A 59,020-nucleotide genomic window follows, 5' to 3' on the forward strand; every position below is an offset into this window, starting at 1 on the left:
GAGCCGAATCACAAAGGTCTGCTTTCAATCGATTGGGACATGGAGAAGAGGTAGCAGATAGCGGGGACGTCAGAAAGTTTTCTCTATCATGGCGTACAAGGTCGCCAGGACGTCTAGAGCCTAACGTGGATTTACGACGCCACCTCAACGCTCGGTGGGAGATCCCGAGGCGCCAGGCTGCCCCCGAAACACGCGGAGCACAAGAGGTCACCCCACCAATTAGGGCGACGCCACCTGCAGCACATATCACTCTAATCGATCAAGCATCGAACGAGAGAGAACGTACTACCAGATTTGCGTCTGCCACTACATATGCTGGAAGTGATGAAGTAACTAACATGTTCAACATGTTGAGAGAGGAAATCTGGGAGTTGTAGGCAGCACAGACCAGGACCCCGATCGTGAGAAACATGATTGGAGGCGTAGCCTCGCCATTTGCTGCTAATGTACTTGCCGAAGACATCATAGGAAATTTTCACCCACCTAACATGGCACTTTACAATGGAAGCACCGATCCGCTCTATCATATCCACCAATATCAAATAAACATGAAGATGACAGGACATACACCCTCAACAATGTGTCAAGCATCCTGTCTCACGCTTACTGGAACCGCATTCGAGTGGTTTCAAAGGCTTAAATGGGGATCGATCCAATCCTTCGAAGACCTCCAAGAAAAATTTCTCACACGTTTCGCCGCATCACGTATTCGAAGGAAAGAAAAGTCGTATCTCTTAACCATCAAGCAAGGAAACCGCGAAACCCTTCAACACTACTTGAATAGGTTTATCGAAGAATCGAACAAGGTAGACGATTACGATGACAACAATTCTATTTTCGCATTCATCGACGGGCTAAGGACTGGAAACTTCCTTATATCGCTAGTAAATGTAAAGCAATGACCGGCGACCATGTCGGAACTTATCACTCGTGCCACTCAACACATCTCTGTTGACGAATATCTCGACAGTCGAAAGGTTGGTGAGAGGGGGAGCCACCGGAGAGAAGACGACGAATTCGACGGCGACTCGCGTAGGAAAAAGAACCGCCCTACAACAGTCACAGTCTCAAACGCTCGCCCTACGTCAAACACACGACCACTGCTTGTTGGAAAATTCCAAAGAAACGCAGACTTTACTCCACTAAACACCATACCAGACAGGATCTTTTTGTTACACAAGAACATGTTCACAAACTCGCAGCCCATGTACAAGGACCCATCCATGCGAGACAAAAGGAAGTATTGCGAATTCCACAGAGATCACGGTCATCTCACCGCCGACTGCATACAACTCAAGAGGCAAATTGAAGACCTCATCCAAGACAGAAAATTAAAAGACTTCGTCCTAATGATGATCGCTAATCCAGGCGCCACTGAAAGAAGACATGCCGCTTAAACAAAACAACATGATCGCGGTGCCCAAAAGAGCACGGAAAACGCCCCGCTTAACATTGTGACGACCATATTTGGGGGACCCGAAACAGGGGACACCGCAAATGAAAGGAAGAGTTATGCACGAGCAGCAATCGGAGAAGCCAATGCCGATCACATCAACCTTACCGAAAGCAAATGGCCGACCACTCCGTACGAGACAATCCACTTCATTGAAGAAGAAGCTCTGAGAGTAATGCACCCACACAATGATGCGATTGTCAAGCGCAAGTGGCTAACAACATGGTAAAGAGGATCCTCATTGACAATGGAAGCTGTTGGAATCGATCTAGGGTTTGAGAAAATAATTAACGCTTCGGTAAGCGGCGGAATTTAAAAATTTTCTTTTACAAGTAAAACAGTTTTTACTAACCTAGACAAGTGCAAGTACATGTAATTAAAAACCAATATGAGCTAGAAGTTTACTAACCTTTCTTGAAGCTTGAACTTTGAAGAAGCTTGTGGAAAGTTTGCAACGCTCGTCTCCCCTCGCAGCACGTCTCTCTTTCTTTCCTCGGCACCTCGAGCAACCACGAAAGTTTCTATCACTAAATCACTCGAAAAGAAGGAATCAGTGAGTGGGCACTTTTAAACACTACGACTTAAGAACGAGTCTCGAAGTCGCAGAGCTAAACACTAGGTCGAGTGATGACCTAGGTGCCAAGACAAGAAAAATCGAAAATAAACTAGAGAGAGAGAGAAGAGGGGCGGCAACCACAAGTTCTAGAGAGAGAAGCTCTCAATCTCTAACTTATGTGGAATGAGAAAAATGAGAAGAATGAGGCTCCTATTTATAGGAGAGGTCTCACCTTCAATAAAGTAGTTTCCTCTTCTATAGAATATCACATATTCATGAGCCAATTTCCTCTTTTCCTCTATGATGCACTCGGCCAAGGTAGGCTTCATTAAGCCTTGGATTTGTTTCCTTTTTTGTTCCTTGCCTTGCTTCTTTCTCAACTTGGGCGCCTACCTCTTGTTTCCCTTAGAGGAAATTTGTTTCCTCTTTTTCTTTTGGCAAGTATCTTCATACATTTATGCACAAAATATTCTCTCTATCTCTTGGGTATGTTGGGCGCCTATAGCCTTCTAGAAAAGGCTTCTAGAAGCTTTTCCATTTGTTCATGACAACATGAAAAAGGCCCAATAAGAATTTTCAATAAAATTCTTATGAAATGAAATTAATTCACAAGGCCCAATGATCAAGTCATGGCCGAGTGAAACATGTCATAAAATGACCTTGTCAAAAATTTATTGACATTCATTTCATCCTTTGTCTCAAAAGACAAAAATACCCTTTCGACAATTTTCGTTCTTGTTTTTACTTAGCTTCCAGTTTAACTATTCCTATCGATGTGATTCGTGACAGTGACCTCATGGACCCAAATGAACAAAGCTTTAGCTAAACACTTGGACTCAAAAGTTCACAAACCTTTTCCAAGTTTAGCTTAATGCCAACTGACTCCACTAAAGAGCTGACACTGAAAATCTCTCGGTTCAAATGAATTTATTTTCTACTCAAGAATTCACCTAATTGTAATGAGCGGATCCACTGAATATTATCTATGTTTACCCTTCATGAATGTCATCAGCTAGTCGGGATTTACTAAATTTCCATTTTACCCTTCTGGCTGTTATTTCCTCAACTCCTTTATCGCTTGTGAATAAGTTAGAAACAATGTATTGACGAGGAGCTAACAAGTCACATTGTTTCATCCAAAAAGAGTCAGGACTCAATTTGGACACTGGCCAGTTCATTTATTCACACTCCAAGGAACAAAGCATGAGGTGACATACATTGCATTTCAGCAATCTTGTACATGAATTCCATATCTATGAGAACTTCACAAAGTTACTCATGACAGACTCACAACTTAGTACTTCACCAATAGGCCTTGTTCGGAATCACATAGTGAGTCCGAACTTTGACTTTCTCAAATGAGAATACTAAGGTGTGAAATGACATGTCTCATTTCAGGATTAAGGTAAGCATGATGCAATTCATACATAGTGACTTCGAGACATAAGAGGTTAAATGGTTTTTTCTTATATTGTCTCTAGAAGTGCACTGGTCAATTCAGTACCTTCGGAAGATACCTAGAAGAACTATAGAGTCCCCAACTCTCAATGCCTCATAACCAGACATCATAGATTCTTCTAACAATCATACTGAGGTCAATAGTCCTTTGACCCTAAGATTGCGAATATATCGTTTTAAGCAAACTACGAAGAGTTTGTTCATGCAAATCTACATTTGTCTCTTCGTAAGTTGTTAAGTTTGTTTATGGACTAAAAGACTAAGGTTTTATCATAAAGCTTCAAACAAAGAAAGAATGAATGAACGTTTCAACTTTATATTAATGAATAAGCAATTACAAGCAAGAGTCTTCGTAAGACTATATGACATCAAATGTACATAAATAGACACTACTACTCTTCTTGTGGGCACCATTGACAATAAACTCCCACTTGACTCAAAGAAGATGTGAGTAGTCCTACATGCCTAATCCCTCTCGAAGTTGGTCGAAGACCATGTTCGCTAGGGCCTTGGTGAATAGATCTGCCAGAGATCTACTTCACCTCCACGTCTCCGCGTTGCGCGATCTCTCGAATCAAATGGTATTTCCTCTCAATATGTGTAGAGCGCTTATGGCTTCGAGGTTCCTTTGAGTCAGCGACAACCCCACTATTATTACAATAAAGGGTCATGGGCTCGTCGACTTTTGGAACAATTTCCAAATACTTGAGGAATTTTCTAAGCCATACAGCCTCTTTGGATGCTTCACAAGCAGCCACATATTCTGCTTCCATTGTGGAGTCAGCAATGCAAGATTGCTTAATACTTCTCCACACAACAGCTCCACCATTAAGGATGAACACAGATCCCGAAGTGGATGTCCTGGAATCCTTATCCGCTTGAAAATCGGAGTCGGTAAATCCCATCATAGTCAGGTCAGTACCTGAGTATGTAAGCATCAAATTCCTAGTTCTTCAAAGATACTTAAGAACATGCTTAACAACAATCCAGTGCTCGGATCCAGGGTTGGATTGGAAACGGCTAACTACGCCAACGGCGAAACAGATGTCAGGTCTTGTGCAAAGCATAGCATACATGAGGCTTCCTACGGCAGAGGCGTAAGGAATTTTCCTCATGTCTTCAATCTCGTGCAGTCTTGGGAGACTGGTCCTTAGAGAGTGAAACTCCATGCCTAAAGGGTGTTTGGCCCTTCTTGGAGTCTTGCATCGAGAAGCGATCCATCACCTTATCAATATAAGATGCTTGAGAGAGCGACAGGGTCCGGTTTTTCCTATCTCGAAAGATTTGGATTCCCAGAATGTACGCGGCTTCTCCTAGATCCTTCATATCGAATTGCTTTGCTAGCCAGACCTTAACCTCAGATAACTTACCCACGTCATTACCAATGAGTAGTATATCATCGACATATAGTACCAGAAACACAACTTTGCCTTCGTGTATTAACTTGTAAACACAAGGCTCATCTATTGACTGTTCAAAGCCGAAGCTCTTTACAGTTTCATCGAATCTAATATTCCATGACCTAGATGATTGCTTTAGTCCATAAATGGATTTAAGCAACTCACAAACCTTGGTCTCTTGACCTTTATCCACGAAACCGTCTGGTTGAGCCATGTAAATGCGCTCGTCAAGATTGCCATTCAGAAAGGCTGTCTTGACATCCATTTGCCAGATCTCATAGTCGAGAGCTGCAGCTATGGATAGGAGTATGCGGATGGATTTAAGCATCGCGACTGGCGAGAAGGTTTCTTCATAGTCAATCCCTTCTTGTTGGGTATAACCCTTTGCCACAAGTCGTGCTTTGAACGTCTCGACGTTCCCATCAGGACCCTTTTTCTTCTTGTATATCCACTTACACCCTACGGGTTTAATCCCTTCAGGAAGGTCTACAAGTTTCCAGACTTTGTTGACATACATCGAGTGCATTTCAACTTTCATGGCGTCAAGCCAAAGGTTTGATTCAGAACAAGTCATCGCTTGGCTATAGGAAACAGGGTCATCCATGTCGGAGACGGCTACAAGAGAGTCTCCATAAGACATGTACCTGTCAGGCTTTTGAGTAGCCCTCCCACTACGTCTAAGTACTACTTGACGAGATTCTGATGAGTTAGGTTGTGTTTCAGTTGGGGTAAGAACAGTTCTTACAGATGAGGTAGAAGCTTCCTCACCCAACTTTTCTTCAAGCACAATTTTGCTTCTAGGTTTCGCATCCTTCATAAAGTCCTCCTCAAGGAAACGAGCTTTCGTGCTAACGAAAGTCTTATCGTCCTCGGGACTATAGAAAGTAAAACCTTTGGTTTCCTTCGGATATCCTACAAACAGGCACAATTCTGACCTACTAGCCAACTTGCTAGTCTTTTGCCTCAGCACGTGTGCAGGGCAACCCCAAATTCGGATGCGGCCAAGATTCACTTTACGGCCAGTCCATCGTTCATAAGGAGTACCAGGAACCGTTTTGGACGGAACTTGGTTCAGAATGTAGGCGGCTGTTTCGAGGGCATATCCCCAAAAGGAAAGCGGGAGTGATGAGTAACTCATCATCGATCTAACCATCTCCATAAGAGTTCGGTTTCTTCTCTCTGACACTCCGTTTTGTTGAGGTGTGCCAGGTGCGGTAAGCTGAGAAGCGATACCTTCTTCTTTAAGAAAGTCATCGAACTCTCCAGACATATACTCACCACCTCGATCAGATCGAAGGGTTTTGATCACTTTGCCAGTTTGCTTTTCCACTAAAGCCCTAAAGACCTTAAATACGTTAAAGGTCTCGGATTTGTGTTTAAGCAAATAGACAAACCCATATCTTGAGTAATCATCAGTGAAGGTAACGAAGTATTCGTATCCTCCACGTGCCTGTTGGTTGAGCGGACCACATACATCAGAATGTATTAGTTCCAGCAACTCAGTGGCTCTTCGACCCTTATCGGAGAAAGGTCGCTTAGTCATTTTTCCTTCTATGCAGGATTCACAAGTAGGTAGTGAACCTATTGCAGAGGCTTGGAGTGGATCATCCCTCACAAGTCTCTTAATCCTATCTAGACTGATATGACCAAGTCTTAAGTGCCAGAGGTATGTTGATTTTGTTAGATCGGAGGATTCAGAAAGTTTGATCCTCTTTGGCTCCCTAATTAGATCGTTATCTATTTCGGTGTCTAAAAGAGAAGGTTGAGTGTGATAGATGTAAAAAAGACCATTCTTCATACATGCATCAGTGACGAAAGAATTAGAAAAAGAAATACGAATCCCATTCTTTATAAACTTTAAATAATAATCTTGCTCGAAAAGTTGAGCAACAGATACTAGGTTTTTCCCAAAGGAAGGAACATAATAAACATTATTCAAATTTAAAGTTCGATCTTCAAAAGATAGCGTCACGGATCCCACAGCCTTCGCAGACACCACGCTCTCATCACCCCACTTGAAGCAGAAGTCGCCATCCTCTAAGCTTTTGCTTTTCCTAAAACCAGTCAAAGAGCAGCAAATATGGTTAGTAGCAGCGGAGTCAACAATCCACGATGATACATTATCAGCTACTAAACAGGCTTCAGTAACAAGTACAATACCTTTTGCTTTGGTTTTGAGGTAGGCAGGACAGTTCCTACGCCAGTGACCAGGCTCGTTGCAGTGGTGGCACTTGTCGTTAGACTTGTCCACCTTTGGAGCCTTTGGCGCCTTCTTCTTCGTGTGAACCTTAGGTTGGTTCTTCTTCTCGGCGTTGCGAGGTCTCTTCTTAGATCCAGAGGTGGAGGCAGTAGCATGTACTTCTCCTTGAGCCCTTTTTTTCTTAGTGAGTGCCTCAGCGGTTTGAAGTTCCTTCATGAGCTCGGTAACAGTGTACTCTAGCTTGTTCATGGAATAATTCAACTTGAAGGTATCAAAGGTTTCGGGGAGAGTTTCCAAGATCATATCTATTTTAGTCTCCCCATCAATCTCAGATCCAAGAATCTCCATCTCGTTGAGATAGCTAATGATCAGCATCATATGATCTCTAACGGGAGTTCCAGCCTTCATACGACAGTTCATGAATTGTCGGACCGCTTGTTGCCTAGCTTGACGTCCTTGCCCTCCAAACATCTCATGGAGATTGTAGAGCATATCGGTGGCAGTTTCATAATCACGATGTTGTTGTTGCAACACATTGTTCATCGATGCCAAAATATAGCATCTCGCAATCTCATCGGATCGAAGCCAGGCCGCCAAGACGTCTTTCTCCTCTTGCGTCGAATCATCATTCGTTTGAGGACAGGGGGTGGTGAGAACCCATTTGTGCTTGTCGACAGTAAGGACTATGTCGAGGTTACGTTTCCAGTCGACGTAATTGTCGCCTTCGAGTTTATTCGAGGAAAGAATTGTAGAGAGAGGGTTGAGAGACATATTGCCTATAAAAGTTGAAACAAGTTTATGATTAGTCTTTGGTTTAGGATTTAAGTTTTATTAAGACTTTTGTAAAATCCAAAGGTGTTATAAACCAAACGATAATTTACTCCCTCAAGAGAAGGCCGCAAAAAATCTCCATTTATAAGTAAATGACACATCATTAATGCTAAGCCAAGATGTCAATACATCTATTTTGACTAGACACCTTTTAAATTGGTTTGATCACTCACATCCTTTCGCAGAGCCTCAAGGGAGGATACTAGGGATTGAGCCTAAGTGTGCAACTAACCACTTAGTCCAAAAGATCAGCTTTGAAAAACAATCCCCCAAGGGGAGGCCTTGCCATCATTGCATCACTCTCGGACGTAGCTCATTGAGCAATGATCGAAGCAATAACGCCTTGGAGTACTCACATTTAAGTGAGGGTCGCAAGAGCGGCTCTTAGTCCCACGTTATTGCATCTTTCATTAGTGTTGGGGATCGTGGGTTACAAACAACGAATATAACCCTCCCACTTAGTTTTTGGAGTTGGTTCATCGACTCTTATAAGTTCGGAAACAAATTTCCTAGTTAGAGAGCGACAGAGCGGACAACTAGAAGAGAATCCTAGATCGACATGTTCAGAGCAGTATTAGTGCATAAAGGCACAAGGTACATACTCGATCTTTTCCTATTTTCTATTTCGGGAAAGTGCGTGAGGGAAGTGTGAACTTCAACTCACTCGAACACTTGAAAGTTTGAGATTACACATCTTTTTATTTTTCGGCTTGTCTACAAGGAGACCTCTCACTCAAATTTTCAAGAGCATATAGATTTTGAATATATGTGATATAGATATAGTTTTGAAAACATTTTGAAAATTTATTTGATTTGGATGACAAAATATTTTTCAAGTTTGAAAGTGAAAACGGTTTTTCAAAATTCAAACTAGTTTTGTAAAAACTCAATTTCAATTAAACTTTCAAAAATCAAAACATTTTAATCTTACACATCATGTTTATAATCATATGAAAAACATTTTTGCTCAAGAAAATTTTCTCATTGGAGTTCTATAACTCATGGTAGTGGGGTTTGAAAATCCGGATTTCTAAAAAACTGGAGTTTCAGACAGCCGCGCACCTCGGAGTAAAATCGCCATATCTGGCGGCTCCGATGTCCTTTTGAGCCGAAACCGGTGGCATTGGACAGAGGACAGACAGAGCTTTAATTTGATTTAAGAATCATTATATTTCGATTTCTGAGCAGAGAGTTATGCCACTTTTAATGCGGGTTTACTCCAGCTCGAAGAAAAAGAAATAAATTAAAGCTTGGTCCTATTTAGGTGCGAAAAAGAATCAAGTGTAACGGAACGTTTTAAGATGTTGTTTAAAGCTTTTATTTGTGTTTTATTAGCAGGGTAATAACATTGAATAAAAGAAATAACAACATGCATAAAACGATTCAAGTAAAAATAAGAAACTAGCAAGATATCAAAACTAGTCACAAAATTTTACTCGAAATTTGTCAAACCTTTAAAACACGTTTTTCAATATAAAAAATTAAAAACTTTTAGAACTGATTCTAATGTGTTTTAAAAACATCGCAAACTCATAGAAAATCAACATGCTTTTTAATTTAAAGACAAGAGCATTAAATTAAAAAAAAAATCTAAGATTACAATTCTAACTTGTCACAAAATTAGTAAACTTTCGAAAACGATTTTCAAGCTCATAATTTTAAAAACATGTACATGCTAATCTTTGACCATAGCTCTGATACCATTTGTTGGAATCGATCTAGGGTTTGAGAAAATAATTAACGCTTCGGTAAGCGGCGGAATTTAAAAATTTTCTTTTACAAGTAAAACAGTTTTTACTAACCTAGACAAGTGCAAGTACATGTAATTAAAAACCAATATGAGCTAGAAGTTTACTAACCTTTCTTGAAGCTTGAACTTTGAAGAAGCTTGTGGAAAGTTTGCAACGCTCGTCTCCCCTCGCAGCACGTCTCTCTTTCTTTCCTCGGCACCTCGAGCAACCACGAAAATTTCTATCACTAAATCACTCGAAAAGAAGGAATCAGTGAGTGGGCACTTTTAAACACTACGACTTAAGAATGAGTCTCGAAGTCGCAGAGCTAAACACTAGGTCGAGTGAGGACCTAGGTGCCAAGACAAGAAAAATCGAAAATAAACTAGAGATAGAGAGAAGAGGGGCGGCAACCACAAGTTCTAGAGAGAGAAGCTCTCAATCTCTAACTTATGTGGAATGAGAAAAATGAGAAGAATGAGGCTCCTATTTATAGGAGAGGTCTCACCTTCAATAAAGTAGTTTCCTCTTCTATAGAATATCACATATTCATGAGCCAATTTCCTCTTTTCCTCTATGATGCACTCGGCCAAGGTAGGCTTCATTAAGCCTTGGATTTGTTTCCTTTTTTGTTCCTTGCCTTGCTTCTTTCTCAACTTGGGCGCCTACCTCTTGTTTCCCTTAGAGGAAATTTGTTTCCTCTTTTTCTTTTGGCAAGTATCTTCATACATTTATGCACAAAATATTCTCTCTATCTCTTGGGTATGTTGGGCGCCTATAGCCTTCTAGAAAATGCTTCTAGAAGCTTTTCCATTTGTTCATGACAACATGAAAAAGGCCCAATAAGAATTTTCAATAAAATTCTTATGAAATGAAATTAATTCACAAGGCCCAATGATCAAGTCATGGCCGAGTGAAACATGTCATAAAATGACCTTGTCAAAAATTTATTGACATTCATTTCATCCTTTGTCTCAAAAGACAAAAATACCCTTTCGACAATTTTCGTTCTTGTTTTTACTTAGCTTCCAGTTTAACTATTCCTATCGATGTGATTCGTGACAGTGACCTCATGGACCCAAATGAACAAAGCTTTAGCTAAACACTTGGACTCAAAAGTTCACAAACCTTTTCCAAGTTTAGCTTAATGCCAACTGACTCCACTAAAGAGCTGACACTGAAAATCTCTCGGTTCAAATGAATTTATTTTCTACTCAAGAATTCACCTAATTGTAATGAGCGGATCCACTGAATATTATCTATGTTTACCCTTCATGAATGTCATCAGCTAGTCGGGATTTACTAAATTTCCATTTTACCCTTCTGGCTGTTATTTCCTCAACTCCTTTATCGCTTGTGAATAAGTTAGAAACAATGTATTGACGAGGAGCTAACAAGTCACATTGTTTCATCCAAAAAGAGTCAGGACTCAATTTGGACACTGGCCAGTTCATTTATTCACACTCCAAGGAACAAAGCATGAGGTGACATACATTGCATTTCAGCAATCTTGTACATGAATTCCATATCTATGAGAACTTCACAAAGTTACTCATGACAGACTCACAACTTAGTACTTCACCAATAGGCCTTGTTCGGAATCACATAGTGAGTCCGAACTTTGACTTTCTCAAATGAGAATACTAAGGTGTGAAATGGCATGTCTCATTTCAGGATTAAGGTAAGCATGATGCAATTCATACATAGTGACTTCGAGACATAAGAGGTTAAATGGTTTTTTCTTATATTGTCTCTAGAAGTGCACTGGTCAATTCAGTACCTTCGGAAGATACCTAGAAGAACTATAGAGTCCCCAACTCTCAATGCCTCATAACCAGACATCATAGATTCTTCTAACAATCATACTGAGGTCAATAGTCCTTTGACCCTAAGATTGCGAATATATCGTTTTAAGCAAACTACGAAGAGTTTGTTCATGCAAATCTACATTTGTCTCTTCGTAAGTTGTTAAGTTTGTTTATGGACTAAAAGACTAAGGTTTTATCATAAAGCTTCAAACAAAGAAAGAATGAATGAACGTTTCAACTTTATATTAATGAATAAGCAATTACAAGCAAGAGTCTTCGTAAGACTATATGACATCAAATGTACATAAATAGACACTACTACTCTTCTTGTGGGCACCATTGACAACAGAAGCTCGGCCGACATCCTATTCAAAACAGCTCTCGAACAGATGAAACTCAGTGAGATCCACTCGACCCCAGTGAAAACTCCATTCTTCGGGTTCATCGGAGAGCGAATCTATACGGAGGGATCCATCACTCTCCCAGTTACTTTTGGAACGGATGGGGAAGCTCAAACCACGCGACTGGTTGACTTCCTGATTGTGGATCGTCCTTCTGCCCACAACATCATCATCGGTCGACCAACACTCAACAAACCAAAACGCAAAAATTCCATTTTTTCTTTTCCTCTCAAAATCACAAAAAGTTCAAAACCTATGTTTATTATCTCTTCCCTTGAACATGTCTAATATCCCAAGGTTCATCTCCAAAGGCCGTTTAACTCTCTCTCGTCTTACCACGTTCGAAGCTGACACTTGGTCATTTTCTTGAACAAAAAAAAAAACCTCATTCCTATTGTCCAAATAACACACACGCACACAAAAAAATTTGGGTCATCCAAAACTTATAAGGTTATATAAAAAAAAAAAAGACACTGGTAATACCATCTTGTTTCACCACAGGGTACGTAGGAAGAAGCGGAGCCAACACCGTGTCAGAGAACTCAACGGGAGGGTCCGGAGGCACCACCGAAAACTTCGACCCTTCGTAGAAGAAGACTCGAAGATATCACTACGACGCCCTTTGAAGCTCCGAAGGTGAGAGAGGTGTCGGCAGATACCGTGGGAGCTATCCGACCCCTTGCCCCAGTGAACGCCACATTCGACCCGCTCCACGATCCCGACCATTCGGTCGCCCCACCAACGGACGTCGTAACCACCGCATTCCGAGGACCCATCGATCCAGTATCATTGTGAACGAAGGACGGCATATCTTTGGACGCCGTTAAACCTCCTACGCCTCCAAGCGGCTCGCGTCCGAGCCCGAAACGTACGGGAACATCGACCGCCAAAGCCGTCATCCAGCTCAACGACATACCATCCGACGAGTTTTTAACAGCCAGAAGGTCGCAAGAAGCAGAAGAACAACCCATCCCGCCTGGAAATTTTCCAATGCCTCCACCTTGCAAATCGCCGGAGAACCATTCTCTACCGATTTCGGCCACTCAGTAACTCCCTTCGCTCAGACTAGGAATGCTCGGATCAACAAATTCTGACCCGCGTATCATCCGGCGACGACGACCTCGTCTCGAGCCCGCGAGTCACGACCAGGAACGGCACCGAAGGTTGAGTCCCCGATCAAAGGAGAGACCGTCAACTCTTCCCTGCTCATTTCGAAGCTTTCCAACAGGAACTCGCGAATGTCGATGTCTCCACTCAGAGAGAGGGCGAAATTGTCATTGTTCTCTTCAAGCGAAGTAAAGATTTCAGGGGTGAAGAATTTTTGAGGTGACGATGGTAAAACTTCAAGAGAATTATGTGGACCAACGTCATCAGGAGGAACAGAACTACTGGCCTTTGGATGGTTGGAAGCAATTGATGGAGATGGGAATTTTTATTCTCTTACTTTTTCTCTGGTTTTTGCTTCCACAAAACCAAGCAGAGAAGAAAGTGATATAAAAAGCAAACTAAAAAGAAGAGAGAAGAAGTGATGTGACGATGGATAAAAATAGATAAAACAAAAAAAAGTCTCACTCAACAAAGACAATATTGCATTGTGGAAAGTCTCACGAACAGTTAATATCCGTACCTAAGACTTGGGGGTGTTGTTATATGGTCCAAGTTGATAAAAAAAATGTTTCAAATAAGATACGTAAGCCCCACCAAATTCCTTACATCTCATGTGCTTAACTGGCTTGGGCCCCATAAAATCAATTCATTTCTGCACAAAATTCTTATATACTCATACCTCACATATCACACCAAACCCGCCCTACAGAACTTTGAACGACGTTACACCAAAGTAAACCCAATATCACAAGCTTCTTCATGATGATTGTTTAGAAAAAATATAAAAAAAAAATAATAAAGATGTCTCAAAGCAAATGGGAATGAAATCTTGTACCCTATAAATACTACACCATCAGAACAAAGGAAAGAGGGCATGATGGAAGAGAAAAGAAAAAAGGAAGAGAAAATAAGAAAAAAAAAGGTACAAATTTGAAAGGAAAAAAAAGAAGAGAGAATTATAAGCTTAATGCAAATTCAAGATTCATCTCTATAAGAAATTAGAGGTAAAAGTGAGGCCGGAGCGACGGATATAAATTTTCCGCGCCCCCTCTAGCTCGATTAATAGAGGTGAAAATGAGGTTGGAGCGACGGACATAAATTCTCTGTGCCCCCTCTAGCTCGTTTCCTCTATTTTTTACAGGCAAAACAAAAATAATCGAATTGTGATAACACTAAGAAAGGAGACGAAGAGATGAATTCCAAGGAAAACCACACCGCCCTCCACGAATTCCTAAAGGCATCTTCGCTGTCGTGACGCTCAAGATATTCTAACTCGTTACGATGCTCCCGGAGCCGTGGCGGAGTCGACGCTCGTAACCTAAAAACGAGACACGTCACAAGGTTGACACCTGGACGCGTGTACCGTGAATGTTATCCGAGAAATCGCATTAACAATCATTATATTTATAACAATTTTTTTTTTAGAAAAACTTTTTTTTTTTAAAGAAAAAATAAGAAATTGGACTCTAGACATTGATTTTTTTATCAGAAAGATAAAAATGTCTCCAAAAAATTTTAAATTCATTTTTTTAACCTAAATATTTATGGACATTTCTCTATATATTTGTTCCTCCGTATTAAAATTTATTAATTATTTCGCATCAACGCGCGGGAATTATTGCTAAAAAAGTGTTTTTTTAAAATAACGGACTAGCCAAAATCAAACGTTGAGATTGCATATTAGCCAACCTTTAGATTTTTTTTTTTAATAGCCAAAATTGATGATATGGCGTTTCAGCCCATTCTTTTATTACAATTTGAAATCTAGAATTGATCTTTTGTCTCGTGTTGTTTTTATCCGAGCGTGACTCTGAATTTGAAATTAGATCTGAATTGAAGCTGTTTTGTTTAGTCTGATGGTAGTTCATTAATGATTTCCGTGATGGTTAGTTTGAGGTTGTTTCAATTCGATGATGAGTCTGTTAAACGATGACTTTCATTTCTCTCGTCCTTCTTGGTTCAATAATAAAATTGATAAGTTCGAAGGTATTGACTGATAGATTTCTATGCTTAATTATGAGAGATTGTGCTTGAATTAAGCATCTCAATTGATTGAGTCTGAGAATTATGGATGGGTGATATTTATTGGTTGGTTGGATTTTGTGATGTTGAAATTTGGGGATTTTTGCCGTGTTCAAGGTCTTGGAATTGAAATTTGAGTTCTGATGAAATTATGCTCTCGTATTCTCTCTATTGTGTTTGAATTGATGTTGAAGATTGATTGATGTGGATTTGTTCTGATGATAGTGAAGGCTGATTGCTGGTTGACCTTGTTGATTGAACATATTGATTATAATTGTCCTCTCGGGTTCACTTTTTGGACTGAGCATGTGGTTTCGAATTGATGCTTGTGTGGAATTTGTTTCACTCGAATGTGTGGTTTCAAAAAAATTGATTGATTACTTGGATTGGGATTTCCTTTTAGGGTTCAAAATCTGACTCGCGGGATTCGGCCCGTCGTGATTCAGCAGCAGAGATAAAGAAGGGCTGGCCAAATGTAAAGAGAAGCTCGCCGGATTTAACATCAAGGCAAGGAATACTTGATTCTATTTTTAATTTGCTCGAATTTCAAAATCAAATCTCAAGGGTTTTGAATTGAATTTCTTGGATTAGGTTTCAGAAACCTGAATTGTTTATGGTTTTGGACTAAGATTTCTATCCACGATTTTATGATTATAAGGTTTTGTGGCTTTCTCAGTGATAACCTAATGCTAATATTTACTCCTTGTTTCATGTGCTTCTCTACCTGGAACGATTACTAACTTGCTGCCTGTTGCATATGAACTTCTAATTTTTTTACTTTAGACTTGATATGTTGAGTTGACATTGCCATTTGTGCTGTGAATATCTTGCAGTCTCGTAGAGTCTTCCGTAAATGAAACTAAACACCGTTTAAATTTAAGGGATTATTCTGTTTTAATGATCAATCTTGTAGACATTATTGTGAAATAGAGCTGGAAATATACACATAACATATGTAAATTTGATTCTTAGATAACGTTCTATATTTTTTTACAATGCTTGTTCATAAAGCTGTCCGCTGTCCGTTGCCGAGCTCGTCGTCCGTTACAGAGCCCGTTGCCGCCTCTGTTCTACTCTTCCTAAAGCTACTCGTTGCCGGTAAGGGTTTTTTTTTTTTTTTTTTTTTTTTATAAAAAATTATCTGTTTAAATATTTGTTTTAGTGTAGGATTGAAAATCTTATTGTGAAATATAACTGGAAATATACACATCTATGTATGTAATTTATAAGTTTGATGATTTTAACTACAAGAAATATCTAGGTACTAAGGTTGATGATTTTGACTCGACCATGGTTTCATCTACGAGCAATGAAGGAAGTGGTGATCAAAGAAATGAGAACTCCAACGGCATACCAGGTCAAGAGCGTTAGTAAATCGCGGATGTCGGATTCAACTTTAATATTTTATTTATCTTATATATTTTTTGCAGTAGAGATTTGGATATATTTGGATTGTTTTTTATTCCTAGTTTTTCATGAATATTGTTTTGACGATTGTGCATGATTTTATAATAAAGTAATTTACGAATTTGTAGGTACGAAAGCTAAACGAAGCTTATTTTAGATTCTTATGTACTCTCTGATTATTTAGAAACTGGAAAATTAGTCTTGTATACATAAATGCTTGTCTTAGAAGCATTATATTTAGAGCTAAAAATTAGTCTCCAAAGACAAAACAAGAAATGGAACAGCGACTAAACATCTGTCCCTAAATTATCTGAGACTAAAATTCAGTCCGAAAATCAGTTTATCCGAGACTAAAAATCTTTTTTAAAAGGCTAACAATCAGTCACGTTATCCGAGATTAACAATCAATAACGTTATTCGAGACTAACAATCACGTTATCCGGGACTAACAGTCAGTCTTAAAAAGGCTTATTAGTGACTAAATACGAGTTCTCGGCCGACCTTATTAAGGACTGAAAAATGTGGTATCTGAGACTAGTTTTTTGTCATGAATATTGCGACGTATCCGAGACTGACTTTTAGTCCTTGATAGTAGCATCCGCCACTAGGTATCCGAGACTAGCCTAGGAGACTGAAAATCAGTCTCGGATACACATCCGAGACTGTTTGTTAGGTATCGGAGACTAAATAATTAGTCTCTGATACCTTGTTTTCTTGTAGTGTGAGAATATAACGTGTAATTTTTATAATTATACAAAAATAGAAAGTCAAATGTGTCTGATTTCATGATTAATAGCAATAAATTTCTTCTCAATTACAATTTGAATTTGATTACGTGATCTATCTCTTTCTCAACCTTACCAATGATCTTCTTCTTCGCGTTGGAGATCCAAGCTCGGCGGTCATCTCTCCCGACGACCCCCAACAGCCCAACCCAACTCTCAGCTCTCTTCCAAGAGCTAGTCTCGCGATCATCCGGTTCAAAATTCTTCAAAACCAGCGAAGGCGACGAAGAATAAAAACACACCGCCATCTCTGACGCATTCCAGTGCGGAGAATACATCTCCGCCGAGCATTGTCGGAGCTGTGTGACTAAGCTCGCAGAGATCTCCCGCTCCGTCTGCGACGGAGCGGAGTCTGCTCGGATCCAAATCCGGCGATGCTACCTCCAGTACGAGCCCAACGACAGAGGGATCTTCTCCTGCGAGAAGTTCTCCTCCTCCTCTACTTCGGGCGAGATTCTCCACACGACTTGCGGAGAGAGCGCCGCGGCGGTCGGATTAGGGATAGGGTTCGGATTGGAGGCAATGAGAAAAGCGGCATTGGCGGCGTTGGAGGAGGAGATCTCCGGCGGCGAAGGGTCAAGGAGGATGGTGTATGAGTCGGTGGCGGCGGCGACGCAGTGCGAGGGAGGAATGGAGCGGAGCGAGTGCGGGGAGTGCGTGAGTGAGGCGATGTGGATCGCGGAGGAACACTGTCCTCTTGATACGTGTAAGTATCCTCGAGGCGTTCCCACCAACTTGTATCCAGGTAAGTATTTCTCTTGTTGGTTTGTGTTAATTTGTCTTGATTTCTGTTAATTTGTGTTGATACGTGTTGATTTGTATTGATTTGTTGTTAATCTGTTGATTTAAAAACTAGTGTTGATTTCTGTTTAATTTGTGTTGATACGTGTTGATTTGTATTGATTTGTTGTTAATTTGTTGACTTGTGTTGATTTCTATTTATTTGAAAACTAGTGTTAATTTGTGTTTGATTTGTGAGTTAGTGTTGAAATGTCGTTTGGAATCTGTTAATTTGTTTGAATATGTGTTTATTCGTATTAATTTCGATTTTTATTTGTAGGAGAATCGGTGACTCTATGTCTCCGGTCGGAGAATTGGCGGTTCGAGACGGATCAACGGTGAAGATCGGCGGAAATTAAGTGAGTTGACTTGGCATTGAAGACTGACGGTGAAGATCTCGTAATATCTTTCGAGATTTTTTTTAATCTATAAATGAAACAGTTATTTATTGTATTATTTTTCATTAATTTATTTATTTCTGTTAACTAATTTATTTTTGGTAACCTTTCATTTAATGAAGGATATTATTGTCTATTTATGTCGGTTAATATGATTAATTGACTAGTCTATAAAATAAATCAAACATTGACTATTCTGTCAATTTCATGTTTCAAATTGACTAGTATACTTTGGCTCATTTTTTTTAATCTGGTGGTTATGAAACAGGACTTGGTGAAATAAAGAATCAAACACACGTGAGTTTCATGTGATGTATTTCTATTTAATAACTAACGGTGTTAAAGATCAGACATGACTTGCAAATAAATAAAGAGTTCAAGGATGTATTTGTTGATAAGTAAAAGTGAGGGACATAATTCAGTTACGAGCAAAAGGTCAGAGATCATTTGAACTAATTGCTCTTAATTATATTCATAGTTTTTTTATCGGAATTATATTCAAGGTTTGAATGGTCGTTTTCATTGTCGTTTTGAGTCTTCTGATTTACGGAAAATCGACAAGACGGTGAAAAACGAAACAAAAAATGGAAAACGGCAATCGATTTACTGTTTTCCAAAATAAAACCGACAAATCGATAAAAAATCGAATGGAAAAAATGTGACAAAATATATTTAACATATATATGCATTGTATATAATTAATACATATATTTTTAAACATATATAAAAAATATATATTGTGTATGTATCATTTTTTAAAGAAAATTGTATATATAATAAATGTGCTACGAATGTAATAATATATATATATATATACGTAAATATTGTATCATTTTTGTTTTTATACATTTTTATAATCAATTTTTATTTTTTTCTTAAATAAAATAGCATACATATGATAAAAAAAAAAAACCTAAACTAACACAAGCACAATGTGGGTCAAGTCGATAACACACTGTTAGCAATATTAATAATAATATTGATAGGAAAATTACAAGACACATGCAAGGAAATTAAAAAGAAATTAAACCGGAACAGAAACAGAAAACAAGGAAAGGTCGAGGCCCGTTTGACGGTTTCCTTGAAGCTTTTATCGCCCTCCCACGGGTGCTGGATTTCGTGAGCGAAAGTCTCCCAGGATACAACAACTTCAAGACGAGCAATGCACCACAAAACTCGGCTTCGGCGAACTAGAACCAGAGCGTCAGAACCTATCACCAGACTACAAAACAAAACAATTTCAAAGAGAGGGAGAGAGGAGTGTTTTTCGATCTGTCCAGAATGAGAGACTCGAAGGCCTTTTATAGCCGAGCAAGCAGAGGAGGTTCCGAATTTGAACCATCTAAAACGTTCAGCCATAACCTCCAATTAATACATTAATGCTCATTACTGCTCACTAACTCTGCAGGTTTTGAACGTGAGCAGCCTTGGAAGCTCGCTAAAAAACGTCTCCATTAAGTCTCCTTTATTCTCCAGAATAAAGCCACGTAATGCATTTATCCCATGCAGAATAAATTAATTCCCAACATAACACAAAAGTTATGTTATGGAATTAAAAGAAATCGTAAGTGAACTTTGCAATAAAAAGTTAAGGGTAAGCCCAAAGCCCGAGACCCGGGCCCGGGTCCGGGCCGGGCCCGGCTCGGCGGCGGCGTGTGTGTGTGCGCGCGTGAGGGGTTAAGAGATAACCCACACACACTCTCCTCTCTTGCACTTGCTTGACCACTAAAGAGAGAGGATGGTATATAAACACTACCACAACACACTTACCCAACCCATGTGGGACTTTTGCAATTCACTTTATTTCCACATGACTAATGTGTTCTTTAAGCATACTTTGAGCATCAATTTCTCATTCATTATAGTAATGATTTTGGCAAATAAATAATCAATCTTATACCCAACGCAACGAGGAATAAGAATACGCAAGAATTAACAAATTCCGAAGAGTGGACCCCACTCAAATATTAGCCACAAATCATCCATTTACTTGTAAATAAAGCTTATTATTTACAATTCTTCCAACACACACCAAACTTAGAACAACATGTCTCGTGTTTCAACCTGGAGATCGGATATAATTTTTTTTAAAAAAAATTATTTGTAGATTTGTTTAAATTAAATTTTGATGAAAAATAAAAAATGAGTTATCAAACGTATTCAAGCAATGTGCTCAGATCAGTCAGTCAGTAACTCCCACTTGGGTTAATGTAATCAGTAAAATAGAAAGTAAATTTTAAATATTTTGAAATTTGTAGTGAATTATTGACGGTAAGAATCTTATGTCTTGTTGTCATTGTACATGTAAAAAAAAAAAAAAAATTGAAGGATGCCAAATCAGAGTGGGCTAGGCCTAGGCCCATAGATCACAGCCCATTTAAGGCGCTATATAAAGCCATTTTTCCCATTTTGCTGTAGTCTCAACAATTCCTTCAGAAAACAAATTGCGTGGATTCTCTCTCTCTCTCTCTCACTTTCTCACTCCACGGCTTTCTTTGTAGTCGACTTGCGTGCAACTAACGGGACGATTAATCATGTAATCGTCGACTTGCTCGCAAGTCCTCTATAAAGATGGCCATGGACTGTGAGTCAATATCTTCAGAGAATAGATGAGTTTCGGAAGTAGACCTTTTTTCTCTTCTTCATTTTTTTTTGGTCTTAAACTGAATCTCTGCCGTTACGTACAGAACAAGTCAAAGGTTGGAGAACTTTACTCGTAGTTTTTTCTGATTAGGTCTGGTGAAAATTTTGATCGGGATAATAGAGAAATCTCGGTAACAAGAAAACATAGTAATATATATATATATATATATATATATATATATATATGTATATATATTCTTGCTCTGAATGAATTTCCGAAGTACAGCAGTATCTCATAAAAAAAAAACCTGAAATCGATTAAAAAAACAACTTTGAATGTGTCAATGTGGACAAAATGTAGAAGAAAAAAAAAAAAAAAGCCTTATTTTAATGAATTTCACAAGGAAGCCGAAGAATCAGTAAAATTCAACTCCCATAAATTAACTTCCTCTCTCTTACTTTTTTTTTAATATAAATAAATTATTTTGAAAATGCTACACATCCCTATTTTTTTTCAAGCAATATGCTCAAGTATACGCCCCCACAAATAAATTAATCAAATACATACATACTCTTCCCTAAATACACAATTTTTTTTTTTCCTTCTTCCCTTGTTTATGGGACTGGCACAAAACAAGGGTTGAATTAATTCATCCAAACCCTTGTTTCTCTCTGAGCATTTTTTTTTTGTTAAGTTGAGTTATGTCCATCTTCTAGTTGGAGTCACAGTATGGCTTCTTGTATTCCAATATTGCCGCTGAGATACAACTGCGTCGGTATTTCGCATTTGTGGGGACCTGAAACGGAAACCGAAACACTTTCCGTTTGACTCAAAGTCAACGCCAGCAACGGCTCTAGCATGAACGCTTGCTTGTCGTTTTCTCTCTCCTTGTCGTTTTCCATCTCTCGCAGCAAAGCTTTGCTAGTCTCAATGCCTGTGGAGGGAAACAGACCACTATAGCTTTTCTTTCTTTTTTCTCTTTTAATTAATTAAAATAAATAATAAACCGTGTTTAGAAACATAAAAGTTCTCACCGGCGAGATAAGCGCCGTGGACATAGCCGCTAAATCTCTCGCTCGTGTGTTCACCGGTGAACGATATCCGTCCCACCGGAGCCTGATTATTCACCACACACACAAACACAAATTACTCAAACTATAGACTGAGAAAGCAGTAACTACACAGTTAAAATGAAAATTTTGACCACCTAAACCTGTCGTATTATAATTTTCATTTTAAATTTAAACCCAAAAGGGACGGGAACAGTAATGTCAAATGCGAGCCCCTTTCAAAAAATTAAATTTAGTCATCAAACTAATATCTTGAGCAGCAAAAATTATGACAAATTGAAATTTTGTTTAAACCGGTCAAAAAAAAAAAAAAAAATATAGCATACTACTATATTATTATGTGCATGGACAGAGTTATTTTTCAAAAGAGTGTAAAAAAAGATGAGTATTATTATTATTATTATTTTCAAATTTATAAAAAAAAAAAAAAGGATCATTAATGAAGTTTAATATTAGAGTGATTACCTTGATGTCACGAAAATCTTGGTCATTGGTGATTAAAGGGTAATTACTATAGCTTCCACGTTGGAATCTATTGATCCACCAACGAGGCACGAGTATGTCCGTGGCATCAGGAATATTGGGCCCAAACATATCTCGAAGGACTTCCATGGCCTCTTTCAATGTCTCACTGTCCAGCTGGGCTTCAACTCGCTTTGACTCTCCATTAGTCAACGTCACCACAAGCATGTTTGACCCTGGATAAGCGTTCTCCATGTGCTGTGTGTGTACATATATATATGTATATATCAAGTTATCAACAAACAAAGGGACACCAAATCTCTTGTGTTTTTTTTATTTTAAATATATAACAAAATGAAATCACACAGAGAATCCACATCGATCCCACCATGTCCCCGCAACAGGCCACGTGTGGGCATTAAAATAATCATGGATGGATTTTCTATACTGTGTTTGTTAATAGAATTTGATATTATTACCTTCATTATTGTATTTAGCATGTAATCAGGTGAAGAAAAAAAAAAGAGAGAGAGCACAGCTGAGACAGAGATGGGTTTGAGAAAACGACACAAACATCAAACAAATCATCAAAATCTAATCATGGACAAGTGTTTTAACTTTTCACACTACTTTTAAAAAAACAAACAATTTTATTTGTTTCTTTTTATAGTTTAATAAGCTGCAAACCAACTCTGAAAAATACACAAGCATAGACAATGTCTTAATCATTATGCAACGGAAAATGATCTCTAAAAGCATAGAAAAAAAAAACATGTATTTTTGCCAGTTTTTTCTGGTGGGGCCACTCTACAGTTTCGCCGCAATTAGTGACAATAATACATATTTATTATACATTAATGCTACATGCAAAAAAACTGATTTGCAACTAGATATAAAATATAGGAAAAAAAAAAAAACTTATTATATTCGTAAAACTTTATCCACTGTAGAATTCAGATGAGTGCATGGACGAGACATATTAAATGGTAAATATTTGAGATGCAAATCGAAAAAGTTTTTATATTTTCTGTTTAGCATTTTGACACCACGAAAGGTTACTCTATAGTGGCGCCTAATTAATAATGAGTGGAAAGGGTCAACGAAAGCACAACGCATATCAAGAAGACTAGCTACCAAATAAAGTTCCACGTTTAGCAATTTACACAAAAAAAAAAACATGATATGTTTGTTTGAAGTAAACTCAATAAGAAAAATATATACCAACCTGCCAAAATGTGTAGTAACCTCTGCGCTCATGGGCATAGATGAAGAACTCTTGCCCGGGCCCACATGGCCAAAACCTAGAAGGGAATTTGAGAAATATCTTTGTGTACACTATCACATCACATTGCTGTATAGCCTCTGTTTTCCATCTCTGTTCCATAATTCAAAATTATCACTCACAACCAGCTCACAACGCAAATCTCTTTTTTTTTTTATCATATGAAAACTAAGTTTTGCAATATAGCTAATTTTTTTTTTTTGTAACTTTTAAGTAAATAACCAAGAAATTTTATTAACAAATCTTAAAAAACATTAGTAATCATAAATAATTGTAAATAACCATCAGACTTCAAGCGCGTAAATGAAATACTAAAAACGTTCAAATAATGTCACATCACCATAATAATTATTTATTTAAAATATCAAATTTTTGACTATTTAACAAATCTCTGAATTTCGATGGTTTAGTTAATCAATTAAATGTTTCTTTTTTCATAAAAGTCCAACATAATTATGCAACTTCTTACTGGTTAAAATGTTTTCTTAACCGATTTCAAACAACGGATTAACCGATTCAAGTAGGGGAAAATACTAAGTTTTAGGCTACTTTAAGAAATTAAAAAATGGCTAACCGAGGTTTTAAGACGAGAATAACCATTGTGTTTTCGAACCTAAATAGAAAACTAACCTAGGTTAGAACTTTGTCCAATATATAGTCGCACGTGTGTGATCTTTACATGTATCATATAATATGATATCACATGTAAGGCAAAAATGGTGCCAGGTTAGTCAACTAGCAGCAAATTACTGTGGGTCTAAGAGTTGTTATAGAAGAAAACAGAATATGAAATCCACAGAATTCGTATATTATTTAACCCGACCAACAAACAAACACCTCGGAAATCATTCACTCGGTATATAGGTATATAGCTAGCTAGCTGTGCATGAATCTGGAGCAGGTAAAACTAAATAAATAAATAAAAAATTGCATTTAATTTTTGTGGGTCACTCACTCACTCACTCTTCTTGACTTCTTCTACACACAAGTTGTTGACCAAGAAAATATTTCAAGTATCAAGTCTGTGACACAGCAGTACTTACTGACTGACTTAACTGCTTATTACGACACGTCATTTATATATATGTATATATATATTGATCCTTTGGATCTGAGAAAGAGAAACCATGTTGGGAATGTTGTAATATATTAAGAGAGTGACTTACGGGAAAAGGTGGGTTGAAGGAAATGAGGTCGCTCTGAAGGACGCCAATGCTAACGGACAAAATAAGATAGTTGGCACTGTACACACGCCCATCTTCCGTCATCACTCTAACGCCGTTTCTTGACTGCTCTACTTCCCTCACAACCTGCCACAATATCATCATCTTTCTTTATATTATAAATTATTTATTTATTAATTTCAGAGATCACAGCATTCTCTAGCACAAATGTCTAATGAAGAAGTTGGGTTTTTCACTTGGTCATATAATCCCAATTTTTAACTTTTTTTTTTTTTACACGAGTCAGTCATACATTTTCATAAATAAAAACTGGTTAATGTTGAAGCTCTGAAGGTGGGATTTAGGAGAACAGAAATGACCACTAGAAAGAACTTCTTCTAGACTGCTGCTCTACAATCACAGACCATCCATTGGAAGATCCGGAGAGTGACAGTGCTGATTTTTTTTTTTTTTTTTTCTGAGGGATTCAGAAAGTAAATGTGGTGAAGTGACTAGAGACTCTACTTTGGTGTTCTTATTAGAGATGACATGACATCTCACCTCAACGGTTATTGTTCTCTCATAATGGACGCATCTGCAGAATTGGGAAAAATTGGGATCTTGGGACCTACTCTTATTTATGAATATGGTAAATTAAAAGCCCATTCTCTTCTCTATGAAGGTCTCCTTTCCATTAGAAATGGGAAGAATTTTTTTTTTTTTTTTAAATAAAGGTATTGTTGGTCGGTCAAGTTTGTGGCTCTTTGTGGGGTCTTTTGGCTCTACTTTTTTTTTCCCATCAATTTGGCTTGACTTATTTCTAAGCTTTACTGTTTGCAGCAACAGAATGTGTGGGACAAAATGTCAAATTCCAATTCCAATTCCAATTGGAATTGTTCTCTGTCTCATTTATAGTTCCAAACTAATATTACTAACATTTGAGCTTGTTCACAGGACCAAAAAGGCTTAACATGTGATATGACTGTAATCTATTAACCCTTCTGTGTTTAACAGTACTTGCCTCTTTGATCTAATAGTAGTAATCCCTTAAAAAAATATAAAGTTACTGACAATCATATAAGATAAGAAGAGCTATTTAACAACTCTTTTGTATGAATCATGAAAGAACCTAGAACAAGAGAATCTAGCTATTCCACTCACTGTTTAACTAAAAAAAAGTTGAGTTGACTCCAATAAAGGCTTTATGATTTCCCAATATCATTATTATAATCCATCACTATTAAGGAAGCAACGAAACGTAAAAGAAAAACTACTCTCATAATATGTCATTATCTATAACTCCAAAAAGTGGGTCATAATCAAATCAAATAATCTCTCAACTCAACTAAAAATAAGATAAAAAACAGTACATATGCAAACAACTAAAAAAGATCATATGGGACTTGATTTTTACCTGGTTAAGTTTGAGACGACTGTCCAAGATTTTACCTCCAGAGGTAAAAAGAAATTCCTCAGCCATTTTGTAGAGCAAATGGTCATAACCCCTCTCATCTGCAACTAGAAACTCTCTCTCCCCAAAATCCACATAAGTAGAAATAGGTTCAACCTCTGCAAAAATCAATCAGGAACGATTTTTTTATATCATTTTTCAATGAATTTCTCATAACAAAAATATGAATTAGTTGAATAGTTGATTTGATTCACTGTTCTGGGAAACTAACCTGCCATCTCGAAATCATGTAGAAGAAAGTCAATGGCAAGCTCTATTGGCGTTTTAGGAACACTTGAAAAAAGAACAAAAAAATATCAATATATATATATATATATATATAATTGATTAGAAAATTTTGGATATAGTTAGTTATTGCGATTCAGGTAAAAAAAAAAAAAAAAAAAAAAAAAAAAAAAAAAAATTGGAGACTCACGAAGGTGGTTCAATAATTTTGGAAATATTGAGACCGCAAATATTAGCTTCTTGAATTCTTAGCTGTTCGATCGCCGATTCAACAGCTTTCTTGTACGACTCGGCGGCGAGTCCACTCGGGAAAATCTTCCCGCTGAATCAATTACAGCACCGAAACCGAACCGACATTATCAACAATCAAGGAATGAAATCTTTCCGTAGAAAACCGATAGATATGAAATTCGAGATCGTTCGAATCGTCACGCACCTCCGATCGTAGATATTATATCTGGCATTACTGTAATCGGAGAAGCAGGTTCTTAGGGCAGAGTCTTTGGCGAGCTCCCAAACAGGATTCGGCTCTCTGCCTCCGACGCCGGCGATCCATCCGGCGCCGAGCTCCACCGCGACGTCGCCAAAACTCTCCTTCCTTATTCTTCCTCCGATTCTGTCGGAAGCTTCGAGAATCACAAAGTCTTCGACTCCGTTCTGAGCCAGAACCTTCGCCGCCGAGATTCCTGAAAAAAATTAAAAAGAAGTAATAAGAGGCAGAGATGGACTTGAGTGAGAAGTTTTTTAGATTTTGGGGCCAGGACGAGAATAAGAGGGAGCTGAGGGGTTAGAATTGGAAGGAGTTCTGGCTCACCGGAGACGCCGGCGCCGATTATGATGACGGAGGAGTGAGAAGGGGAGTCCATGATTTCTAGAGAGAGAAAGAGAGGTTTTGCGTTTGGTTTGGCAATAGAAGCGCGGAAGTTAGTTTATATAGTTTTCTTTTTTCATTTTTATTTATTTATTTATTTAGTTTTGCTTTCTTTTGTGTTTGGGATATCAACTTTTCCATTATATATTTTTATTTTGCGATAAAGTGAATGTAGAGCTTGTTAATTTTGACGGGTCTGGCTATTGCTAAAAATTATGGGCAAATAACGATATTTTGGTATTTTGAACAGGGGTATATTCGGGAATCAAAGTTTAGGGCAAGTGGAGATTCTTATTTTTTTATTTTTTATTTTTCCTTATTTGCTTGACGTGTTTTTTTTATTTGGTGTGAGCGCGGTGTGACCGCGTGAGAGGATCGATTAATTTGAGATGCATTTTACGTCTAGATATTTGTTATAGAAATAAACATTTATACTATCCACATTATGCAATATTGTGTCCCATTTGTGCAAATTGAAAGCTCTATTTTCCAAGTCTTTTTAAATTATTTTGGAACTTAAAAGTGGTGGTGATGTGTTCAAGTAAGTTTCTCATTAGCAAAGAAAAGTAAGGTTTTCAAGAAGCAATCCAAAGTCCAAACTAAAATAAAGTAGTATTATTGTAATTATAAGGGTAAATATGTCATTTTGACATTAGAAAAATAAACTCTAGAATGGCGAGGAGAGGGACAAGTTAGATGAGAGGAGTAGGACGACTGATCAAGCCGTGTGGTCCATATCATAACATATGAAACTATTAAAAAGATACAAAAAAAAAAAAAAAGAATAAATTTGTCAACCCATCAACTTGTACAATAAAAAACTTACTTTAATATATATATATATATATATACACATACATGATAGTGTATATATATATGTATGTATATGTATACGTATGTGCGTGCTCCAAGTTTAAAGGTTTCATTTGGTGACGCTAAGTGTTGATGACAAAAATTTATTACAATTATGGTCTAAGCATATCAAAACGAATTATATCGAGCAGAATAACCCGAACATAAGTAAAAATCTAACTCTAAAGAGAAAAAAAAATAAGCATAATGTGATAGGAGATGTTGATGATGGGATGCTCGAAGAGATATTATGTTATTATATAAAATATAAAAAGAGGGACATTCACAAAACACTATTCAATGAGTAGTGATTTGTGATTTTTTATTTAAGAAAAACTTTTTTTTTGTTTGAGAAAAAATAAGAGATTGAACCCTAAATACAAATAGTGTTCATTCGTACCGATTTTTTTTTTTAATCAGAAAGATAAAAATGTCTACAAAAACTTTAAATACATTTTTTTCAACCATAAATATTTCTAAACATGTCTCTATATATTTTTTTTCCTCCAGACTAAAATATATTAATTATTTTTACCTCTAAACTATGCCTTGGGACATATTGCTTGTGTATATATATACACACACACGCACACGTATGAGTGTGAATGAGAGCATCCCGTTTTTTGTCTTTCGTTCTACCCATTAAACTATCAAAATTTATTTATTTTAAATAAATTATATTGATAACAATTGCACACATGCTCGTGTATGGTATTTGGTTTGATGACTGCTCGCCTTGCTTTTGAGACTTTTATCTTTGTAAATACGTTGTCACATTTTATCACTTGTTTGACTAGTCTTTATGTCACCACCATAGTTTCTCTAATCTTCTCGGTTTTGCTCGATTATTTTCGAATCTTACCTCACAACCTAATGTTTTCCTCCTATTATTTGGACATCGAGCTCTACGCTTTGACTCTCTTCGACATAGTACACCGTGGTGGAACTATTATGTCAGCTCAAATTGTTTACCATTGTATTAACACCGAGTAAATCAATTAACCTTAAAACCGTGAACATAAATGTATGTTATATTTGATCAAAATACTTAAAAATACATATGTAAACATCTATATTATCAAACAGTCATAATCAAGTGTCAAATTTGAGTAGTTTATGCTTTAATTCTCATTTGATCATGGGAGGTAGCCCTGATGTTCGTGTGAGCATTTGAAACAGATTTGTCGTTGTGTTGTGCGATCTTTTAGGTGGCTCGTCTCTTTCTGGAATACTCGTGCTAGTTGGTAGGGTCTTTTCAATATATGTTTTATTCAATTCTAGCTTCGCTATGGCTGATTTTCGACATTTATTTTTCTTCTATAGCTATTTTGTTAGATTTTTCATTTGTGTTTGGTTGTTGTATTAAAAAAAAAAACAGACTAATATTCTGTATGTGTCGCAATTGAGGTTGTTTGTTCAATTATTTTTGGCTGAATTACATTTTTTGTTCGATTGATTTCGGTTATTTGGTTTCATCCCCAAATTAGAGGAATAATTTTTTTTCTACAAACAAGTTAATATTGAGCTATTTTATTTTAGCATGTTATGTAGTATTCTCTCTATAAATTTGACAATCATAAACACTTTCATTTGTTCCCATGGATGAGTCTCATTCTACGTGAGGATTTTTAATCGCGTTTTTGGATTAGCACTAAGAACCGTCCGTGGTTCGATCTAGGGCCGGACCCTATGACCGCACGTAGGTTGGGTTTGGTGAAGTTCTTCTCTTCTCGCCGTGTTTGTGTTATTTGGATCTTCGGGTTTTCCGAGTCCTTGAGTTTCCGGATCTTGGGATCTTTCGTGTTCTTCGTTGAGTTCTTCAGTCTTTGCTTCTTTGAGTCTTCAACCCTTTGAATCTTTCATGTTCTTCGTGTTTCTCACGTGTTCGTGTTCTTCGGATCTTCCAGTGACCGGGTCTTCGGATCTTCGAGTCTCCGGGTCTTCGGATCTTCCACGTTCTTCGCGTTCTTCGTCGGGTCTTCGAATCCTCGCACTTTCACCTAACCACAAGAAAACGTGAATCTAGAGGGACGCGGGAGGTTTTCCCTCGGCGCGTTCTCCGACGCTCAACATTAGTCGTGTTGTGTTGTGTTTTTGGTAAACGATTTGTACTTGTCTCTATGTTTTCTAGAGAGAGAAAGGGGTGGTGTGATTTTTGTAGAGTTTTGACAAGTTGAGAGAAACTTACTTTGTGTTGTGAATGGATGGGGTATTTATAGGAGCCAAGAGGTTTGGTGAAAAATACTTGATTTGGTGGTGGAGATGACCGGGTGGTCTTGGCCGAGTGAAGACGGCCGGGTGGTCTTGGCCGAGTGAAGATGGCCGGGTGATCTTAGCCGAGTGAAGACAACCGGGTGATCTTGACTGAGTGAAGACGACCGGGTGAAGATGGCCGGGTAGTCTTGGCCGAGTGAAGACGACCGGGTGATCTTGGCCGGGTGAAGATGACGGGGGTGATCTTGACCGAGTGAAGACAACCAGGTGAAGATGGTCGGGTGGTCTTGGCCGAGTGAAGACGACCGGGTGGTCTTGGCCGGGTGAAGATGACTGGGTGATATTGGCCGAGTGAAGATGACCGGGTGATCTTGGCCGAGTGAAGATGGCCGGATGGTCTTCTTTTTTGGCCGGCCGGATGGTCATTTTCTTTGACCATCCGGGTGGTCATTTTCTTTGGCCGACCGGGTGGTCATGTTATGGTTTTGTCTTGAAGATTTTTCATGAATTCTAGCTCGAAAACATTCTTTGAGAGTCTTTTGAAAGACATTTCATGAGTGTTGACTCGGCGCTTGGTGCGTGAATTTGCTTGTGGACTTGTGCCTTGTGTGTGGACTTGACGTGTTATCTTTTGCTCTTGGGGTGTTATTTATACCATGTGAAAATAACGGCATAACATTAACCCCCCAGTTTCTTGAGCGACTTGTCGAGCGAGAAATTTAGTTTGAATTCCCCGAGAGCTTCGTCGTTGATATCTTTGGACTGTTCGGTTTCCCATTTGTTATTTAGATACGTATCTTGTAGCGGTACGCCTCGTGGGATGCGACTTTCCAAAATTTAGGTCCCGTGAGACATGGCCTCGTAAGGCTAACCCCGTGGGGTGGATCCTGTAGGATTGCGTCCCGTGGGACGTGGCCTCGTAAGGCTAACCCCGTGGGGTGGATCCCGTAGGACTGCGCCTCGTGGGACGTGGCCTCGTAAGGCTAACCCCGTGTGGTTGATCCCGTAGGATTGAGTCCCGTGGGACGTGGCCTCGTAAGGCTAAATCCCGTAGGATTGGGTCCCATGGGACATGGCCTCGTAAGGCTTGATCCCGTAGGATTGAGTCCCGTGGGACGTGGCCTCATAAGGCTAGATCCCGAAGGATTGTGTCCCGTGGGACGTGGCCTCGTAAGGCTAGATCCCGTAGGATTGGGTCCTGTGTGACATGGCCTCGTAAGGCTTGATCCCGTAGGATTGAGTTCCGTGAGACTTGACCTCGTAAGGCTAGCCCCGTAGAGTTGCGTCTCGTAAAACATGACCTCGTAAGGCTGAGAGACCCAAGAAAAACCTATGTTGAGTGGTGCAACGACCCAAACTTCTTATGGCTGAGTAAGTCTTTTTCGTGGCTGTGCTCGATCTCGGAAGATCATGGTCTCGGGAGACCATGCCTCGTAAGGTGGGCTTTTCTCGAGACCGACTCAACCCACTAGTGGTATGGGGCATTGCACTCCTCAATGTAGATTTTGTGATGGTCTCTCTCTTAGGATCGAATCTTTTTCGAACCGCATGGAGTTTAAGTGAACCGAAATCCGAGTAGCATGATGACTTAACCACTTACGGCCAGGGTGGGTGCCTTTTTGGGCTAGGCTCGCTCGTACCCCTTGAGGTCGGGGCTTCGCCCTTCTTAGGACTAGTCCAAGCCATAATGGGTCGGAGTCATTATGCCACTCAGGGCCGATCCGACCTTAACTATCCGGGGTCGTATGTTCGAATTTCCAGGGAGGCGTTGAGCGATTAGGGTCGCGAGCCAGAGAGACATTCGAGCGACAAGGGTCGGAGCCAAGGTGGTGTTTGAGCGACAAGAGTTACGAGCCAAGGTGGCGTTGAGCGATAATGATCGCGAAGCCATTAAGGCGTTGAGCTACAATGGTCGTTGTCGTGGGCCTTGTTTTTAGGGTTTGATTAAGTATTCTAGCCAAGGACTTTGTCAAGGGTTTCTTTGATTGTGCCCGGTCGGATCGTATCCGTCGTATCCATTCTGGTGTCTTGATTTCATATCTCACCGGGACGTCTCGGTCGTCTCCCAATTAGAGTCATTTTTTCTTTGTACTCGATCGGATCTTCTCGGTTGTATCTGTTCCGGGGTCTTGTTTTGTCGAGGCGTCTCGGTCGCCGTCGACATGGGGTCATTTTCTTTGTGCCCGCTCGGATCGTCTCAGTCGTATCCGTTTTCGGGTCTTGTTTTGTATCTCGTCGGGGCGTCTCGGTCGCCTCCGATATGGAGTATTTTATCTTTGTGCCCGACCGGATCGTCTTGGTCGTATCCATTCCAGGGCCATAAAGTTTGTTTAGGGAAAAGTCTCTGGTCACCAAGGCGATTGCCTTTGAGGTAAGGGTTAAGGTCGTGGTGGAAAGCTTCCGTGGAGAAAGCTTTGGGGTCAATCTTCATCGTATTGAAAGGTTTTCCGCAGTGGAAAAGAGTTTGCTGGTAGAGAGCTCGTGGTTGTTCTCGAGAACCCCTCCTTCTAGCGCCAAAATGTTAATCGCGTTTTTGAATTAGCACTAAGAACCATCCGTTGTTCGATCTAGGGACGGACCCTATGACCGCACGTAGGTTGGGTTTGGTGAAGTTCTTCTCTTCTCGCCGTGTTCGTGTTCTTTGGATCTTTGGGTCTCCGGATCCTTGAATTTCCGAGTCTTTGGATCTTCCGCGTTCATCGTGTTCTTCACGTTCTTTGTTGAGTTTGTTGATACGTTTTTTGTTGGCTTTATTTTTTTTAGTGCAAGTTGTGTGGAAAGATGTCGGTTGTTATGTTTTCACTTCTGGTATGACATCTTTCCTCCTGTGTGCAGACTCTTTTTCTGGCAAGTTTCCAGTTTTGACTTATTGCTTCGCTGCTGTCTTCATTACGAGATATCTGCCTCGCTGATGTCTTCATTGCAAGATATCTCTCGCTTCTGTCTTCATTGCACGATATTCGCCTTGATGGAGTCTTTACTATGTGATATTCGCTTGAGGCCGGGTAAGGAAACCCAAGATAACTTCCAGGATTGTAAAGCTGCTATAAAAGCCATGCGTTCCCCCTTAGCAGCCTTGACGCTTTTGATCAAACACTCAGAGCTCTTAGACGTGCAAGACCGGCGGACTGGGAGGCTGTGTGCTTTGGTTATAAGTGGTGTATTCTCTCAAACACTATTCCACAAAGATTGAGTGTCTGTGAGAGTTGGGTTTTGTGTTCACGTGATTGAAGGTTCACGTACTACTAAAGACTAAAGGTCATCCGAGCCAGGAGGTTGCTCGAAGGGTGGAATTGAGACGGAGCTCAAATTCAGGGGGAGTCCCTGACTAGGTGATCACTGGTGGTAATAGTCTCTAGGTTTTATTGATTTATTGTTTGTAATCAGATATAAACCTTGTGTGTACTATTGACTACAAGATAGTGAAAAACCTTTCCACTGGCAGCGTGCCCCCAGATGTAGCTGTGTTTCATCGAACTGGGTAACCATATCGTGTGTACTTTGTTTTCTGCACTGTCCTGTTGTTTATCCATATATGTGTTCAAGCAAGTTGTCGGACACATTGTCAACACATTGTGTACGACATCTTGTCTTTGCAACTAATCATAATTTCAATTGGTATCAAAGCCGGCACCTTGATCTGTTTGGTGGTTTCCTGGATTTCTTTTTCTGATTACCTATTATGGATAGTTCCCGAGAGGGAGGCTCTGTCAATCGTCCTCCAGTACTCGACGGAACCAACTATGGTTATTGGAAGGCACGCATGACCGCTTTCTTGAAGTCCCTTGATAGCCGAACATGGAAAGCTGTGATACACGGGTGGGAAGCTCCTATGATGACTGATGACAAAGGAGCCCGTACTGGCACAAAACCCGAAAAGGACTGGACCCCCACTGAAGATGAGGCAGCCCTTGGTAACTCTCGTGCTCTTAATGCTATATTAACGGAGTCGATAAAGATGTTTTCAGGTTGATAAATACATGCACTACTGCCAAAGAGGCCTGGGAAATCCTCGCTGTTGCCTATGGGGGAACTACAAAGGTCCGTGAGCAGAAAATTCAATATCTCACAACCAATTTTGAAGCCCTCACAATGCTCGAGGATGAATCAGTTGCTGAGTTCAACGTTCGTATTCGTGATCTTGCCAATGAATCATATTCTATCGGGAAACCAATGACGGATGAAGATCTTGTTCGAAAAAACCTGAGAGCTTTGAGCCCTAGGTTCAAAATGAAAATCACGGCCATTGAGGAAGTTCATGACCTAAAGACGTTGAAGTTCGACGAGCTCATGGGATCCCTCATGACTTTTGAGCTCTCTCTTCCTAAGGTGGAAAAGAAACACAGAGGGATGGCCCTCAAAAGCTCAATTCATGAACAAAGGGAACAGGTATACTCAGACTCTGACAATGATATTGACGATACTATAGCTATGCTTGCAAAAAACTATAGCAGGGTCATGAAAAGACTCAACCAGATGAATGGGAAAAATGTCTCGCAAGATGTCGATGACAATTTCCAACAACGATTCCAGAAGAATGCTAATCCTCACAGGAATAGTAAAAGTGGTGAACGATCTGGCAAAGGCAAAGGCATTCAGTGCCACGAATGTGAAGGTTTTGGACATATTCAAAAGGAGTGTCCCAACTTCCTCAAGAAACAGAAAAAAGGATACAACGCTACTCTTTCGGATGAAGAAGATGAAGATAGCGACTCAGATCAGATAAGTAACTTTGTAGCCTTTACTGCCTCTGTCTATACTCATGAGTCTACTAATGAATTTGGTGAATGCTCTCAGAAATATGTTCTAGATGAAGAACTATCTGACGATGCTATGAATGAAGCATACAATACCCTGCACACCAAATGGGTTGAGGAATCCCAGATTCTTGACAAACAGAGTGCTCTTATTCTTACTCTGACAGAAGATAAGGCAAGGCTCCTAGAAACGATTGTGGATCTGAAGAAGGAAGTCAGTCGGCTGAATAGGGAACTTGATCAAATGGCTAAATCAGTCAGAATGCTGAACTCTGGGACTGACAGCCTTGACAAAATCCTCACCATTGGCAAACCCCCAAAGAAGATGAAGGGGCTTGGATACACCCATGGAGCTTCATCATCCCAGACTACGTTCATTCCCCAAAAGCAGACTAGCCAGATGTCGCGAAACATGCCTCAACCATCTGGTAATGACAAATCTCATGATCTTCCCCGGCATCATCCCTCTGGACCAACCAGGTCTCTAGTCAACAGACCTCGTTGGGTATGCCATTATTGTGGAAGAAAGGGACATATTCGACCTTTTTGCTATCGGTTATACGGGAGAAACATTCGTCAGCAAAAGTCCATTCACAGGAATGTCTTACCTCGTCAACAACCTTCTACTCGGCTGGAATGGAGAGTAAAAAATACGAACTATCATGCCAATATTGCCTACACATCTCTGAGTGCATCCACCGGAAGTGACTGGTATTTCGATAGTGGCTGCTCTCGTCATATGACAGGTGATCACACATTCCTGACCAACGTGAAACCTTACTCCAACTGTCATGTTACTTTTGGAGATGGAGTAAAAGCCAAAATTGTGGGTAAAGGTCAGTTAAACTATCCTGGTATGTTTTGTTTGACTGAGGCGTTGTTGGTAGAAGGACTTACTGCTAATCTCATCAGTATTAGTCAGCTTTGTGATCTAAACTTATGTCAATTTTACTCGTGATAAGTGTGTGGTGATTAATGAGGAACGGGATGAAATTATGCGAGGAACCAGATCACGTGACAACTGCTACATGTGGTCACCCGTACCAAAGAACAGTTGCCTCTTGACCAAGGTTGACGAAACCAAGCTTTGGCATCAAAAGCTTGGTCACCTTAATCTCAGAAGCATGCAGAAAATTGTTTCTGAGAAAGCCATCATCGGTGTCCCAAATCTAAAGATTGTTGAAGGAAAAATTTGTGGTGAATGCCAAATTGGGAAACAGGTCAAGAAGTCTCACAAGATGGTGCAACATCTTACCACATCCCGTGTTCTGGAGCTTCTTCACATGGATTTGATGGGACCAATGCAGGTCGAAAGTCTCGGAGGGAAGAGATACGTGTTCGTATGTGTGGATGACTACTCCATGTATACTTGGGTTGAATTTATTCGTGAGAAATCTGACACTTTTGCTGTTTTTGAAGCTCTTTGTAAGAAGGTTCAGAGAGAAAAAGGAGAGAGCATCGGCAAAGTGATCAGGATCCGGAGTGATCATGGGAGGGAATTTGAGAACATGAGCTTTGCTAAGTTCTGTACTGAAGAAGGGATAGCCCATGAATTCTCTGCTCCTATCACACCACAACAAAATGGAATTGTTGAAAGGAAAAATCGAACCCTCCAAGAGATGGCTAGAGTTATGATGTTGGCTAAAAACATTCCACCACATTTCTGGGCAGAAGCTCTTAATACTGCCTGCCATATTCACAATCGAGTTACTATTCCTCCAGGTACTTCGATCACTCATTATGAAATATGGAGGGGGAGAAAGCCTAATGTGAAGTACTTTCATGTCTTTGGTTCGGTTTGTTATATACTCGCTGACAGAGATCCTCGACGAAAATTTGACCCTAAAAGTGATGAAGGTATATTTCTTGGATATTCTAGAAATAGTCGTGCCTATCGTGTTTTTAACAAACGCACTAAGACTATGATGGAGTCCATAAATGTGGTGGTTAACGATGATCATGATGATACTAACAGTACTAATGATGAGGATGAAGTTTTTCCTAGTAACACAGATGACAGGACAGATGCTGAAAACTCTTTGGACGACATCTCTTCTGGAAACCCAAATGTCAAGACTGATGCTGATGACAAAGTAAGCGACATTGTTCCAGATGAATGATCTCCTCCTGAGACTGAACAAATAATTCCTTCCAGAAGAATTCAGAAAAATCATCATGCTCATGAGGTGATTGGCGAAATCAGTGAAGGAATAAAGACTCGTCCAAAACCTCCTGTTAACTATCGGGAGATGATTGGTAATCTCTGCTTTGTCTCTAAGATTGAACCTAAGAATATTAATGAGGCAATTGATGACGAATACTGGGTTAATGCTATGCAAGAGGAACTTGTTCAGTTTGAAATAAATGAAGTCTGGGAGTTAGTTCCTAAGCCTGACAATGTGAATGTCATTGGAACTAAGTGGATTTTTAAGAATAAATCTGATGAACATGGTAATATAACTCGGAACAAAGCTAGACTTGTGGCGCAGGGCTATACACAGGTGGAAGGCGTAGACTTTGATGAAACCTTTGCCCCTGTTGCGAGACTTGAAGCAATCAGACTCCTGCTTGGCATCTCTTGTCACCTGCACTTCAAGCTTTACCAGATGGATGTTAAGAGTGCTTTTCTCAATGGGTACCTGAATGAGGAAGTCTATGTAGCACAACCAAAAGGGTTTACAGATCCCAGCTCTCCACAACATGTCTACAGACTCAGAAAAGCTCTCTATGGCCTTAAGCAGGCTCCTCGTGCATGGTATGAGAGATTGACTCAGTTCCTTGTGCAGAATGGTTACACCCGAGGTGGAGTTGACAAGACTTTGTTCGTGAAAAAGGAGAATGGAAATCTTATGATTGCCCAGATATATGTTGACGATATCCTTTTTGGAGGAATGTCAACCAAGATGGTGGACCTTTTTGTTCGACAAATGCAGTCAGAGTTTGAAATGAGTATGGTCGGTGAGCTAAACTACTTTCTGGGCTTCCAGATCAAGCAAATGGAAGATGGTATCTTTATCTCCCAAAGTAAGTATGCCAAAAACTTGGTTAAGAAGTTTGGCTTGGAAAATTCTTCTCACAAGCGGACCCCTGCCACTACTCACATCAAACTCTCTAAGGATGAGCATGGAGAATCTGTTGATCAAAGCCTCTACAGGAGTATTATTGGCAGTCTTCTGTACCTCACTGCCAGCCGACCAGACATAGCCTACTCTGTAGGTGTGTGTGTGCGATATCAAGCCAATCCCAAAGCTAGTCATCTGGCTCAAGCCAAGCGAATCATAAGGTACATCTCAGGAACTGCCAATTTTGGCCTCTTATATACTTATGATACTTCCTCTACGCTTGTGGGATACTGTGATGCTGACTGGGCAGGTAGCACGGTCGATAGAAAAAGTACCTCTGGTGGATGTTTCTACCTTGGAAACAATCTCATCTCCTGGTTAAGCAAGAAGCAGAACTGTGTTTCCCTGTCCACAGCTGAAGCTTAATACATCGCCGCTGGGAGTAGCTGCACTCAGCTTCTCTGGATGAAGCAGATGCTAACTGAATATAATGTTGGACAAGATGTCATGACATTGTTCTGCGACAACATTAGCGCAATCAACATCTCAAAAAATCCTGTTCAACACAGTAAGACCAAGCATATAGAGATCAGACATCATTTCATTCGAGATCTTGTAGAAGAAAAGAAGATCAAACTCGAATACATTCACACCGAGAAACAGCTTGCAGATACTTTTACCAAGGCTTTGGATGCTAACCGGTTTGAAAATCTCAGATCCTCTCTTGGTTTATGCGTTATTGATCAATAACAATTAGGGATTTTTGGTCTTATCTTCTGTGCTAATCCTTCGCTGATTCTTGTTTGCGTGTCTATTGTGAATTTCATTTCATGGGCACATTTATATGGTTGGCCCATTCGACTGTTGTGCCGGGCTAAAGTGCCAATTGTTGTTTCTCTGGGCCTAAGATCGATCAAGGCCCACTTTATGTCACGACGTCGTATTTCTCCGTGCCTTGCTCTCATTCATGCAGACGGTTACATTCTCGAGAAAGAAGGGGAAGTTACTTCTTGTTTGAACTTTGAAATTTCCCGTTTTTCTTCGGTGTTCTTAAGCTTTGTTTCCCATATTTGCTCGCTTATCATTCTTGACGGTTACCTGTGTAGCAGTTTTCTTAAAATTCCTTTCAAAATGGTTGGCACCAGAAGCAGGATCAACACAACCATTCCCTCAGAAAAGGAGAAAGCCACAATGAAGAGGAAAAATGTCGCGACAAGGAAACCAGGCGCTGAAAGCAACATGCACGGTGTTAGGGTTCGAGGACTGCGATCCAGAGAACGCGCCGATGGTCAGGCCGGAGGTGCAATCGCTGGGTCATCGGTTCCTCCTGAGAATTCATCCATTTCCGCCGCCAGAAGCGCCATTCTCAAGAAAGCTGCTCTTTCCATCACTTACATCACAGGTGAAGCAAGCTCCAGCAGTTCTTCCAAAGAAGAGACACGAGACGAAGCTGTTCCTGAAGAAGAAGTTCGCTCTGGAGGATCTCCAATCGAGAGTCCTCACAAGATTGTACAAGGTAACCCTAAAGCTTCTGATATCCATGTTGATAATCCTAGGGATATGGATTCTCTTCCCCATGTTCAAGAGCCTCCTCCTGTTGACGCCATTGGAGGTATTCTGGGTCTAAGTAAAGAAGTCACGAAAGATGTTCCTACATCTTCTTTGGGGCAAGAGGGGAAGGGAGACCATGTTCAGGATGTTGGAGAGGAAATTCTCGCTTCTCTGAAGAAGAAGGTACAGAGAGATGATGATGTCTGCTTAGCCACTCTTCTGTCGGAGAAGAGAAAGAAGAAGAGGAAGTCTCTGGAAGAAAGCTCTACTGCTGACCCCATCCCTGTCAAGAAAAAGAAGAAAGAAAAGGTGGGCATGATTAAGAAGCGAGTAAAGAAGTCGGCTCAGACTCCCTTGTCTCATGTTGTTGAGGACCAGGTGGTTGAAGAAGAAGAACCTGTAATTTCTCTTGGTTTGGGAAACAAGAGATCTGTGGGAGGGCAAAAGCTCCCGAAGAATGTCCCTACTGCCCCCTTGGACAATGTCTCTTTCCATAAAGAAGATGGTGTTCTCAAATAGAGATATGTGTATCATCGAGCCATTTTTCCTGAAAAGGAATTGTCTGCTGAGGCGATCAAAATTGATGCTGTCATGGAGCTCCTTCACGATGCCGAGATGCTCAGGACTGTCACTGATATTGGAGTTTTCTATCCGGCTCTAGTGAAGGAATTTATTGTGAATCTCTCCCCATCCTTCGATTCTCCAGAAGACGCAGAGTTCAGGAAGATCTTTGTCAGAGGACATTGTTTTGAGTTTTCTCCCGATGTAATCAACAAGTTCCTGGGTCGAGGGAAGATCATCACAGCCGATCGTGTTCCCTCTCTGGACATCATCGCGCAAGAGATCACAGGCGACGAAACTAAGTTCTGGCCTTCAAAGGGGACCTTGCCTTCTGCCGAGCTTACTGCCAAATACTCCGTCCTTTATCGCATTGGCATCGCCAATTGGGCTCCCTCCTCTCATGAGTCGAGTATCACGGCTGATCTGGCACGTCTCATCTTCCAAATAGGTACCTGCTCCTCATTTGATTTTGGTGATTTTGTGTTTGATCACTTGGCAAAGCATGCCAAGTCTTTTGCAGTAAAGCTTCCCATAGCCTTTCCCTCTCTTATCACTGGGATCCTGCTTGATCAAAACAAGAACATCTTGAGAAGTTCAGATGTGGTGGGTAAACGACCTGGTGCTCTCACCTTCAGTCCCAAATTATTTGAAGGGAAACATACCCAAGATCTTGTCAGACCTTCTGTCGTGACATCTGACGCCCCTGCAAGCAAACTTCACTTGGGATCTATGACAGAAGATGTTCAGAGAAAAGTGGTGAATGAACTTCTTGAAGAGATTGAGACTCTTAAAAAGACCATCGAGACTCTCTCCTCCAGGAAGACCAAGTGTGAAGCTCTTGTCAAGGATCTTACTGCCCCTAACTCAGCTACCTCTTCTCAGCCGAGTCAAGCCTCTGTGTCCCATGTTTCTGAAGCTGCTGAAGAATCTGAGAGTGATGACAGGGCTGAAGACGATGATGAAGTCTCTGGGAGTGACCAGGATATTATTGGTGGTTCGGCTTAATTTTTTCTCTCAAGACCTGGTCTGTAATATTCTACTTTTTAAGACATCTTTTGCTACTGCTTCTGTGTGTTTCAGACTGATGTGTTCTTACTGAATGGTTTGTAAGACAGCTTTCTCATACTTTTGCTGGTTAATGATATGCTGTGTATTCAAGTTCTCATCTTTTCAGGTTGTTTGTTCCTCCCTCTGTGATGGTCTATCCTTGCCTTTTGTTTTTTTTAGGCAATCAGGGGGAGAGGCGTCATGAGGTCATTTATTTTGACTCTCTTCTTTGGTCATGACGCTTGTTTGAGAACTGGTCCTGGAAGTGCTTGCCTAAAAAATAGCCAAAGGGGGAGATTGTTGATACGTTTTTTGTTGGCTTTATTTTTTTTAGTGCAAGTTGTGTGGAAAGATGTCGATCGTTATGTTTTCACTTCTGGTATGACATCTTTCCTCCTGTGTGCAGACTCTTTTTCTGGCAAGTTTCCAGTTTTGACTTATTGCTTCGCTGCTGTCTTCATTACGAGATATCTGCCTCGCTGATGTCTTCATTGCAAGATATCTCTCGCTTCTGTCTTCATTGCACGATATTCGCCTTGATGGAGTCTTTACTATGTGATATTCGCTTGAGGCCGGGTAAGGAAACCCGAGATAACTTCCAGGATTGTAAAGCTGCTATAAAAGCCATGCGTTCCCCCTTAGCAGCCTTGACGCTTTTGATCAAACACTCAGAGCTCTTAGACGTGCAAGACCGGCGGACTGGGAGGCTGTGTGCTTTGGTTATAAGTGGTGTATTCTCTCAAACACTATTCCACAAAGATTGAGTGTCTGTGAGAGTTGGGTTTTGTGTTCACGTGATTGAAGGTTCACGTAATGCTAAAGACTAAAGGTCATTCGAGCCAGGAGGTTGCTCAAAGGGTGGAATTGAGACGGAGCTCAAATTCAGGGGGAGTCCCTGACTAGGTGATCACTGGTGGTAATAGTCTCTAGGTTTTATTGATTTGTTGTTTGTAATCAGATATAAACCTTGTGTGTATTATTGACTACAAGATAGTGAAAAACCTTTCCACTGGCAGTGTGCCCCCAGATGTAAGTGTGTTTCACCGAACTGGGTAACCATATCGTGTGTACTTTGTTTTCTGCACTGTTCTGTTGTTTATCCATATCTGTGTTCAAGCAAGTTGTCAGACACATTGTCAACACATTGTGTACGACATCTTGTCTTTGCAACTAATCAGAATTTCAGAGTTCTTGAGTCTTTGTTTCTTTGAGTCTTCGACCCTTTGAATTTTCCACGTTCTCCGTGTTTTTCACGTGTTTGTGTTCTTCGTGTTCTTCGGATCTTCAAGTGTCCGGGTCTTCGGATCTTCGAGTCGCCGGGTCTTTGGATTTTCCACGTTCTTCATGTTCTTCGTCGGATCTTCGAATCCTTGCACCTTCACCTAACCACAAGAAAACGTGAATCTAGAGGGACGCGAGAGGTTTTCCCTCGGCGCGTTCTCCGACGCTCAACATTAGTCGTGTCTTGAAAATTTGTCAACGAGTCTAGCTTGAAAACATGCCTTAAAAGTCTCTTTTGAGAGTTTATTTGAGAGACATCTTATAAGTGTTGATCCGGAGTTTAGCGCGTGAGTTTGCTTGTGGGCTTGAGCCTTGTGTATGAGCTTGATATGTCATTTTTTGCTCTCAAGTGTTATTTATATCATGTGAAAATAACAACATAACAATGATGTATTATTGTTAGTTCAAAATCCCCTTTAATACTTGTATTACAATTTTTTTTAATGATGTTTTATTAAAAAAAAATATGAATAATCGTGCATTTGCATTGTTCTAAGGGAGAGTCTGCAAACTGCAATCCATTGTTTTCCTTTCATTAATTTTTTTTTCGTTATTTAATATATATATATGGCATGTGTCAAATCAATATTATAAAAAACTTAAAATAAAAAACAGTTCAGCTATCATGCTTTTCAGTATGGCTTACTTGTACGTGAATTCAAATATCATATCTTTAACATGCGATGTGTTTACTACTTTACTTTATATGTTGTTAATGTATAATTTATTAATGTGAAAAAAGAAAAAACCGTGGTAAGTAAGCGATGGTAGTTTTATGGCACGTGTGAATATATTCTGCACACGTATGAAAATCTACCTGGCGATACTATGATCAGAGCTGTCACTGCTCAATAATATTAGCCCTTTGTCTTGCTTGATAATTAGGTACAAAATTACAAGATATATTCCCTTATTTAAATTAAAACTATATATAGCCATCATAATGTTTATTAAAATACCCGTATCGTAAAGTTAATTTCATATTTAAATTAATTTAACTAGGTGGCAACTGTGAAAGCTATATACTACATATATTGCATGTCATTATCATTGTGGGAACTCAGACAGTAAGTTTTCACAAATATTCAACAAGATGGTTTAATTAATTGATATAAATTGATGTGAAATATTTTTAGGCAGGACAAAAACTAGTAGGCCCCGAAAGTTTAGATACACATTTTATCACTATGAGCACATGATTTTTGAGAAATTGCATCATTTACTACCAATTTCATAACATTTTTCCACTTTCCACTAAAAGACTAATTTGGCCCAAAATACCACCATCTATGTCAACAATATTGACATCTATTTTTTTCATTCACTATTAGATATCAACATTGTTGACATAGATGGTGGCATTTTGGGCCAAATTATTCTTTTGGTGTAAAGTGAGAAAATGTTATGAAATTGGTGGCAAATGAGGCAATTTCTCTATAATTTTTAGGTCTTTTCAAAATGTCGATTGTACAAGATTTTGTGGAATTGCTTCCACAGATAGAGATAAACAACATCGCAAAGGAGGTTCAATATTGCTTGCTCAACAAATAACTGTATGACGTGTCATGATTAGAAATGTTGTTATGTTTATTTATACTTTTGTCGTAAATGTATTAATCAATAGCGCGGTAAATGAAAAATAAATAATTACATTATATAATTATAATATTATTATTGGGATGTATTAGTATCTAGCCTCTATTAGGAGGAGAGATTAAAATAGTAGTCAATCTTCCTCTGCGATCCACCGGATCTTCGCCGGCGCTGGCGCCAAAGAAGTAGCTTCGGACCCGATCGCCACCACCTCTTGTCCCTTCCGGAGAAGCTCGCACCGGTTCTCTTCACCGATAGTTCCGAGGTTGATTCTGACGTGGTTGTCGCTTGGTTCGCCAAATTTCGAGTTGAATCACGTGTCGAACTCGAAGGCTGCGGAGGCAGAGCCGGCGCACGCGACGGTGGAGGTGCGATTTTAGATTTTAGGGTTTTTCATTCGACAGTTAATCGGTTAATTCGATTAACTGTGACGGTTAATCCGATTAACTGTGACAGTTAATCCGATTAATTGTCATGGTATTAACTGTGACTGACCTCTTCAAAAAATGATTTCGAACATCGGCGAGTCTCGCGGTTGCGCCGATCCGGCCGTTCGAAAGTCACACGTCCAGTTCTGCATATTAACTGTGATAGTTAATCGGATTAACTGTGAATGCTAATTCGATTAACCGTGATGATCCTCCTCCGGAAACGATATTGAACATTGGCGAGTCTCGCGGCTGCATCGATCCAACCGTTTGAAGGTCGCAAGTCCAGTATTGAAATCGCCGGAAGAAGCTGAGATTTGAGAGCTTCGTCGCCGAATGCCAAGACCACGTTTTCGACGTAGACTTTGTCAGAGAATGAAGCAACGCGGGAGACGATTCAGTTAACGGCGGCGTTCGGATCTGAAACTAGGGTTGAGATTTCGCCGTTTGAAACTTTGATGAAAACTCCTATTCTAGCGCCGGAGACGGCGGAATTAATATTATTTACTTTGACCGTTTATAATAACAACCTTTGAAAGTATTATTGGAATATTTGAATGTTATTATAATACATTTGTTATTTTTCTAAATATATTAATAATTTGACTATAATTTTAAAATATGAAGTTGTTTGAGCTATATATCTAACCCGCCCTATTTATTACATACCAATCATGCATCGATCCCAGAATTTATACCTGCTTCGACTAAGCCAGCCTTAGTTTGCCTAGTTGCTTAGCTAGATGTCATGTGAATAATCAATATATATATGTATATATATATGTATATATATATATATATATATATATATGCGCGCGCGCACACACAAAAATAATGCCAAAACAATACAACGTAAGATTCCAAAGAATACGGCTGTAGATACCCACTGTATTGGCTAACCAAATTCGTTCTAACCATTAAAAATATACTTATTTGGTGGTCTTCCAATTTATATTTAGTTAAATGTATGGATTTATTAGCCTGCCGTGCGTTAATAAGTACACAAATTATTTATAAAAGAATAAAAAATAAGAAAGCACCGAAGAGGATGCTAATCCACATCATATTTCCAATCCCATGCACGAAACTATAAATTTTTTATATAAATTTTATTAAAGCTGCAAATTGGCCCAAAATAAGTAGTAGATACCACATCAACATCAAATATAATATAGCTAGCTAAGGGCAACCCCAACCCAATTTCTATATTTGGTGTTAATTCAACACAACTTTTGTGTAGCACCAAATTTTTTTCCAACTCCAACCACAACACCAAATTTCACACTAAAAATACTATTCACCATTATTATATTATTAAAATAAAACAATCTCTTTATTAAAAAATATTTCAATAAATAATTATAATGGTGATATTTTTTAATTAAGTGATTAAAATTAGTACTTACCAATATTTAACAAAAATTAAGATAAATAAAAAAAGATAAATAAAAATAACATTACTAATTAAAATATTACATTTAAATAATTCAACATAAAAACATACATTTGAAAGATAGATTACATCGTACTAATTATCAGAAATATGTTATTGTTTTTAGTTTTTATTTTATTTTGTGTTTTTAATTTAAACTTTGTAACCTATATTTAAATTTGTATGTTTTAATTGAACTTTGTTTTGATATTTTTGTAGTCAATTTATGAGTTTTTGTGTTTTATAAACATTTATAAGGTTAATATATGTATATATGAAAAAAAAAAACCTTTGAATTTAATATGTTAAATTAAAAAAAAAAAAAAACAATGTCGTGTTGTATATGCCGTGCCACTGTTTAAATCACCAAATTTGGTGTTGGGTATCCCGTGTGATTGGAGCTGTTTTCACACCAAATTTGGCGTTTTGCCGTTGCGTAGGAGATGCTCTAAGACTGACATTTGACATGTATAAAATATCAAGAGTGATAACAAAGAAAAAAAAAAAGGTACCCTAGGCAAATGCAACACCATTCATCTTACTTAACAAGACATATTACACACATATATATTATATATGATGAAATATATAAACTTATTTGATATATATATATATATATTATATATATATATGGAATTCATGACTATGTGTTATTTTTTCATCGTGAAAAAAAAAACGATACTTCTGCACAAAATAACAGATTCAAACCTACAAAAGTTTAGAACGACAGTTTGAATTTTACTGTTCTTAAGCCGCGATCTTGACCCTGATCGCCTAATACCATATAGGAGGACTGGCTTTATCCTTCTCCGAGGGGCGGGGGCTGAGACGAAGCCAGAATTTAGATTAAGGGGGGTTAATATGAAGAAAAAAAAAGGTGCAAAAAGTCATCACGAAATGTAAAAATATATGAAAAATAGGCAAAAAAAAAAAAAATGCAAAAAACGGACAAGGAAATCCGGCCCTGCCCAACACATAGGGCCGCTCAAGAAGGCCAGCCTGGGTCGTCGCTTAATACAATCGACTATGAGGGTTAGTCCTGGCCCTGACCTTGACCTAAGGGCGGTCAGGAGGGCCTTGGCCACAAGGGTCAACCCTCACTTTAATATTGAAAAGGCTGACCTTCTCCTTCTTAAAATGGTCGACTCGTCCGTCCCTCAAGAGGGATTCACCTATCCTCTGACCATCCTATGACCCTATAAGTACCTCAGTCCACATAGTTTGAGATACGTTCTCTCATCAATTCGGCAAAGTTATGCATCTCTCTCACTTCACTTTCTTTCACTAAAACTCAACTATAATCTCTTTACCTTTAGAGGCGAGATAAGACCCTCACCTCACATTTAACAATCAGACTAATGTTGAACGTCAGAGCATGTGTCAGGAGAAACCTTTCTACGATCTTAGCCCTCTTTGTGACGAGAACATCGAGCTAATTTAGAGGAATATTATACCACACTTCGGTGCACATGCGGTCGTAAGGCAAAGCTCTAGATCGCACCGTGTAAGTTTCAAGGTTGATTTATTTTTTGACATTTATAATTATATAGTATTTGTTTAAAATTAAAATGCAAACCAATGCTTACGTGTACAAGATATTCTAACCAAACAATTGCATAGCTTTGATAAACGATGAGATTATAAACCGGTTCAAAATAACCCTATAAATTAATATTGTCTAAATTAACCGGATTTTTTTAAAGAAAAATTAATAAATCAATAAATATACCATCACGAGTTACGACATATTATGTAAAGGCATGAGAAATCTGTATATCAAGAATTATTTGTGATGCGTTATGAACATGTACATTAACAGGCACGAAGCCAGGTCGTAAGGCATTCGCTATAGCCTCTCTCAAAACATTTATTCTGCACTTTTTACCAATTTTTTATTTTATTTTTACAATTTTTTACCTTTAAAATTTACAAATTAACCCCCCCTGAATTTTTTTTTACAAATTAGGCCCCCTAAAGTGAAATCCTGGCTTCGTCGTTGTGTACATATATAATTATATATATATATATATATATATATATATATATATCGAAATGAACATATACATTTATGAGGTGAAGATGAAAACAAAACCCACGTGGCAAAATTCCATACAATTGATTTTGGTATAAGTGAACAAAAAGTACAGGCGATAAGCTAATTCCTTCAAAATAGGTTCACAGACAATGTTTGGACAGTTCAATTTAATGGTAGAGAGATTGCTAGGGACACCTTCTTTTTTTTTTTTTTTTTTAATTATTATTATTCCGTTTTGCTTCCAGTCCAATTAGATATCTCTCAATTATACACGAGATTCTCACGAAATATTATTTTTTATTTTTATTTCTTGTGTATATGTAAAGACAGTTTTGACTCTCAATAATGGATCTTAGCTAATTTCATTACGTTTCCAAGCTGTTGACTGTAATTATATTATTTTTTTCGAACTCATTTTCCTTGATATTTGCATATATGTGTGTTCCATAGATAATAAGGAAAAAAGTTAAATATAAGTTAGGAGAAGCAAACTGATACACTCTAACCACAAAAACAAGATAGTGAGACAGTGCTGAGTCACATATATGGTGTGCGACGTTATTTTATTTATCAAGCCTCGTCACATGTCCCACTTGTCTGGAGATATATAATCCTCCAATTTTTTTTTTTTTTTTTTTACATTTTATATTTAATTTAGCGTTAATTTACAGTCTGTGGTATTTATCTTTCAATTTGAACAGCATGCATTATGAGAGGAAATAAAACAACAATCATGTTTACTTTAAAAATAAATAAAACTTTCATATGTATCTCTTCACCCAAAAGGGTGGTGGTATCAGTATCACTTTCAATTATTCGTTTTATACTGTAAGATATTAGTAATTTTTTTTTTAATGAAACTATTTTATTTTAATGAAAGTAATCTTTGTATTGATTTAGTAACGCTTGATTTTTTTTTGACAAAATTAAATATATATTATTTTTATTTATTTATTGTTACTCATCACTATTAAAAAAATATAAGAAGTTCTATGAATTTTTTAAAAATTATATTGACAGTCTTAAAATACTTAATTTAAATTTTTCTTGACAAAAAAGAAAATACTTGTACAGTTGCCCCCCACCCCGACTGTCACTATTAATCATTAGTCCGATCCCGAAGGCCAACAGAATAGGACCGAAATCTTATGATGTATCTAAATCCTGAAGTGATCATGGACACTGAATCACTGCCGGCCTTGGGGTAAGACGGGCTAGGCCCAGGCCTAGGGCCCCATATGTGGATGGGCCCCAAAAAATTTACATTATTTGCTTATTTTTAAGAAAATTTATATTTTTTACCCTAAAAATTTATATTTTTGGCCTACTTTCTAAAAAATTTATATTTTTTACCCTGAAAATTTAAATTTTTATTTGTATTATAGGGCCCCAAAATATTGAATCGCCTAGAGCCTCCAGTGAGTTTGGGCCGGCCCACTGAATTATGTTACGGCACTCTTTGACTAATTCGTTAAAAGACCACTATAAGACTAATCATAGCTTATGTCTTGGGAGCATTGCGGAACATAGTTCGAGTGAGATATATACATTAATTAGTTGATTAATCAGAATCTGTGTTTTGAAAAATATGGCATGAATCCATTTATTTGCCTTAAAAAAATCCATTTATTTTGTTGGTTAAACTTAAATATAATATATATATATATACTAGTATTTCACTTTTGGGGGGCTAATTTGTAAAAAAAAATTCAGGGGGGTTAATTTGTAAATTTTAAGGATAAAAAATTGTAAAAATAAAATGAAAAGTGGGTAAAAACTGCAAAAAAAAAAATGAAAAGGGGCTATAACCTCCACTGGCTTCATGCCTGTATATATATATATATATATATATATATATATATATATATATATATATAATAGACTAGTTTGTTGATCAATGGATGTATTTATTTTGGATGGTGATGTGAAAAATGGGAAAGTTTGGCCTTCAAAAAACGACTCTTTTGTCTTTCATCAAAGATAACACAAGACATTGAACTTGTAAAAGGCGTTCATATTTTTGTTGTACACAGTAATACGAACAACAACCCAAATCCAAATGTATCGCTTTCAAACAAATCATATTTTAGTATTTTAAATCCATTCATGAATCATATGATCAACTAACAATATTATTTATATGGGTCCCTTATATATATAATTTTCCTTTTGATAAATTTATAGGGTGTAATTCATGTGAAAATGCTTAGTCGTTTCTGCTTCAAAGACAAAAAGTTGGTTATAAGTTTTTTTTAATATTTGTAAATACAATAGTGGTTCAGTTAATATACTACAGCGGTGATGTAATATTACAAATCCATGCCATCATTTGCTTCCCAAAATAAAAATAAAAATGAGTAAAGTGCTTCAAATTTTCCACTACGTGTTGACCATGCAACTATTGATCTCAACTTTTGCCATATATGTCGTAATTCTAATTTTTCCAAAGTATATAATAGTCATTAGTCATCATGGCCACTCATAAAGAATTACAATTTCAAGGGGAAGTTGATGATGTTTGCGTTCACTTGTTTGTGTCAATATTGGATTGGCCATTTTGAATATTATCGTGTGTGTTCTTCTTTCTCTTATACGCTGAGCAAATAAAAATAATTATTTTATGCCTTGAGAATATATCTCCTTGTAACAATAAGGACTCTAAAATTCTAGTTATACACACAACACAACCACCAAAACAAATTGAAATATTGCATGAGGTCCAGGGAAATCACGTGATCCCCTTCAATTTTTTTTTTTTTTTTTTTTTTTTTTTTTTTTTTTTTTGCATCTTTGGCCAGTTTTTTTTAATTTTTTTTTTTTAAAACTTACCCTAAAAATTTACAAATTATCTCCACCTCAAATTTTTATTTCAAATAAGCTCCCCCTCCTGAATTTTATTTTCAAATTTTCCCCCAGTGACCTTTCCTGGTTCAGTCAATGCACACACTATCAAAATATAAGCCAATTTATCACTTATAAACAATAATGCGTGATATACATTTTAAAAAAATATGACCCATTATATTTTTTCTTAGAAGGACACAAAGAGACCAAAAGATAGAGATTGAAGACCCAAATCCGGATTGCCTGAAAGGAATAAAACCAGTAATCTTATTCATGTCCAAGAGATCGTTATAAGATTGTTTTATAAACTGCTATCTGTTATCTTATTTCATCATTTTGATTGGTACCTGAATAGTTACGATACATTTCACCAACTCATCAACAAACATTAACATGCCTAGTATTGTTTTTCTTTAGATCCTATCATTTTTAGAACCTTGTAAATCTTTAACGGAATTGCCTCGCTATTTTCGATATCTCGATTCGATACTAATACATTACAGATATAAACTGAATGTCATTTGATGAGTACCTGAGAACAAGGGAGAGAGATATGGGAAAGATGAAGTAATGAAAAAGGAAGTCTTGTTAGTAGTAACAACTTGTTACGATCCATCAGAGCAAAAAAAAAAAAAAAAAAAGTCACACTTCATTAGTTCATATAGAATCCATGCCCTAGGTGTATAAAAATTCGTAGAACGAAAGGTCCATTTTGTCGCATCGAAAATTTATTAATATATTTTTGCATGAAATACAACAAATATAACCATTTTCTAGCAAACATAAGCCACACATCGTCACTCTTTAAACAAAAAAAAAAATATGACAAGTGATGACATGTTTTATTTGAATTTGGAAGAACACCAACGGAGAGAAAAAAAAAAACAAACAAGATAAAGGATCTAGATTCTAAAGGAAGGGCACTTATGACTAGAGGAACAATTTGTAAAAAAATCTAATGAGAGAGGTTTGGTAAAATGGCACAATAGTGATACCAAGTCAAATGACATCAATAGTGGCCATAGAGTAGAAAACAAAAAGATCCTTTAAAAATTCATATTCACACCCCACCAACAACACATGCATTGTCTTTGTGGGATTAACCTAATTTTATTAGCTATGTATTGTATCTAAGGGTAAATTATTCTCTTAACCTTTTTTTAGTTGTAATCTTGACTATATTTTCAATCATAACAAATTAGTGTGCTATAAAAATCTTCTATGTGGCAATATTTATAAATTAACGCTGAATTAGTATACATATATATTCTTAGAAATGTGAGAATGGACCTTATAAAAAGAATGTCCATGCATACTCTTTGATAATCTAGTCTATAAGCCACTCATAATATTCGCATGACAAACTTATCATCAATCAAATTGTTTTTGAAATGTTACGGAAGATCTTTTTACACACATGACAAAGTGGACAAAAGTAAACTACTTGCATATGAAACGTCGTTTTGGAGAATAATAAATAAAAAGACTTTTACCTATATAATCATTTGACTTATAACGTTTTGTATAATAGCCAATTTTTTTATAATTTTTTTTTTATAAATAGTCAGTTCAACTTATTTACCCAAAATAGATGAGAATATTTTTGAGTATTTTTATATTTTTGAGTGCCGTAAATAAGTTAAGGTGGCTATTCACAAAAAATGACAAAAAAGTTAATTATTTAACAATTTTTAGACTTTCTGTGACATATTTGGCTAATTTTTTTTTTGTCTATATAATAGTTTTAATAAAATTTTATAAACATTATTTATCCTCATTTTTTTAATATATAATAATAATTTATCCTCTCACGGATAATCACAAACTTGCTTTTTTTTGTTGTTTATCAATTCCATGAAATGACAATGACACTCTTGCATGTCATAGTGTGTTGGGGTCCGATCAAGTCACGTTAATTTTAATTTCATTAAAAAAAAACATCAGCTTTTTTATTTTAACTAATTACTCATGATTTGCAATTGATATAATTAATTATAGAATAAATTACAGCAATTCCTCATGCTCTTTGGACTCGATAACAAAATTCACCCTGAATTTCAAATTCTCACTGAAATTCCTCTGAACTTTGATTTTGCTCGATAATTGCCCCTTCCGTTAACATTTCTAAGTTACCAACAATAATTGTTCACATTTTAGTCACGCGAACCTTCAATTGAAGTTATAATGGTATTTTTACCATATCGAGTTTATTTCCATTTCTCAAATATGTTTATATAATTTAAAATGATTTAAATATTAATTAAATCCTAAAGTATATAAAGAATAAATCGAATACTAATCTAAACATAAACCAAATCTTTAAAATTGCGAATTGAGGATAAGCTTCATCGTCGAGAGGGAAACAGCCCGGATCACCATCTAAGGCCCCTAAATGACCGCTCAGTGATAAAGGAGGTATGGGTACAGAAACAGCCAGGAGGTTTGCCTAGAAGCAGCCACCCTAGAAAGAGTGCATAATAGCTCACTGATCGAGCGCTCTTGCGCCGAAGATGAATGGGGCTAAACGATCTCCGAAGCTGTGAGATGTAAAAATGCATCGGTAGGGGAGCGTTCCGCCTAGACGGAAGCACCCGTGCGAGTCGGCGAAAACGGTGAAAGGTTCGTGGAATCCTCCATGACCGTCGAATCCAAGCATTCTAGGTTTTCAAACTAATTCTCCAGTGAAGAAAAAAAAAGAAAAAAGAAAGCCCAGCCTCTGAAAAAGAAGTCTTCGAAGAAAAAGACGAAAAATCATGCTAAAAAATCGAATAAGAAAGATGCTTCGAAAAGAGCGCAACGACCCCACGAGCTACCAAAATATGGTGAGAATCCGTATGTATATTAGTATTTGAAGATGAATATAAGTAGGGACCACGGTTTCTGGTGTTGGTAGGTTTGATTTTTGAAGCTTTAAATCCGACAGAGTATGAACCACCGTTGTCGTTGTTTGGTTTTAGTGGTTTTGACCTTTTGTTGCTTTAAATACAAAAAGAGTAGGGATCACTGTTTGTTGTTCTGGTCTTATATTTGATTCCGTCTGTATTTATTGTCATTTTTTTTATTTAATATTGTGTTCATCGTTCTTGCTTTATTCGCAGCAACTGGGTCGAGTAAGTTCACCTTCAAAATTCACCATGGGGGTAGAATGGAAGTGGTCAATCAACAGTTGTCGTATGTGGAATGTAAAGTCGACTATGTAGACAACGTCGACATTGATCGTCTGTCGCGGTTGGTTATTGACTGGATTCTGCAGAAAGACCTAGGATACTTTGGTGGATCAGTCTATTACATGGTACCGACAGGGTCAACATAGTTTTTTTTTCATTGACACATATGAGTGTTTGATGATAGTGCTTGGAGAATTGATTAAGCAGACGTTTGAGGTGTCTCTATTTTGTGATCACCCCATCATTGCTCCATCTATTCAAGAAGAACCTAGTGTTATGCTATTACCACAATCACATCCAAGAAGTGAAGACTATGCATCTAAAGAGAGTCAAGTCAAAGATCTTGTACATGAAGAGCAGTTTGAGGATTGCAAACTTCATCTGAGGAGTGTCAACCTGCATTTGAGGAGAGCCAACCAGTTGTGGATCAGAGTCAACCTGATTTGGGATAGAGTCAAGCAGTTATTAAAGAGAGTACTCAATCAATTATTGAAGAAAGTGTTAACCCGTGATTGAAGAGAATCAACCTCAAGTTGAAGAGAGTCAACCATATGTGGATCAGATTCAACCAAAAGTGGGACCGAGTCAACTTGACGTGAGATAGAGTCAACCCAACGTGGAATAGACTCAGCTTGATGTAGATCACAGTCAACCAGAAGTAGAAGACCCCGAAGAACCTGATGTGGCTGAGCAAGAAAACTATTTCGAGAACAGTGAGGATGATGTGGACGTGGACGTGGGGGGCATCTGTAGATGGTTGTCTAAATGGCAAAGGAAAAAAAATCAATTAGTGATAATGATTCATTCTCAGATGCAGACAGTGACTACAATGATGAAGACAACATAGCCTTAGAAGATAAGTCATATAGTGAAGATGAACTGAAGATTTCAAAAGGTAGCCCTTACTCGAAGAAGGTGTAGTTGCCATAGTTCAAAGAAGAAACAGACATGAGTAGTCCTACACTTCTGACTTCTTCGACAATTTGACATTCAATCCATCTTCGAGTTTATTGATTTTCTTCAGCAAGTCAAGAATAATTTGGACATACCTTTTACACATCTATGGATCAATCCACTAATATTCTACCACCTTTTTCATCATTCTTTTGCAAATAACGAAACACCGACATTCAAAATGAACAGAGATGAACACAAATGAAGAACAAAGACGAAATAAACACCTGTGACATTAACCTTGTATGTTGAACACTCATAAAACCTCCATCTTGGGTTGTCACACGTCCACAAAGTCCACTTGACACACAACACACCACAATAGTACCGATGCCTCCAATGATTGTCGACAGACTCTGTTTCATCGACGCTGGCTGTGAAACCACTCATGGAACACGACGCCAGGGCGAAGGACTCTGAGATTAGGGATTTCGACTGGGTTGGGAGGATCGATTCGCGAAAGGAATTTTAGTTTAGGGTTTGGATTTGGGAATTTGAAAGCACAATTTAGTGAAATGAATTTATGAATGATTTTCTATTCCGAAATTTCATTTATTATCTCAAATAAAGGGCATTGTGATAATTTATTTCATTTGACTGCTTACGTGACTAAAACGTGCCAAAATCTTTAGATGGTAACTGAGAATTGTTGACAAAATAGATAATTATCGAGCAAAATCAAAATTCAAAAGAATTTTTATGAAAATTTAAAATTGAAAGAGAAACTTGTTAATCAGCCAAGAGTTCAGGAACTATTTTTGTAATTTTTTTCTTGATTATAATCATCAGCCGCAAATAAAATAGAAGAAAAAAAAAGTAGTAGTCGAATTAATCATCTTATGTGTGATCAGATCAGATGAAGTAAACGCCAAACAAACAAAAGTCCTGATAAAATTGACCCCGACAAAAACATCACTTCTCCAAATTATTGATATTACAAAGAACAAAAAACATGGTTTTTTTCTCTTTCTCTTTCCAATTTCCTTTTTTTTTTCCCGTTCAAATGTGTAATGATGCTTTTGAATATGTTTTTTTTTCTTCTTTGACGAAATAGGAAATGCGAACATGGTTTGTATTGAAAGGAGAACCAACTCAACCGTTAATGTTGGTTTCTGACAGCTCCATTAGTAAGAATTAGAATCTTCTTATTGGAGATGTATCATAATCCATTTGAGAGAGAGAAAGACAAAAATTGACTAAAATAAGGACTCCTAATTCCACTATTGTAATTCAAATTCCATTCACACTCTTCTTCTTCTTCTTCTTCTTCTTCTTCTTCTTCTTCTTCCATTAAAATACTTTGAACCCGGAAGATTAGTGTGAAAGAAGCAACTCTTCCCAAGACTCAAAAGATAAAAAATAAAAATAAAAATAAAATGTATCTAATTTCACAGATCTGTAAGCATTGCATTGTTTTTTTTTCTCTCACATTATTGATCAATTCACATCAGTAGGACGGTTTGAGCCATACGTGTTTCAAGAGACTATGGCTCCGCTGACAGGATTAAGCGAGGTTCCCTCCGTGCAAAGAACGCAGCTAAAAACCTCTTAGAGATGGGAAATGTCGGAGCAAGATATGATTTGAGACCTCGCAGTGTCAAAGGTCGGAGGTAGTCCCGCAAAAAAACTCATAATGACAATTTACTCCCGTTGTTGTTGCTGAACTTTCACATCGACGCCGAAGAGCAGAAGCATGTTGAGCTCTTCATATGTTTTCGTGAACTTCATGAAGTAGGTGGTGAGTGATTGGTCCTGCTTCTCAGCCCTAAAGAAGACTTTGCACACATCGAACATACGAGATAGATTTCTTTTTCCAGAGTAAAGGAAGTCCAAGTAATCCATTAATTCTTTGACAAACTCACAATGGTTGACCAGATCAATTACCTCGCTATCAATGGAGTTTCGCATTTGGAGAAAAAGACGAGCATCCTCGCGAGGCCATGCTTTCTTTGACTCGTCACTCGAAGCCGTAGCACTCAAATGATCATCTTTGTCAATACTCCCAAGGAACAGACGGATGGTCTTATTCCAATCGAGGAAGTTTGAACCATTCAACTTGTGGTCTTCAAGAGTACGAGTACCATCTCTGATACACCAACACTCTTATGATCAGCTTTTTCCACCCATTTAAATTGGAGCAGAATCTTCGAAGAGAACGAAACGTCGAAGAGAACGGGAGCAAGGCAAACACGTATCAAACCTCTGACAAACGAAGCTCGGACCAGGCTGAAACGACTGAGCAAAGGAGGACGAAAAATATGGAGGCAAAGGGACCGGAAAACGACCGGCGAAAGGTGGCGTGTGGCTTGCACGTGCAGCGGAGAGCGTCGGCAAGTGGGTGGTGCGTGGCTGGAGCTCTGGGTCGGGGACCGACACAGACTTTGTCGAAATTTATTTTTCGGTGATTCTAGGTGGGTGGTGAGATTTAAAAAGTTGTAGAACGAAGGGATTGGGTTAGAATTTTGAAACCCTAAAGAAATGAGTAAGAAATTTTTTAATTTAGAGAATGTAGTAGATTTTTAAGGACGAATTTGGAACCCACAAATGAGATGGTTAATGCCGAATTTGGTGAGACTCTAATACCGTGTAATCAAAGTAATAGAGAGAATTGAGACTGAAAGTTCTGTTTTGTATATTCACATACAAAGTGTGATGAGCAAGAAATGCAATGAATATAAAGATACTCCATAATAACTACCTAATAAATGTATATTATTTTGTAACAACAATTTTACCTTGATGACATACAAAGCAACTCCAGCCTGGACCACCTGCAAAAGTAAAAATAGCAAGCATTAGCGTTGGCATCAACATCACTAAAAACATTATTAAGGCCTCTGAACTTGATGATCTCATTGTTCATCGCCGCCCCAAAAAGGATCATCCCGATCAGAAGGAATTCTCCATATACCCCATCATAAGTGACAAGAATTAGCAATCGTGATACGAAAGTATAACATAATCTTTATCAAGAATGTAAAATTACTTGGGATTAAAAAAAATACACACCTTTCCTGTTAGTGGGACAACTTACTTGACTTGGACGGATATCCCTCCTAATACATCGTCCTGAGCTTCATCGTCGACTCGACTCTGTCAGTGTGGACAAATGTCCCACCATATACCTCGTCAAAGAAATCTAGTAGTAGTAATTGTATGTGAAATTATAAGGCACGATGCAATATGCCCGGTACCAAACTCCTTAATTCAATAACTCGTAGAAATTATTTTTGAGAAAATAACAATATATATAACAAATAATTAGCAAAATAGCCAACTCAAACGTTGAGAATTGCTAGATAGCAAATGTTTTGTAAATATTAAGTAAATAACCAGCAGATTTTAATTACACATCTAAGTTTACTAAAATGCCCAAATTTATTCCCGCCCAATCGATTATTTACATGTATTTACTGCAGAATATGTAAAGTCCAAAAATTGTTATATCTAATAAGGAAATAATGTATACTCGGATTCAGTAAATAAGAAATAAATAACGTCTAATATACAAGGAAACAAAATAACAATAAAACACCCACGTAAATTTCAGTTGCTACATATAAGGAAACAAAATTAAACCTCAAATTATGTTCACACTTAATTTAGGGAATTCTGAAACAAATAACGAGATTATTTACATGTATTTACATGTATTTAGGAGATTATTTACATGTATTTACTGCAGAATATGTAAAGTCCAAAAATTCTTATATCTTAGAAAGAATGTATACTCGGATTCAGTAAATAAAAAATAAATAACGTCTAATATATAAGGAAA

General features: G+C 38.1%; 4 protein-coding genes and 1 long non-coding RNA gene across 5 annotated transcripts; 4 read left to right on the plus strand and 1 right to left on the minus strand.

The window, feature by feature from the left end:
* The first annotated feature begins 488 nt into the window (after positions 1 to 488).
* LOC149382873 (uncharacterized) lies at positions 489 to 902 on the plus strand. The gene has a single exon (XM_089628863.1). It carries the CDS (start codon positions 489 to 491, stop codon positions 900 to 902), a length of 414 nt encoding a protein of 137 aa, XP_089484989.1.
* A 13,844-nt stretch (positions 903 to 14,746) lies between these two features.
* Positions 14,747 to 16,535, plus strand: LOC149382874 (uncharacterized). Its single transcript, XR_016301666.1, has 2 exons — positions 14,747 to 16,064; positions 16,228 to 16,535. It is a non-coding gene; the product is annotated as an uncharacterized LOC149382874 (long non-coding RNA).
* Positions 16,536 to 17,236: 701 nt separating this feature from the next.
* LOC149382875 (plasmodesmata-located protein 2-like) lies at positions 17,237 to 18,280 on the plus strand. The gene is made up of 3 exons (XM_089628866.1): positions 17,237 to 17,378; positions 17,478 to 17,903; positions 18,219 to 18,280. The coding sequence occupies exons 1-3, from the start codon at positions 17,237 to 17,239 to the stop codon at positions 18,278 to 18,280; spliced, it is 630 nt and encodes a 209-aa protein (XP_089484992.1).
* Positions 18,281 to 21,217: 2,937 nt separating this feature from the next.
* Positions 21,218 to 27,599, minus strand: PAO1 (polyamine oxidase 1). The gene is made up of 10 exons (XM_089628689.1): positions 27,408 to 27,599; positions 27,030 to 27,279; positions 26,784 to 26,915; positions 26,580 to 26,641; positions 26,312 to 26,466; positions 24,901 to 25,044; positions 23,678 to 23,827; positions 22,456 to 22,710; positions 21,955 to 22,036; positions 21,218 to 21,854 (listed from the first exon to the last, which is right to left on the minus strand). The coding sequence occupies exons 1-10, from the start codon at positions 27,457 to 27,459 to the stop codon at positions 21,643 to 21,645; spliced, it is 1,494 nt and encodes a 497-aa protein (XP_089484815.1). The 5' UTR covers positions 27,460 to 27,599; the 3' UTR covers positions 21,218 to 21,642.
* A 12,892-nt stretch (positions 27,600 to 40,491) lies between these two features.
* On the plus strand, positions 40,492 to 41,466 carry LOC149382877 (uncharacterized). The gene has a single exon (XM_089628867.1). It carries the CDS (start codon positions 40,492 to 40,494, stop codon positions 41,464 to 41,466), a length of 975 nt encoding a protein of 324 aa, XP_089484993.1.
* The last annotated feature ends 17,554 nt before the right edge of the window (positions 41,467 to 59,020 follow it).

This window comes from Urtica dioica, chromosome 10 (genome assembly GCF_054948205.1).
Source record: "Urtica dioica subsp. dioica isolate 48M chromosome 10, U.dioica_male_clone48M_v1_H2, whole genome shotgun sequence".
In the NCBI taxonomy this organism is placed as follows: domain Eukaryota; kingdom Viridiplantae; phylum Streptophyta; class Magnoliopsida; order Rosales; family Urticaceae; genus Urtica; species Urtica dioica.

Bases quoted from the DNA above. Each gene is read 5' to 3' on its own strand.
- LOC149382873 (XM_089628863.1), top strand. From the start codon at position 489: ATGGCACTTTACAATGGAAGCACCGATCCGCTCTATCATATCCACCAA.
- LOC149382875 (XM_089628866.1), top strand. From the start codon at position 17,237: ATGATCTTCTTCTTCGCGTTGGAGATCCAAGCTCGGCGGTCATCTCTC. The intron at 17,379-17,477 runs GCGACGAAGAAT...CTAAGCTCGCAG, and splicing joins ATTCTTCAAAACCAGCGAAG to AGATCTCCCGCTCCGTCTGC. The intron at 17,904-18,218 runs GTAAGTATTTCT...TTTTATTTGTAG, and splicing joins TCCCACCAACTTGTATCCAG to GAGAATCGGTGACTCTATGT.
- PAO1 (XM_089628689.1), bottom strand. From the start codon at position 27,459: ATGGACTCCCCTTCTCACTCCTCCGTCATCATAATCGGCGCCGGCGTC. The intron at 27,280-27,407 runs GTGAGCCAGAAC...AATTTTTTTCAG, and splicing joins AATCGGCGCCGGCGTCTCCG to GAATCTCGGCGGCGAAGGTT. The intron at 25,045-26,311 runs GTAAAAATCAAG...ATATTGTGGCAG, and splicing joins GTCGTCTCAAACTTAACCAG to GTTGTGAGGGAAGTAGAGCA.
- LOC149382877 (XM_089628867.1), top strand. From the start codon at position 40,492: ATGGAGCTCCTTCACGATGCCGAGATGCTCAGGACTGTCACTGATATT.